Source organism: Squalius cephalus (assembly GCF_949319135.1).
Source record: "Squalius cephalus genome assembly, chromosome: 16".
Lineage (NCBI taxonomy): Eukaryota > Metazoa > Chordata > Actinopteri > Cypriniformes > Leuciscidae > Squalius > Squalius cephalus.
The window spans coordinates 14,191,141-14,263,229 of NC_137137.1; the positions used below are offsets into that span (position 1 = coordinate 14,191,141).

Sequence of the window (72,089 nt, forward strand, 5' to 3'; positions counted from 1 at the left end):
GTGGTCTTTTCTGCTTAAACAAATTTTCAATATCATAATTCACCTTTTTAGCAAATATATGTAATGCTGTATTCTGAACCAGTGGGCAAAAAGTTGATTTAGGCTTAAAAAGTCGCCTATGGAGAAAAGAAACTGTCTGACCTGTGTCTATGGAGCTTGCAGGAGTGGCCTGTGGCTTGTACCAGGTCTTGAGGTGTAGATTCCTGTAGAAGCGGAAGAGGTCGATCTTTGTGTCAAATTCCTTAGCAGAGTAGGTTGGTGCAAAAGATAACCCTTTTGAAAGGACTTGGATGCTCTCTTCCGACAGGGCTTTGCCAGAGATGTTAATCACGACTCGTGTCTGGTTCTGCTCCGTGTCCATCTGGGTTCCCAGTTTCTTTCTGCCTCTCCGCGTTCTCCTCTTCCTTTGCTTTTGCTCCTGTTTCTGCCACGTCCTCGGCCGTATCCACGTCCCCGCCCCGATCCACTCCCTCTGTCGCTGGGGTGGGGTGTGTGCTCTAAAAAATCCTCCCGAGGTGTCTGGACTGTAGTAGGTATGGAACTTTCATCATCTTCACTACTGGAAAAGTTGAACGAGACTGTTCTAGATCTTGGTCTTGCTGATGGGCCTTCAAATGTACCCCTAGGAATTCGCTTTTTCCAGGTGTAGACATTGCCTTCCTTGTAGTCTGTAGCATCCCTCTGAAACTTACGTATTTTATGAATACGTAACATTCGATGAATGTTTTACATTTGATGAATCTTACATGCACTTGGGACGTGCTTTAAGTAGCTGCTCCACAGTTTTCTGTTTTTGGACCATTTTTTGACTTGGCACATTAATATGGATAAAACATTTTCTTATTCCCTCGAAGAGGGACAACGGATTATCACAATAACTTCACTATTGGATGATTTTCCAGACGGAGAGCTACCCAAAGCTGATCTCCAAAGAACCTACAAAGAACTGAGGCACCTATTGGAGAAAGACACACGGCTCCATCTTAATTCAGTTACTTTGTCAGACTACTGGGCAAAAGGATATATCCCCAGAGGTCTAAGGATTAATAAATTCCCAGCCTACGGAGGAGATGACAAAAAGGATTTTAGAGACAGGTGGGAAGCCATTCTCAACAAGTGCTCATCTGATTTGATGCTACTTCTTATAGAAGAGTCGAATAAAGACAGAGAAGAAATGAAGGAAGAAATCGCTGAGGTGAAAAAGTCAATAGCACAACATTCAGACAACACCTCGATACAAGAATATGAAGATAAACTCAAGACAGATCTCATGAAATTCACCCAAAGCCTCAAAGAAAATAAAATACGTAAGTTTCAGAGGGATGCTACAGACTACAAGGAAGGCAATGTCTACACCTAGAAAAAGCGAATTCCTAGGGGTACATTTGAAGGCCCATCAGCAAGACCAAGATCTAGAACAGTCTCGTTCAACTTTTCCAGTAGTGAAGATGATAAAAGTTCCATACCTACTACAGTCCAGACACCTCGGGAGGATTTTTTAGAGCACACACCCCACCCCAGCGACAGAGGGAGTGGATCGGGGCGGGGACGTGGATACGGCCGAGGACGTGGCAGAAACAGGAGCAAAAGGAAAGGAAGAGGAGAACGCGGAGAGGCAGAAAGAAACTGGGAACCCAGATGGACACGGAGCAGAACCAGACACGAGTCGTGATTAACATCTCTGGCAAAGCCCTGTCGGAAGAGAGCATCCAAGTCCTTTCAAAAGGGTTATCTTTTGCACCAACCTACTCTGCTAAGGAATTTGACACAAAGATCGACCTCTTCCGCTTCTACAGGAATCTACACCTGAAGACCTGGTACAAGCCACAGGCCACTCCTGCAAGCTCCATAGACACAGGTCAGACAGTTTCTTTTCTCCATAGGCGACTTTTTAAGCCTAAATCAACTTTTTGCCCACTGGTTCAGAATACAGCATTACATATATTTGCTAAAAAGGTGAATTATGATATTGAAAATTTGTTTAAGCAGAAAAGACCACCCAAGCAGAGTAATCTGTCTTACAACGAAAAGAAGGCTTTGGAAGCATTATCCAAAGATAGGGATCTAGTAATTAAAAATGCAGATAAAGGTGGTGCTATAGTAATTTGGGGAAAGGATATGTACATAAAAGAGGCTTTTCGTCAGTTGAACAACACAGAGTTTTACCAACCACTGACATTTAACACCATTGAGTCTCTCAAAGAGGAATTGAAACAACTACTGTATGTGGCCAAAGACAACGACTGGATCTCTGAATCTGAACTTGGCTTTCTGTGGAATGAATACCCAAGAGTGGCATCATTCTACATGCTACCCAAAATCCATAAGTGTGTTGATAACCCTCCAGGGAGACCTGTCATCTCTGGGAATGATAGTCTGACTGAACCAGTCTCTAAGTACATTGACTATTTTATTAAACCCTGTCTGTCTTTACTTCCAGCATTTGTTCAAGACACCACAGATGTTCTGAATAAGATCACACAACTACAAAACATAGACTCTGATACATTTCTAGTCACTATGGATGTAGAAGCGTTGTACACCAACATTGAACATATGCAGGGTCTTGCAGCATTATCTGGTGGGGACGTTACATTGATGATGTTTGTTTGTTTTGGTCTGGTTCAGAGGCAGATTTGAAAGAATTCCACATTTTTTTGAATAACATTAACCCCAACATTAAACTATCTTTGGAATATAGTAAAGATTGTATTAATTTCCTTGACTTAAGCATCTTCAAAGACGATCATGGTGCCCTACACACTTCAGTGTTTAGAAAACCTACTGACAGGAACACTATTCTGCATGCTAAAAGCTTCCACCCGAAATGGTTTAAGGAAAATGTTCCTTATGGGCAATTCCAGAGAGTTAGGAGAATTTGTGACCTAGACAATTCATTTGAGTGTAAAGCAAAAGAGATGACGTCACGTTTTAAGGAACGGGGTTATAAAAGCACAACTCTCCATAAAGCATATAGCAGGGCCAAATCTGCAAATAGGGTATCACTTCTTCAAAGAAACCCACCTAAGCCAACAAAAGATAGACCCATTTTTGTTACCACGTATAGCACAGAGGCAGACCAAATTAAGAGAATAATAAGAGATGAGGTGCTTGGCCAGCTGTTTCCTGAGCCACCTCTGGTAACTTTCAGGAGATGTCCTACTATTCGAGATAAACTGGTGCGGAGCCATTTGAAACCAGAAGGCCAACATACGTGGTTGGGATCTAAACCCAAAGGGTCTTATAAATGTCAACACTGGAATCATTGTACAAATGTTTTGCAGTCTAAAACCTTTGTTGATACTATTTCCCAAAAACAGTTTACCATTAACCACTTTTATAAGCTGTAAAACGATATTTGTTATATATAGACTGGAATGCCCTGAATGTAAAGTGTTTTATATAGGAAGGACAAAGAGGCGCTTACAGGACAGATTGGCTGAACATAAATATGCAATTCGCACGGGCAACATGAACTATCCTATGGCGAGACATTACGGGGAACACCACAATAGTGATCCATCGACCGTACAGATCTGTGGAATTGATCATATCCCATTGTCACTAAGGAAAGGAGACAGGCAAAAACTACTAAACCAGAGAGAAAGTTTCTGGATTGATAAACTGCAGGCGACTAGATATCCAGGCCTGAATGAAGAACTTGATCTCAAAGGTTTTCTCTAAAACTACAATTCTTTCTCTAAAAATTTTATTTTATTTTTTATTTATATTTTCTGTACTTTGGTGATGCATGTATTGTATGTAACCTTGGTGTGTAGTCACAAATATCCTGTTCTATTAAGTACCAAGGAGGACATCTAGTGGTCTTTCTATAATCCTACAACTTTGAACCTACCTCTGCCAAATGGAGGTTTTTGATTGGTTGTGTGAAGACTTATAAGAAGGTCTCTTGTTTTGGAAACTGTTGACTCCCTGACGAAGGCTTGTATGCCGAAACGCGTCAGAGTTTTTAAAGCTTTATGATGACCAGACCAGAACTATGCTCGCATTCGCATGTGTCACATCCATTCAACTGGTATGCCCGGTTTCACAGACAAGGCTTAAGCCTTTGAGCTGTCTGAACTGAGAGAAACTTGCACTAACATATCTTAAAATATGTCAGTACCATTGTTTTGTCTCACGATGCACAAGATGATTTTTTTTCTAAGGCACGTTAATAAAAGCTACTTAAAAGTCTGAATTGAATTAAGGCCTTATCCTGGCTTAATCTGAGCCTTGCCTGTGAAACCGGGCCACAAAGTTCTTCCTGACATATTTTTTAAACAGATTTTTCAAGAATCTGGACTTTATCAGATTATGTATCACTTCACTATTTGACTGTTTAATTAAATTAATTTCATTAAAACATATCGTTCCTCATTATTTTGAAGTAAAGAAATCGACACCTGCTCCAAGACGCAATTACAAATCATTCTTTTGAGTCAATTTCTTTTCAGTGATTCAGTGATATATATTGTTTTACACACAACCGTTCTTTGTTGCAAAATACGTGACGATTCTGAATAATGGGTTAATTTTGCAATAACGATCGTACATTACTCCACTACATGGTTACATAGAAAAATAATAAATACACATAAAATATTCATTTGATATTATTAATGATATTAATTGAATGTGATATTAAATATTATTTTTAAATTGAGTTTATTATGTGAGCAGACAGATTGTGGAGTACAAGAGACACAAAAATATATACAATTCAGTGATCATTATAGGCTTAAATATATTTCATCGCAGAATGCCATAATAACACTCCTATAAACGTAACCAGATATGCTTTTGTCTCATTTTTATTTTCTGTTTCATTGCTTCATAAATGAATGATAAATAAAGACAATCAAGTGTGAGCCATGCACCCCAATCATTTTTCCAAACTAATTATAGACCCTATCTTTGGCCATCTCAGGAAATCATTTTAGAATATATATTTGATCGTCCTCAGGACAATTTGGCCTAGGTGGACACAGGCAAGGTCTTATAAGCGACAGAAGGAGGTTAATGACAGCTGAACCATTTCAATTATTCATAAGGAATAAAGATATGCAAAGTCATTGAGGCATTATTTGCTGTCCTACTCTGATTAAACCACATATGAAGATGAAGAGGATGCCAGAACGCTATGATGGTTGTGGACTCACAGAACACTGTATAAAATGTTGCCATGAGGACGTCGTGCTGTCTGGAGATTGTGGATACGAACAGGGCTGTTTCTGACACATTGCCCATCTGTGGGGAAGAAAGAAAGAGAGCTGAAGTATGTGTCAGATAGGTTCCAAACAGAACTTCAAATGCATCTCTGTTCTCCGACACATTGGCTTTAGATTGTGAATTTGTATGACTTTTTTTCTTGCATGGAACACAAAAGAAGAATGTCCATGCATCATGTCATTTTTTGTAAGTCTGACTTACAAACTTCAACAATTTGCTAAAAGTTACTCAGAGATGTTTCATATTCTGATTCATATCAACTTTGATTCATGATTCAACTTTGTTTTTCCTGGAAAAGTTGTGTGTGTGTGTGTGTGTGTGTGTGGGGGGGGGGGGGGGGGGGGTAATTTAAATTAAATAATTTTTGTCTTTCCTCCTCTTTCTCTTACTCGCTTCTTAAAACACTTGTCACTCTTCTAATTATCTGACAGATCTGCTCAACACTTAATACTGAGTCAATCAATTAACATTTGGCTGAATTTAGAACTGAATTTAGAGCTTTCATAGCAGCAGGCAAGTTGCCAGAATTAGTGAGTCATTTGGTTCTGTTTGACAGTGAGACGGACTAATTAAACAGACTGGTAAACTTTAATTCTATGAACAATTGTATTTAATATGATTTAGTCTTTTTGTATTTTAGCTGGTGTCTTGTATACCATCACTCTATGTGTGACACGCATGATAATTGCACAAGTTTTATTTGGTTGTAATTCATTAATCCTTTGTGGCTAGTATAGTTATAATATAATTGATTATATCAATAATCATCCATCTGATCCATCTGGATTTTTTACTTTAGGACTGGCATGGTAGCAAATGTTTCAAATAATCCTCAAAATGTGTATTGTCTTCCTTATTTTCTCCCTAACCTGTTTCTGATCAGTTCTCCATTTATTTTAGTTTGGATTCATTTGACCGAAAGCCTCTAAACTAAAAGCCTAGCTGGATTTTGCTTTCAACCATTTTTGTCTCATCATTTACAGTATACATTTCTTTCTCGCTGGCTAGAGTCCTTGATTAAAGCAGACAGCTCTTTTTTAATTAACCTGCCAACTGCTTTTAAACCCTATAAACACACTGCTAGATTCCATTTCTGTGAAAAATTCACAACATCTTCTGCTGCCATGTCATTTGTTAACTCGAAGCCAGACTTGATAATTGATAATTGTGTCAATGTTCCTCTCCTCTCCTCTCCTCTCCTCACATTTCATGTTTTTTTTTTTTGCATTTTTCATAACTTCTTGGTGTCCTTATGAGTCAAGTCAAGTCAAGTCACCTTCATTTATATAACGTTTATAACAATATGAATTGTTTCAAAGCAGCTTTACAGTGATAATAGGAAATTATAACAGGGATTGTTTTGGCTTTATAGCAGCTCTAGGATAAAGTTATTGTCCAGCTAAAGTTAGTTTTGATTGATTGATTCACTTCCGTTGCAAAGATCATTAGTTATTAACTTATAGGGGCCACTAACACGACACCATTCTAACAGAAAAACGTACTCGGTTACTAACATAACCTCGGTTCCCTGAGAGTAAGGGAACGAGTATTGCGTAGCTATACGCTATGGGAAAACTCCTTTTCTCGAGAATATTGAAGCCTTTATTTTAAAATGCAGTGCAGCTGCACAGCGAGCACAGAGCAGAGCTGACTTGACTAGCGCGCTAGCAGGAACCTCTAAGTTATAAAATCTTACAAATATGGATGGCGAGGACCATCCGGCCACCGCACAGATGTCTTCAATTGGTATACCACTGGACCAGGCCCAAGATGAGGCCATGCCTCTCGTGGAATGAGCGCTAATGCCAATGGGGCAAGGAAGGCCCGTAGAAGCGTAGGCTAACTATCTACTATCTACTACTACTATCCATTGTGATAGTCTCTGCTTGGTGATCGGAAGCCCTTTGGTGTGGCCACCGAAGCATATGAAGAGCTGTTCTGAATCCCTGAACAGGGCAGAACGCTCTAAATAGACTCTAAGGGCCCTAACAGGGCAGAGTAGAGACATATCTCTATCTTCTTCTGAAGGGAGAAGAGCAGATAGAGGAATGACCTCAGGTCTGAACGGAGTCGAGAGCACTTTGGGAACATAGCCATGCCTGGGCCTGAGGACAACTTTGGAGTCGTTGGGCCCGAACTCAAGGCAGGAAGCACTCACAGAGAGCGCCTGTAAATCCCACACTCGCTTGACTGATGCTAGGGCTAGTAAAAGTGCGGTCTTCAGTGAAAGAGGCTTTAGATCAGCTGACTGAAGTGGCTCGAAAGGGGGTCCCTTCAGGGTCCTGAGGATCGTGGAAAGGTCCCAGGGCGGTATAAAAGGGGTCGAGGTGGGTTCAGCTTCCTGGCCCCTTTGAGGAAACGCACGACGAGGTCATTCCTTCCCAGTGACTGTCCGACCACAGGAGCATGGCCGCCACATATACTTTGAGCGTGGAGGGGGTTCGACCCGCGTCCAGCAGCTCTTGGAGAAAAGAAAGTACCAGTGGTACTTCACTTGAATAAGGGTCAAGGTCCCGGGCTGCGCACCAGTCGGTGAGCATTGACCATTTCAGGGCATAGAGGCGTCTAGTTGACGGTGCTCTAGCTTTAGTGATGGTGTTTAAGACCTTTTCCGGGAGGCTCCCGGGTACCCGTTGAGGGGCCATACGTGGAGGGCCTACAAGTCGGGACGGGGATGCCAGATCGTCCCGTTCTCCTGCATGAGGAGGTTCCTCCTCAGCGATATAGGCCAGCAGCTGCGCCAACTCAGGGAACCAGACCTGGGTCTTCCAGAGAGGGGCTATTAGGAGGACAGTACTCTTGCTTTTCCTGATCCGTTCGATGACCTGAAGGAGTATCGAGACCGGAGGGAATGCATAAAGAGGGCTGCTGGGCCAGTTGTGGGAGGTGGATTTGCGCATGGATTTGTTTGGTTGTCAACATCCTGAATGGCCGTCTCATGAGGGGCTTGTACAGGTGTCTGAGGTCTAGGATTGGCCTGAGGCCGCCATCCTTCTTTGGAACAAGGAAGTAGCGGCTGTAAAAGCCTGACTTGCTCAGTAACAGGGGAACAGTTTCTACAGCTCCTTTTGCCAAAAGGTTTGATACTTCGGTGCGAAGGACGTGAGCCACACTGCTTCTCACCGTCGTCTTGACCACGGCGCGAAAGCGCGGGGGTCTGCGAGCGAATTGGAGTAAGTAACATTGTTTTATTGTGTACATTACCCATTCGGGCACATGGGGGATGGCTGCCCAGGCCTTGGCTAGTGGTTGAATGAAGTCTGGGGGCGGGCAGCCACGCAAAGGGGACCCTGCCACCCAGATGTTGTGAGTTGGAAAAATGCTCTTTTTGTGCTCTATTTGGGTTGCTGATAAAACAGCGTTTGTTTGCAAGGGTGCGTGTTTTAGAACGGTCCCATTGACTGCAGTATGAAGATCTCCAGTTGCCTGAACTGAAGAGGGGACTGGGAGAAGTGTGCAAGCTCTTTTTGAGGGTGGTCCAGCCGCAGCGGGACTAAAACCCTCCCTTTTCCTTCCTGTTGTGCGACTAGGAAGGCTTTCGAGGCTCAGGGTCCAACACAATCTTGGGTAGGGGCTCCTGACGCTCCTGGAACGGGTAGCGCTTTGCTGACTGTGGGCGCCGGTGAGTTTCAGCCGCTGGGCGGGTCTGAGAAACCGGTGGCTTTGCTGGCTGAGAGGGCAGTGCTTTCTTGTGGCGACCTGAGGCCAAACTGGAGCGTTTCGGCAAGAAGTGATGCATGGCCTGCGACGCCTTCTATGCTTTGGTGAAGCGCTCGGAGAAGCCCTTCACAGCAGGACCAAAGAGGCCAGTGTTAGAGACTGGAGAGTCCAGAAAAGCAGTCTTGTCTGCGTCCTTAATCTCTGCCAGGTTTAGCCAGAGGTGGCGCTCTAGCACAGTCAAACTGGTCAGGCTCCTTCCAATAGCCTGGGCGGTGATTTTAGTGGTACGCAGGGCTAGATCAGTGGCGCTGCGCAGGTCCCTAAAAGCCTCGGGGTTAGGTCCAGACTCGTCCATGGAACGGTTCAGCTTAGCTTGGAACACCTGGAGGACTGCCATGGGGTGCAGGGCCGATGCAGCTTGGCCAGCGGTGGTGTAAGCTCGGCCGGCGAGAGCTGAAGTGACTCTGCAGGGTTTCGATGGATGAACTGCCTTGGATCTCCATCCAATAGCAGTGGACAGGCAGAGGTGTGCGACCACTGCTTCCTCTAGGGGGGGGGCAGCTTCTTGTATCCCTTCTCCTCAGCGCCTTCAACGGTGGAGAGTGTTGCGGAGGTGGATGTTCTCAGGCGGGCCGAGTAGGGGGCGCACCATGATTTAGTCAGCTCGTTGTGTACCTCAGGAAAGAACAACACTGGTCTTTGATGAGCTGCCTGGTGGCGCCCCGGCAGGAACCATTCGCCGAGCCGGCTCTTAGCGGGCTCCTGAGGCGAAGATCAATCGAGCCTGAGGTCTTCAACGGCTTTAGTGAGGACACGGAGGAGCTCGGAGTTCAAACTCGCCCTCGCGCCTACTTCACTGGACTGAGATGAGGGGGCGGGGTCAGCCAAGCCCACCCAATCCTCGCACTTGGATGCAGCCAAAGACAGGCTGTCATCTTCCTCCTCTTCTGATCCACCGAAAGAGACGAGGCCTGCCGCTTGCGGAGAGGGGTGCTGATCCGTCTGAGTGAACAGAACAGGTGAAGAGGTCTCCGCTGGAGAGAGCGAGGCACGCAGGGACGTGGCCGGTGTGGGCTCGCTCGACTCAATTCGCTCAGGCATCCTCTGGCCCTGCTGTTTCTTCCTCCGCGGTTCGAGGAGGGCGGGAAACGGGAGAGCGCGAGGGGCGGGGTCGCCCTCTGAGAAGAGAGCTAGCCACGAGCGCAGCATGGAGATCGGCATACTCTCACAGTGAGAGCAGCCGCCTTTGCCGAGTGCAGCTTCCGCGTTGTGACTGCATGGTGCACAATCCGGACGTGGCATTTGAAACAACGCCAGTGTTTTGAAATTTGCTCTTTTAACAGTGTGTCGCGGCGGCGCAAACCTACGTAACCTCTGCGCAAACCTCTGCGCAAACATGCAGCACATGCGCATCACGTGTTCAGACCATAGGTATGCGTGTTTGAGTATATATGTGTATATATGTGTAAATCAACCCTCAACAAACTACTTATCTGGCCTTAAAAATTTATAATACAGAATTATTTATCGTGTCCGCGTAGCCACGCGTTGACTCTGTACAGATAAAACAACAACGTTTTATCTGTACAGAGGTAAAGGGAAGGGAAGGAGGCCTATGCCAAAGATATGTGTTTTTAGTCTAAATTTCAACTGACAGAGTGTCTGCTTCCCGGACAATGTTAGGATGACTGTTCCAAAGTTTTGGTGCTAAATAGGAAAAGAATCTACCGCCAGCAGTCGATTTTATGAGTAGGGTCTCCTCTCTTAATAAGAACTACCTCGTACCTTTAAAAGGTGTCATGGTTTTGCCAGTCTCCATCGTCACCCAGAGCTCACAATCTCCTGAATATTAACCAGTCACATCTGTTCACAATCTCCTCACCAATTACCAGCACTATAAGAGCACTCACTTCTTACTCTCTCATTGTCTGGTCTCCAATGTGGATGATGACTCAAAACCTGAAAGACTTTTTAAACATTTTAAAGATATTATTAAAATATATTGGTGTTAATTATTATTATCAATATTTATTTATTTGAGATATATGAGATGTATGCATCCGTATGTAATCAAACATGTTAAGTTTTTTTTTGCAACATGATGTTTCAGCTATGTCAACATTCCAGTTTATCTGATTCGCAGCCTCCTTTTGACCCATTTATGTTCTTAAATAGTGACTGAGTGTGTGAACAATTAAAATGAAATAGAAAAAAATATGGGTTTCCAATATCAAAACATCTGTATTAACAGAAATCAGTTTCATTCACAGAGTATCTCAAACTTAGCCTTAATAACAGCAAAGGTGAAATAAAATGACAGTTTTCCTATTTGGACAATACAACCAAGTAACATAAAAAACAACAACTAAAATATAGATATTTACATAAAAAAAAAAAAACATTTATCACAAAACCGTCAAATATTCTTTAGCAGCAAACTTTCAGGAACATTAAAAAAAATCTCTGCTTTCTGTTCCAGCTTGACACCCATAATAATCACCCTTGATACTTGCCACATAACAGTGAACCCAGTTTAGTGAGACCTATTTTAGGCGGCCCTACACCATATCCACTCAATCACAAACTCTAGACAGAACCAGTTTTAGGTAAGTTACTCTAAAAAAGTAATTAATTACTAGTTATTACTAATTAATCTTCAACAGTGTAATTAGATTACTCTCTCTGAAAAGTATTGCATTATTTATTACTAATTACTTTCTAAATCCCATTTCAAACTCGACCAGTTGAAAAATACAAGGACAGACATGAAACTGCTCTTTTAATTCTTTCAAATAAATTTTATGAAATTGCATAAATTATACTTGAACTGACCAAAGTATTTAAAGGGAGAAGGTTACATTAAAAACATAGCCTACATAGATCCTTACTCAAGGGGAAAGTAAATAAATTGTAGTAATTAATTACTTAATAGGCCTAATGCAGTACACCCAACACTGGACAGAACTTACCTTTCAGGACAGAGTTTGAGCTTGACTACCCACATGGAGTCCAGGTAGAATCCAAAGTACAGCAAAACTCACAAACAGAATGATGGACAGTTCATGACTGAGAGATACTGGAAGACATAAAAGAGGTGCATCCCCAAATTTGGAGAGCTTGAGCTCCGGTGCTCTGCGCTGGAGGATCAGCAGGCGAATGGCAGTCAGTGTGCTTTGACAGTGAGCAAGACACAGTGCTGAGGTCTGATGTCGCTTAGAAAGCACACACTCTCTGCTACTGGTCCTTTTGTCCCCCCCCCCCCCTCCTCTCCTCCCTCCCTCCCTCCCTCCCTCCCCTCCTCTCCTCCCTCCCTCCCCTCTCTCCCTCTCTCTCTCTCGCTCTGCCCTTGTTTTCTATTATCCCTGTCCCCTTGTTTTCGACCCTCTTCTCCACTCCAATTTTATGGCCACTCTCTCTCTCTCTCTCTCTCTAAATCACTCTCTCTATTTCTTTACTTCATTGAAACAAACATTTATAGGTTCCATACTGTAAGAGTGGTGTGTAATGTCATTTTGATCCAGTCATCCATTAATTTACCTATTTTGTCATATCTTTCTGTTGCTTTTCATATAAAAAATGTGATGACCGTGATGACATTTTTTTCTGGCCAAAGGCTTCTCACAATTATTCTGCATCAACCTGCTGCCGAACAACAAGAAGACAAACTGTCACGTTAGATTCTGTCACTTTTCTTGTCAGTTCTTTGAATCACACATTTGAGAAATCTTGTACATTTTCGGACTGCTGTTTTTTTTTTTTTTTTTAGTTAAAAAGTTATTTTTAGAGTGAACAAAAAATTTGAATATAACAGATCATTTAATCTCCTCAATGCATTTGACTAAGTATTTCAGTCACCAGACAGACACACACCGCTGCTTGCAAAATCGTCAGTGATGCGATTAGCTCCCGGAAAAAAACATTGTTCATCAAGACAATCCAAATGTGTTCTGGGCGTTCTTTTGATCTGACATCCAAGACATGCTTCAAAGCAATCCGTCTCAATGCAACCCATGTATTTTTAACTGAATCTGAAATGCGGTGGAGACTACAGCAAGAAAACAGCCACCGATGAAGTGCTTTAGAAATTCTGGGAAATTATGCAAATTATTATAATGCATTATAGCATAACTTCATAATCCTTCAGAAACATGCATGTTGTCAGGGCTATGTTTAGTTTGTCTGTGTTTTAGTTTTTGTTTTTTTCTTGCCTGCCTGCCTGTCTGTTTTCCTTGTATTGTTGCCTTGACTATACTTATTCACACCTGTTCTTTAATCAGTTTTAATCTGTTTCCTTAATCAGCCCCTTGTGTATTTATAGCCTTGGTTTTGCTTGAGTATTTGTCCGTTCTTGTTGATGTATATTTGGTTGTTCTGTTCGAGTGTTTATATTACATATTACTGAGTATGTTGTTTCCTTCAAGTTGTATCTTAAATAAAGAAGGACTGCTCCAATTAAATCCTGCACTTTTATTCCACCTTGCTGCAACCAAAGCATGACACATGTATAGTTGAGCAAAACTTTTAGGATTAGGCCTGGCCAAGAATATGAGATGGTCCTCACTGCAGAGCATAAAATCCGGGGGGAGGAGTCGGATAAAATCCAACTCCTCCCACCTTACATACCTAAACCTACCAATCTCCACCCCCTGATCCCTAAACCCACCCCTAAACCTACCCATCTCCACCCCTAAACCTACCAATCTCCACCCCTTATATAAGATCCGACTCCTCCCCTCGGATCTTGTGTACTGCATTGAGGTGCTACTGAAGAATATCTCAAGAAACACTCTCAAAACATATAAGTTTTCATTTCAGACCATACAATCAAATTCCTGTCATTAGTTTCAGCTTATTTCACTAATAAATCTTATTAAAAAACTATTAAAGAGCTACAGTGAAGTATTGTTCTTTTTTGGTCAAAGATCTGAAGGTCTAAAAAACGAGAATTATCTCCTCTGAATTCTAAGACGACTGAAACTCTCAACATTCTCCCGCAGTTAACTCCGGTCTTCAAATTGAATTGACTGTTCTAAAAGTGCTGCTATTTATACAGCACAGGGCTGTTATCTTCACTTCATGTTTGTGTTGGTGTGTTTCAGATAGACTAGTGGTTGGAATTTTGCAGCGACTCTTTCTTCTTACATAGATACACCAGTAGGTGGCGACAAACGAGTCATGTCAACTGATTCATTCAAACACACTGGCTGCATGCGTCCGAAAACTTAAAAATGCTGCCTTCGGAGGATCGATTCCAAGGTGGGAAGGCATCAAGGCATGTCCGAATCCAATTTCAGCTTCACTTCTTGTCTCCTGAGATACCTTCATCTGATCGATTTTTTTAAGGCAGCATAGATGTATCCATCATTGATATCCCACAATCCTGTGCTTTACATTCTGTGACAGTTGAGCTAAAAAATAAAGAGGCGTCTAATGGCGTTTTTCCACTGCACGGCTCGGTATGGCTCACTTTTGGGGGTTTTTCCACTGTGTACAGTAGAACCTGGTGCTTTTTTTAGTACCACCTCGGTTGAGCCGATGCTAAAATGTGACGTATAAACACTGCAGATCACTGATTGGTCAGAGAGAATCATCACCACCAGCGTCATTGAATGTGTGACACGAGACACCAAACCCGCTAGATTTCAATAGTCAGCAACAGCCACCACAGTATCATTTGTTTGCACAACTTTTTAAAACAACTTGCTTTAAACAGGGGGGCAGAGTTTCATATTATTTTGAAGTTTCCCCGGGCGCTGCCATTGGCTAGCGGACCCCCACCTGCTGTTAGCATCCAATTGACTCCCATTCATTTTGGCGTCACTTTGACAGCGAATAACTTCACATCTGAGGCGTTTAAAGACTCCATTTGTCCATTATTTATTTCTAAAGAAACATGAAAATGTATAAAAGGCTCCATTACCTTGTATCTTACGTTATGGCCCCGTAGAAGCCATTTTTGTAAAAATAGGCTAACGATTGCGTCATAACCACGCGACTCTCTGTCGCACAGTAGAGAGATTACCGTATGGACAGGAGGAGAAGCTTGCGGGCAATCGGGGGGACGTGGAGGCAAAATGACAAAATTATTAATCAGAATACTTAGCAAAAGTTGCTCCTGCTCCTAGCTCACGGACACCTCCTACTCACACTCTCCGTCTCTACAAGTCTCGGAAGGGAATGATTTAGATTTCTCTTGGCACAGCTACTAGAAGACAGACGGGTTGTTCACGTCACATCTACGTCGTCAAGCTCAGTTTGAGTCTGCGCAGTTCGCTCAGCCATCAGGAAGAGCTTCTAATTGACTTCACTTGTCTCCGTTGAATCCAATGGGGTCGCTGTGTCCATTTCTTTTACTGTCTATGGCTTTAAACGACCGTTGACAACTTGAAAAAAGACACAGCTGTATCGTAGTCAGTAGATGAGGTGGCGGCACAACTATAACGATCAGTCTATAATCCCACCCACTTTGAAGGCGTACTAAACTGCAGTGGAAAAGAAAACCGAGCAAAAAGTAAAGTGAGCTGAGCTGAGTCGTACCACACAGTGGAAAAGCACCATAAAACTTGCGGTTGGTGGTCAGGTTGTGTGTTATATGTACATTTTTGACCATTGTTTTCCACGTCTGATGTCATTTCTAGCCAGAAATTAATTTGTAATTAAACATTTGCTTAGTTTTCATCAAAGCTCGCTCTATTTTGCTGTAGATCATTAAACCGTTACGCTGCCTCAGAAGTCTGAAATTAGTTTTGTGAGGTACCTTCATGTACAAATGCTGCCTGCAAAGTCATTGCCTGATAAGGCAGCGAGGCATAAAGTCAGCTGCCTAAGTTTTCGGATGCAGCCATTGATTCATTCAGGAAAGAAGCAATTGATGACCATTATGAGTCATTGAATCATTCATTCAACCGATTCTTTCAGAAACACTGATTTATTCACAAACACAACTATGTTGTGCGGAGACTTTCTTTGGAACTATTGTCGTTTGCAGAGAAAAAATAGACAATCTGGCAATATATCACACAAGCAGGATAAACTAAAACTATTTTTTTTTTAAAACGTTTTTTGGCACTTAAACTATAAAGCTGAAATAAAGTAAAATACATTTTCAAAATTTTTTAAAACAAATTCATTAAAGAAATAAGAAATGTTACCTTAGCAACTAACTGATATAAATAAGTTTATGTTGAAGGACTAAAATTACTAAATTTTAAAAATGCTTAAAAAAACAACAAAATTAACTAAAGCATAGAAATATAAAAAAAAATAGCCTACAATTACAATGAAACCGAAAATATAAAAATAAAAGCTATATGTATTACACACGAGACGCATACGAAAGCTTTATTACTACACGAGACTATAAAAAAGAACTAATTTATTGTTAGGATTCAATTTCACCTAACATGTCTGAGCCCAACAGCAATGACTGGTACTGAAAGTTTGTGCGACTGTGAGAGCTGTGCCTGTGGCCTCAGCGTATGTCTGTGCACAATTTTTCCTTTTACCTTTTAAATTTCTCCTCAAAGTCAGTAGGTGAAAATAAGGTATCCCACTGTAACTGCAGGTTAAACAGACCGACTGCATGAAGACAAGAATAGCGGGGGGAAGCAAAGATGGGCAGATGGATTGAGGGGGGGAGGGCTGAAGGATTAGATGATATGGCAAGCAATGTTGCTTCAGGGTGATAGAGCAAAGTTTGTTCATCTGACTCAGCAGCAGCACACAATTTTGAGAGACACACATGATCCCATACACAGACATATTAAAAATTTATATTACCCAATTTTTCCCTGTAATTTTTTGTATATATATATATACAGACCCTTTCCAAAAAATTAGAATATCATGGAAAAATTTATTTATTTCCATAATTCCATTCAAAACGTTAAACTTCCATAGATTATAGATTCAGGGCCCACAACTTAAACGAAGTTTAAGGGCTCGAAGCGCTCCCCAAACCAACACAGACTGTGGAAACTTCACACTGGACTTCAAGCATCTTGGATTGTGTGCCTCTCCATTCTTCCTCCAGACTCTGGGACTTTGGTTTCCAAATGAGATGCAAAATTTGCTCTCATCAGAAAAGAGGACTTTGGTCCACTGTGCTTTATTAAATCCAGAGTCAACGCAGCCGTCTACCAGGACATTTTCAGAGCACTTCATGCTTCCTTCATTTTCCAGCAGGATTTGCACCTGCCCAAACTGCCAAAAGAACCAAAACCTGGTTCAATGACCATCACTGTGTAATTACTGTGTGATTTCATGTAATATTCTAATTTTTTGAAATCCTGTTTTCGTGGGTTTTTTGAGCTGGAAGCCCAAATTATGTACAAATAAACAACTAAATACTTGAAATCGTTTAAGTTGTAGGCCCAATCTATGGAAGTTTAACGTTTTGAATGGAATTATGGAAATAAATAAACTTTTCCATGATATTCGAATTTTTTGGAAAGGGTCTGTACAGTATGTATGTGTGTGTGTTTGAGTGTGATTAATATTATAAATTTAAATATTACATATATATTGTATATATAGTGTTGTTAATAAATATACAATATAAATACTTTTTTATAATATAAATATATCAAATATCTTTCTCTATAACAACTACATTTAAGATGTCTAAAACAGTATTATATTCTATAACATTAAATTATAAATATTTATAATAAATATAAATATTTATGTTTAACTGAAATTCTAATGGAATTAATTACCCTTTATTAGATCTAATTCTGAGGCTAGTCATCCCGAAAATTGTCTTTTGTTATACGGGAGAAAGGAAACAGCACAATTTGTTTTTACTAATTATTAACCATCTCATAGGAGCAACCAATACAACACAGGGGGAGATGATTCATTGCTAGGTTTTGATGTACATGCATGTCTGCATGGCTGTCTGGTACAATTTTGTTGAAAATTAAGATACTTTCTGTTACTGTTACAGTCCCGTCATGATGAGCAAGAACAGGACAGCTATCCCCTCAACTGAAAACCAGTTGAAATAAGTGTGCTTTTTGGCAACATGTTAGGCCAGCTGGTGAGCACCGTCATTATGCCACAGGGACAAAGATGAATGTTGTTCACACACACACACACACACACACACACACACACACACACACACACATCCACCATCCACCTCATCTATTTATTTCATTCCGGCACCTGTTCTGGGAATATCCAAGAGATGATCAGCTCCACAGACTTTAAAATAGCAGATATTCAGTACTCTCGAGTACTCAATCCAGGTTAAAAGTTGAATTCTGGAACCAGAACTGTATTAGCAGTTTGGAATGAGAATTAGCCTCAAGTGTTGTTCTGGAATTGCATCCTAAAATGAACCACGGAGAGCCAGGAGATGGATCTTGCTCACGGCTAGAGCTGAATGTTAGGCGATGTTTTCCCTGTTTATCAGCACTAACCGTATTACATCTGATGCAAAATTTATATATATATTATAACATGTACATTCTGCTATGTTCCTGTTTGACTGTTCAGTTTGACCTTGTTCCCTATGTCCCCGCTTCTTATTGTTGGTACTGATTTGATTTCCTTGTTATTGATTCCCTTCAGGGGCGTCGGACTGGGGGGATAAAGGGTACCGAGTTCCCAGGGCCCGAGGCAGGGGGGGGGCCCTTAGAAGTCAGTTTTCTATACATACATATACATGCACTAACATTTGTATAGCATTTATGTACAAATAAAAAAAGTTCCTGTGCAAAACTAAACTTGTAGTTAGGCACTGGTTTGGTATAAAAAAGTCATTTTCATGCTGTGCAGGGCCCCACCACCCCTCTCGAATCAATGTAAATGGTACGACCCGCAGGTCAGGTGCTTCAGCTACGGACCCGCGGTGAATCAGTTGATGAGAGACAGGAGGAGCTGGAGTGAGCTGTGATAGGAATTAGGAAGACAGGGGAAGAGTCATGTCTTTCCTTAAGGAAGGAAAATAAGGGGCTCAAAAACGAAAAGAAAAGAAGATTAAAGAGAGAAAGGCAAATGAGGGCAAGCAGTTGCTCACTCAGTTTTTTGAAAAGAAAGGTGAGCTCCAAATGCATCATCGAGCATTGACATTGTTTTAACATAAATATCTACTCCAGGTAGAATAGCATACATTTATCTTCGTACTCTGTTTGAATAATATACCAATACTTTATAGTATCACACCCTACATACAGGGATGCAAACAGCGCGCTTTTCGGCGCCTCGCGCTTTTTTCACGTCAGTTTGGGTGACAAAGTCATCTGAGGCCATTCCATAGCCTAATGTGAGGGACAGATGTCGTATTACATCATTAAAGTTTACGGAAACTCGTTTCGTTTTCCCTCCTCTGCGGCTGTCAATCTCCATTCAGTAGGCTAACAGCTAACTAACGTTATTCAAACAGCGCGCGCGCCTCTGCCGGTTACAGCAGGATGCACGGTAAAACTCTCTCCAATATGATATATTAACATTATAAGTTAATGCTTGATCTGTAGAGAAAAGGCTGTGGATTTGCATAAAATGACTTTATTTTGTTGGAGTTTGTTGCTGTTTTTAAACGACTCGCTACCATGTGCCTGTTAGATCACAAACAGCACAAGGACTATGAATCGGCATCAAACGCACAATAACTGGAATTTAAAACTGAAGAAACAAATGATCAATAAACTGTTGGACAGATATACACTAAGATTTGTGCGCTCGACATGTCTTCGCTTTGTGCCGTGAACTTTTAAATGCACACTTGCTGTGACTCCATGTCGCTTTGAGCACATCATTCTGCACCCGCGATGCGCATACGCGCTCTGTTTTGAAGCGTTTCATATTATCATGGTTTTGCGCACTGAAAGATTATTAAAAGCCTATATTTTTTATACCTAGCCTGCTCAATGCATTTAAAATAAGCATAATTTAATTGTGTATTATTTCTGTGTAGTGTAGCGTAGGCTATATAAACACACTTCTAAATTCTTGACATTAATATATAAATATAAAATTGAGAAATGTATGATTGCCTGATTTAATTTTATAAGAGTACTAATAGCAATTTGTTTTTATTAACGTGTAGATTTGATAAAATTACTGTGCAGATTTTTTCAAGAATTACTTTTTGCTGCTGATTTATAGGCCTACACTCAATAAGTTTAATAAAAATACATAATAATACATTTATGTAATATTTAAAGGCGTTAACTGTAATCTTACACTGCAAAAATCAGATGTTTACATGAAAACACTGTATATTTCCCTCCATTGTCAAAATCTAACACCCGCAAAAACATTAGCGCCTATTTTACCGCATTGCTATGCAAATTAGCTCGCGCACGCTCTTACATTAAGTACAGAATTGTTCTCAGTTTAATGCACATCTTAATGATTGAAAATGACTTATTTTAAAAACGTAATTCAAAGACTGAATGTCTAGTTTGGCGGTTAGTGTACCCTGTGATTCAATAGTCTGCATTTATTTCTAAACAGACAAATAATCATCAATTAACTTGTACTTTTGACAATAAAACAAAAATATATTAATCAGAGTGTGGCTTATTTTGTTTACATTTTAAGTGTTTTTATGATAAAAATGCAATACGTATCTAAATGCATTGGTATCACTATGGTATTTGGTACGGGGGCCCAGCAAGATGGTTTGTACCCAGGGCCCAAAATTTGGTGCTACGCCCCTGATTCCCTTCACCTTTGTGCCATCTAGTTCCCTTTGTTTGCTCTGTATATTGAAGCCCTCAGTTTGAGTTAGTTCCCTGTATTGTTTGGTGAAGGTGTTTTTTTTTTCCTTGTTCTTCATCTTTAGACGTGGTCAGAATTAATGGCACCCTTGGTAAATATGATCAAAGAAGGCTGTGAAAATAAATCTGCATTGTTTATCCTTTTGATTTTTCATAAAAAACTAATCACTTTCATTAAAGTGAAACTAATGAATGTGTGTGTAGGCAATAATTAAGAATAATCTGCATGGAAGAGGATAAGTATCTATGTTGTCTTAAAGTGCCCCTATTAAGCTTTTTCAGATATTCCCTGTTGTGTGCAATATAGATGTTTGTGAATGTAAAATAAAGTTATTGTCTCCCAAAAGAAAGAATCAATTCTGAACTGCTGAAATGAGTCGTCAGTAACAATGTACGTAACAATGTAACAAATTTGCATAATGCCTGCCTATGGTCTTCATTGGTTGCCGGCAAACAACGTCAACTTTAATCCACCCTCAAACACTGTAGTTGGTTTGTGTTATGTACATGTGGAGACACTGACACTGTTTTTTGCTCTGCAAAAGTTCCAAAGATTGAGGATGTAAAGAGTCACTGGTTAAAATGACCACACCGATACCAAAGCAGTATTCCCATAATAATTTTACTGATGATTGCTTCTCAAATCTCTGCGATGTCTACGCAGAATTTGCAAAACACTTATCCATGGGACCGTATCCAGTTTATTTGGACCAGCTTGCTCCTCTGAATCACAGATTAATTATTGATGTATATATTTTATGATGGAACTTTCCAAAAGAGATTTTTTATCTTGTCATCTTGGTACAGAACAAAGCAGAAAATAACAATGTGAGTGTGTGGCAGAATGTCTGTGTGGATGTGACTATAGAGAGGGTATTCAGCTGCAAACCCTCACAGTATTCATGTTTTCTTTTTTGTGTTAAATTACTATTGCATACATTTAATTGTTTGCCATAATTCATATATAGCAAAAGCTACACTTCATGAAAGCATTTTTCCAAGAACACTTTTTTTTTTTCAATAATCCTTTGACCAAACTCTGACTGAACTTTAGTTGCATTCTGTGTCTTGAAATGTTATTCTTTGTGTAGAGTAATATGTTCTCTAAAGTGTCAAGATGACTTTTATTGACAAGAGTTTCTCTGTTGAATGGAAGTTGCTGTCTGATGTAGTTTTTACAAGCTGGTCTTGATACCCTGTTATCACCACAACTGTCTCAAAAGAACAATCACAGAATGTTGGAAGTGCTTTTGATTGCTGGATTTTTCCGATGACGTGGTTTTGTTGAGTAAAGCTTTGAAAGTTTTGAAGGAAATCAGTGAATTATAAAATTAAATCACATGGTTTGTTATCCTTGATCTCTCTCTCTCTCTCTCTCTCTCTGCATTTCTGTACTTCTGTCATTGGCAACGCAAGAAAAGTTTTTCAGCATATTATTTTTTACAATAAGAATTCCTGCTTACACATCCATAAAATTATTTGGGCTATTATTATTGAAAATACTATTATATGTGAATCACAAGATCCCAGTCAGGTAAAATACGATATATCATCCACACAGAGGACAGAGGAGTCAGTGTCATCTGCATCTAGTTGCATCATCTATAAAAGATGACGTTCAAAAGACCTGCTAATGAACTTGAGATCAGAAAGATGTTGTGTTTTTTAGGTTCAAAGACTTGTTGATGTGATAAACAGACAGTGAATTAGCAGAGAAAAAAAGTTAACCATGAAAACACAATAACAAGACGTGCATGTTAGCGCCTCATTAAAGCTCACTCTCATCTCTGAATCTTTTGTTTGAATTCTAATTTAAAAAAAATCTGTCTCTTCTGGTTTCTTTTTGTTCTTTGTTTGCCCTTTCTTTCCCCCCTTTGTTTCCCTACATCTTTTCCTCTATGTTGATGTAATGGAAATATACGCTATTATAAATATACAGATGAAATGTAAAAAAATAAGTGCAAATACACAATATTAACAAATCAAATGCAATATTAGAGCAAAATAAGTAAAAATGAATTAAAATAAAATAACAGTGCAGAATAACCTAGAAAGTGCCAATTAATAAATAAGAAAAAAGTAGGCTTATATTAAATGAATCAATTAACAATAGACTAAATGTCACATTTAAAGTCCAAAGATGATGAATATGAAGGCAGGTTAAGAATTTCAATATAGTAGCAATGTTTATTATCAAAAGTGGACAACGCCGGTGTTTGCAATGGTGTATGGTATTGCATAGCAAACACCAACAATACCGGCACAAGACAAAGTCATACTCAGTGATAACAAACTCAATAATGATCAGCTGCGATAATTAAATTAATATCCATGGTAACAGATGACTGACGGGAAAACTAGAACAAAAAAACGATGAAAAGTCACGATAAAAGTCCATGAAAGAAAACTAACTGAACATAGTCGTTACAGAACACCCCCCTCCGGGAAGGTGCATGAGGTGAAAGAGGGAAGCTGGGCAGGATCAGCGACAATCTCAAAACAAGACAATGAAACAGGCATTATGCTGGGCAGGATGATGAGGATTCAGAAGGTAAAGGGCAGGGTGAGAAGCATTACCTCCATTTCCCTGTCTATCAAGCACTCGTCAGTGTCCAGCTCCACCAATGTCCCTCTGTCACGGATGTTGCCGGCTCACACACCTGGTCAGACTTGCTTTGCAAAGCAAACAATACCGGCAGAAAGACAGAAAGGAAATGAGGAACTTAAATACTCAATAATAATGAACTTAGTAATGATCAACTGTGATAATAAAATGAAAATCCATAGTAACAGATGGCTGGCAGGAAAACTAGAACAAAGGAAACAGGAAAAAGGCAATAAACAAACTAAAAGACCATGAGAGTGAAACTAACTGAAAATAATCGTGACACTAAAGATGAAGAATAAGAAAATATAGTAGTAAATGTATAGTATAGTATGGTAGTGAAAATAGTAATATGGTGCACAACAAAGAGTTCAGACCATGCGTATGCTGAATGTTCAAATTTGAGCTTTGGATGCGTTGAAACAGACACCGGAACGGACACAGACACGCCGGCACCAGTGCGGACACCGGCACGGGCACACCGGCACCGGGCGCACGGGAACAGGCACACCGGCACCGGACACGGAAACCGGTACAGACAGCGGCACGGGCACATGAACACGGACACTCCGGCATGGGCACACCGGCACGGTCACGGACACACCAGCACAGACACCGACACACCAGCAAGTACACCGGCACGGACACCGGTATGGACACACCGACACGGACACCGGTACGGACAGTCGGACACTGGTACGGACACCGGCACGGACACTGGTACGGACACACCGGCACGGACACAGACACACCGGCACGGACACACCGGTACGGGCAGGGACACACTGGCACGGGCACGGACACCAACACGGGCACACCGGCACGGACATGGACACCGTCACACCGGCATGGACACACGGTCACTGGCACCGGACACACCGGCACGGAGACCGGTACGGACACATCGGCACTGGACACACCGGCATGGACACACGGTCACTGGCACCAGACACAGTGGCACCAGCACACTGGCACTGGACACACCAGCATGGACACACAATCACTGGCACTGGACACACCGGCATGTCATTCTGGAGAGTCATAAACAGAATAGCGTACTGCGCATGCTTCCTATTTTACAGGCAACAGTTAATCTGTCAGCCGGGTCTCCTGAGCCGGGGCCTGCAACAGTAACATAATTACTAACGATTAATAGCCCTAGAAATGTGTAGATATGTGTAGAAATGTAAAACCCTACTATGTATTTATTTCAGACATATTGGTGGTCATTTGTTTTGTGTATATTTAAACATTATTTCATTTAATTTTATCATGGTTAATAAGGGGAGGTACTGCTTCATGACCGATTTAAAAGTTCTGTGTGACTGCATCTCTAGGCTACAATCATACATGAATGTCGGAGACAGTGGGAACTAAAATTGTGTGATGGAAACACAAACCCAAATCGGACACATACTGTGTTGCTATCAAACAGCATTCCTTGTAATCATTATTTGTTAATTTATCAAACATGTTGTGTATAATTTTTATCTAGTTATAAAACCTTTCCCGGGTATCTGCAGATCATGGATTTGCTTTGATCACACTTTCTAACCGTTTAAATAGTGAGGTTGTGTCTGCTCTCTCTTTCTCGCAGTCTCTGTAATTGACGATCACATTCCATGAGCTGTGATTGTGAATAAGAATGGCAGCAGACCAGAGGCTTTAATTGGGAATGCCTGGTCTTGTCTGGTCTAGTGCCATCAAAAGGCCTGAAAAAGAAAAAACCCGCTTATGACACAAGCCCACATTAATGTTCATATCTACTGCACATCACATGATATCAGTGACGCAGATTCAATTTCACACTGGAGATAAGAAGACATAAAAGCGATAGTTCACTCAAAAAAAAAAAACATTCTATCATCATTTATATTTAAATGTCATATGACTTTCATTTTTCTGTGGAGTACAAGATGATTTTTGAAAAACATTTCAACTGTTGTTGACAGAAATGGTTAAAAAATTATGGAGCAAATAACAGCAGACTGACAGCAGCTAATAAGAGGACAACAGATGAGTAGTGTGATGAATGCTGAATGAAAGATGAAAAGATGCCATGTGATCTGGAACGCAGGATGACAAACTGACAGTATTGGAGAGGACAGATAGTGTGAGTGTGTTTCCGTGTGTTTTGTATGATGTGAGTGTATATTCAAAGCCTGGACAGGCAGCAATTTTCAGTGACATTGATCTTATTGCCCTCCCCCATTATATTTTTCTTTTCTCCTTGCTTCTTTCTCTCACATTAAAAGGCACCACACGCATTTGTGTCTCCTAACCAAATGTTTTCATCAGGTGTTGATTCGTCACACTATTAGATAAATGTGTCACTGGAGGCTAACGAGACAGGAGAAAGAGCTCCTTAAATTAAAGCTCCTAAACATTAAATACCGCTGTCATTGGTTCATTCATGACCTTCCTTTTCCTAGAAATGTGGCATATTGAATTGGTGGAAAGGTCCTGTTTAGTATTCGGTGTGCGTGGGTTTAACAGGGATGGGCAGAAGCCAGTGGTCTCCATAGGAAAATATATAAATAATGGCGTAATGAAAATCTAAATAAAGGTTTCTGTTAGGGTTAGTTTTGAAAATAGAAAGTGTGCGTTCAGATTTTACATACATTGTGAGTGAGGTACAAATGAACAGTAAAATATTTGGGGTACTAGATGTTCCCCACAAACCCAGTAAATTGTCTTAATATGAAAATGGAAAAATGCTGAATGATTTAGGGTTGGGGGATAAAAGAAAACTTCAGCTCAGTATGGAACTCAATGAAAAGTCTTTGCCATGATAAATAAATGTGCGTGTGTACTGCCAGGATAGACAAGTGGACATAAACCATTGAAATTAAAACCATATTGAATTTGTGGAGGAGCTAAGTCTTTGTAGACGTCAGGAATTGTTTTGTGTGCGAGAGGGTGAGAACATTTTATTCTTTCTGGCTTAAGTATCACTGTCTGCTCTACAAGGCAAAATATGTACAATAACACCTGTCAGAATCTCAGCGGGACACAAGACCCCAGATGTACAGGTGAGAACAGGTGAATGAACAGCCGAGGCCGGTTTTGTACATGATGTTCTACACACATGAAGTCGCGTCCTCTGTATAACTGCATAACCTTTTCAGACTCTGATGGAATACAATATATTTGTCCACTTAATTATATCACAACTTGAATAGGCTTAAAGAAGCTTCATACAAATCATTGTGAAATTAATTTTGTCTGCCATCTAGTGGACTATAGGACAATAAATTAATGGATTAAATGTCATCATTTAAAAGGTATTTGCCCTTTAATCCTTGAAACAAACTATGTATTCTTTATTTTTAGTTAATAGTACGTAATCTCATACTTATTAGGCTAGCAGACTATATATTTTTATTTCAGTAGTAAATATTCATTAGGGACTAATACTTACTCCAATAGTGGCTATATTGCATGTAGTTACTGACCGATGTTATTATTTCTTTACAACTATTCCTTTGTTAAAACAATTTAATCGCTATTTTAATTGCTGCTCACATCTCACATGAGTCACTTTAAAATCAAACAGCTTTCTGTTGGTCAACGAATCCGCGTGACCAACTTGAGGGGGTGCTACTTCCAGCACTAGTTACTAAGCAAAGCAATATATATCTACTAGTCACTGTTGAATTTCTTATTAGTAGTTAAAAATACTAGTAACATAAACTAACTACTAGTTAGTTTGAAGGAATAGATGAAAACAGCTATTAAAAAGGAAAAAAAACGACTTGTCTAGCGTTCATGGGGAAAGGGGGGAAATGACTACATTTCCCAGAAGTCTTAGCTAAGCAGCGCTGTGTAAACGACACGCCCAGTCGCAACGCTGGACGGTGACGTTTGCAAATCTGATGTTTGCGCTTTGTGGCTGTTAGCTGGAAACGCCACACTCTCAAACAACAAAACAAGCTTAATTCAAGGAAAATGACGATGTTAGGATATTAAAAACATCAGCCTGAATATTTGTTTCGGATTCACGGTTTCTGGCTTCAAACCTGTTACCTGAAGGCCTGTTGTGAGAGGAAATCCCCGGACTGAACTGCGACTCCAGGCCGGTCTGGGAGGACATGCCACCGGAGAAAAAGCTGCTCAAAACTCGCATATCTTCGCGTGTTTTTATCGTAAAACATACGTCAAGTGCCTGAACTAAAGCCAAAAGACTTTTGTAAGACATGAGACTGTCAAACTGACCTACAAAATGTGTTAAAACAGACCGAGGAGGTGAGGTTTATGGAGTGTTAGCAGACGGTGCTGATAAGCAGGTAGAGTACCGACTCTCATAGAAACACATATGGAAATGAATGGTGTATGGTGATGAATTATATGTTAACAAGTCAGAAGCAGGAAACCCTGAGCAGGTAACGTTAGATAGTCATAATAATGTTTTGTCAGTAAGGTCAACTACTTATACAGCAACAGTTACCTTGAATAGCTAAAGCTTTAATATTATTTAAAGCAACAGTTCTTTGCTTTTTGAGGGAGGCTAAGGTCAACTTATCTCACCACAAGTGTTGCAATCACTTGTAAGATCAGTGTGAGGTAATCGTCATTTTCTCCCCCATCCCAAAGTTTCTTATGTTGCAGAACCTCTGTTGATGAGGTCACACTGCATGCATGTTGAGTTTTGGGTTTCACCTCCTGCTTGTGTTCCTCATGTTTGACACAAGCTGCTGATTTCTTAGGGTCACCGTTTCTGGAGTGTTTGCAACTGAGGACTCGAATCTGCCAGGATGAACCGTTACCTGCCAGTGGCACGGCAGCACTTTCTGAGTGCTCTCGCAAGCACGAGTGTGGTGGTCAAATCCATATGTGCCACAGTAATCCTGCTGTACCTGCTCTCCTGGGCTGCTAACACCACTTACCTGCTTGCTGTCACGCCTGGCTTCCTTTTTCCTCCCAACTTCTGGATTTGGACACTTCTTACCCATGCGGTGGTGGAGCAGCACATTTTTGGTGTGGCTGCAAACATTGCTACCGTGATGGTTGCCGGGCGGCTTTTGGAGCCATTATGGGGAGCGCTGGAGCTGCTGATTTTCTTCGCTGTGGTAAATGTAGCAGCCGGTCTCCTATCTGGACTCTCCTACCTTCTCACCTACGCTGCGACCTTTGACCTGGACTATCTGTTTGCCGTGCGGGTGTACGGCGCACCCGCTTTTCTTGGGGGCATTCTTGTAGCGCTGAAGCAGACTGCGGGAGACACCACAGTGCTTCGAGTTCCTCAAATACGCTTGAAAGCTGCCCCGGCGCTAGCCCTGCTTGCAATAGCTGTGCTGCGGCTAGCGGGGCTCCTGGACACTTCAGCTCCACTAGCAGCGTGTGGGTACGGCGCACTGTCTGGGTGGGTTTACCTGCGCTTTTACCAGAGGCACTCTAGGGGGCGTGGAGACATGTCGGACCACTTTGCCTTCGCCTCTTTCTTCCCAGAGGCTCTCCAGCCGGCTGTTGGGTTTGCAGCCGGGCTTGTGCACTCCGTCCTTGTGAAGATGAAAGTTTGTCGTAAAATGGTGAAGCGCTATGATGTTGGGGCTCCATCCTCCATCACCATCAGCCTGCCAGGCACAGACCCTCAAGATGCAGAAAGGCGGAGGTACGTTTACCTTATTTTAGTATTATATACTATTATATAATCGTATCGTATTTATTAATATTTTGAGTTGGCTTTTATCATATATTTTTGGAGTTAGGTTTTCTTTTTATATTTTCATTTTTATTTTATTTTTAGTAATTTTTTTACATGCTTTATTTCTTTTTGTATTTAGGCTAATATTTTTGTTTTGCTTTATTTTTAGTCATTTTTTTTTTTACTTCAGTTAGTTGTCGAGGCAACATTTCTAATGTTTGTTTACATTTTACACAAATTAACTCCACGACCAAGGAAAACAGCGATAGATGGACTGACACCAAAGTCAAGGCACTTTAATCTCAACCTTTATGCCAAGGAGGAAATCCAACTCTACTTTGAAGGGACCAAGTGAAACATGGTCATTGATTTCTGCTCAGCTAGCGACATTGGGCATCGTTTGGATTTTTTAAGTTACCGTTGCCAAATCGATAGTTTTAAAACGGTACCGTTGCCTGAATCGATACTTCAAAAAAAAGAGCCACAAAACGACTATGGCTTTATTAAAAAAAATATTTTTAAATTGAACAATATATTAAAAGTTTAAAGTATACTTGCATATATAAATATAAGTAAATACAAAACACAACAAATTTACATTACAACCTAAGCCATGTACCCAACTACAATAATTTAACACTAAATAAGTTACAGTACTAACAGGCATTAGTAGAGGAATGCAAGCAAACGTGATATTCATGTTTTTTTATTGTTTCCATAAGGCTATACCCTTCTTGTGTTTTGAATGTTAAATAAGTTAATAATGGTAAGACTGTGTTTATTATGGTTATTTATACTGAGGCTCCATGGATTTGTACTTAACAGGCCTAAACGGACTTCGGTACCAAGTCGGTACTGAAATTTAAAAAATATGACGATACCAGCATTTCCTTCTAGCATTTTGAGTGCTGTTGAACGGATTCTTGAACGCCTCTGATTGGCCATTGTGTTCACCCGCTCAACATATGTCTGTGATTGGCTACAATGATCAACTCATCAAACATGTTGTAAATAGACATATTTGACGCTCTTCACCGAGCACTTACACAGATACACATGGGAGGCGTCTATCAACGGATCCATTTATCAGCAGATCCCTAATATTACCACTGATAGACGGATCTGCTGATAGATGCTTGCGTTCAAACTTTCCCGTGTGTATTTGTGTAAGTGCTCGGTAAAGAGCGTCAAAGATGTACGGTACAGTACGGTACTTTTGACAACACTAACAGACAGTGAACGAGAGAGAGGTCGACTTAGCGCGAGCGATTACACACCTCTGTCCTTCAGGTCAAGTCATATATTCATAAAAAAAAGATAAGTTTGACATGTCCAAGAAAAGCTAAATCTTTGTTGTATCATTGTTTTAACGTTTAAAGGGCACCTATTATGCCCCTTTTCACAGGATGTAAAACAAGTCTCTGATGTCCCTAGAGTGTGTATGTGAAGTTTTAGCTCAAAATACCCAACAGATCATTTTTTACAGCATGTTTAAATTGTCACTTTTTTAAATTGTCATTCAGAAAAACACACCGTTTTAGTGTGTATCCCTTTAAATGCAAATGAGCAGCTGACGCCTCTCAGTGGCGGTGTTCATTTCAACCCGGAGTCGGACAATAATGCCCACAGAGCCAGAGAATATATGCTGTATGAAGATATAACAGGTATAGTTTAGTTTAATTACGGTTATAATGTATTTGTCATCTGCTTTTATCCACTACTAATACAAGCCTGCTGTATATACTGAAATATACTGATGAGTTCAATGAAGTTTATTGTACACCACACAAAAGATGAAGCGTTAGTTTTACTTCAGAAAATCACTGTAAGAGCTGAATAAACACAGTATAAGAAGTGCGCAAAAATCTTATCCATAAACTCTCTCTCTATCCCTTTCATTATCATCAACAGCGAAGTGCACAAAACAACTAACAGTAAACAAATATATACACACCTTTTCAGTGGGTAGTTAATTAACTGGTAAACTTTATATTCGTAAAACGACTCCATGAGCTGTCATAAAGTCCGCGCTCTCACTTTCATTACTGCAGTGATCAGTAACGTCAGGCCTATCGCCCCGGAGACCGTAAGCTGGATCACGAACAGTTGCTACAGATCCATCCTCGAGTAGATTGAGAGTAAATGACGACTGCTATGTTCATTCTTACATCAAACAACAAAACACCTCAATCGCATAGGAGACATTCTTGTCTACAGTTGCTCCTGCATCGAAACACTGGCGGACTGTTTATCTCACTCAGGGCGGGTCTACGCTAGTACTGCAGTGTCAATCAACAGTTGTGGGAGGGGCTTGTGTAAAAGTACGTCACATTGCCCCGAATCTGAGAACGGCTTATTCTGAGACAGTGCTTATGATTTATGGGGAATTTAAAAAGTTTGTGTACACACACTACCAACACACATTTATGTTCAAACGCCATGTAAAAGTGAATTTTGCATAATAGGTGCCCTTTAAGGGTATTCCCCATGAATGGCTGGTCAGTGCATTAAATCAATGCCATTGATCTCTATAAAGTGAAGCACCAGTTTCAGTGTTGCCCATGCAGCGCATTGCTGCTCAGCTGAGCTTAGTAAAGTGGCGCTCAGTTAAAGCTGCAGTCGGCAAGTCTGGCAGATTGGGTCGACTTATGCTGGGTACACACCAAAAGATTTTTTACATCTTATAAGATTTTCAAAATGTGATAGACCACAAACATGAGGACAAAAAATCCTAGATTTAAGCATTTTGCTCCTATAGTGTGTGGTGTGCCATGATGTGACAAAGACAGCACACCACACACAAACAGATTTTCAACCAGATTCTCGACTGTGAACACAGGAAATCTCACAAAAGCTCGCGAGACTTCAGAATAAGCATGTCGGATGATATGCAGGAAGAAATTATGATGATAGTGTTTGATGAATGATTTTCACAGAAATTTCACATAAAAAAAAAAAAAAAAAAAAAAAACATTGTACCCACCATTATATATAACCTTTTATACAGAAATATATTCATTCTTTATTGTCTTAATTTATTCTTTATTGTATTTATTTTCTCTTTAGAAAAAGTTAGCCTATTTAATCCCTCACTGAACCCTTAGCCTATAACACTCAGCTTCCTGCGTGTGTGTGCGTGTGTGTGTGTGTGTGAGAATGGCCGTCTTCCATCATCTCACTTTCTGATTGGATATTGTTTCGCTTCACGTGATAATCTCCAGAACGTTCGCACGTTTGTCCTCGGGGTTCCCCCCACACATCAGGATTTCTGATCGTAAATATTAAACATGTTTAATATTTACGATTCGCGATCGGGGCGGCTCCGACGTTCTTCCGAGCAGGTTCGGACACTCTTAACACACCTCACACCAAGGGAAAATCTGATAAGATAATCTGTTGAACCATCAAGATAATCGGGACATAGTTAGGATTGTCGGAAGGGGGGAAATCGGCCCAAAATCAGCCCGATTATCTTTTGGTGTGTACCCAGCATTAGCCAAAATTTTGAATGTTTACAACTCCCATGCCCCTCCCCCACTACCAGCGAGCACCTCCCATCATGGTCGTGCTCGTCAGTGCATGTACCTGATTTTCTGTGAACGCGTCCGTCTCTTCAGCATCGATCAACACCATGGACTCGGAGGTTGGCTGCCCTGGTTAATCTACCCATAGATAGCAATAACCGAGGAATTGGAAGCTTGTTAGTAGATTTTCTCTCCGCCATCACGCTTCGTACAATCTTCAGGCGAACTTCAGACGTGTCGTGTGCATGTGATATTGTAACGTGCGCAAGCCGCGAGGGAGGGGGGATCTGTGGCGTGTGCACAAACTGTGATTGACAGTCAGATCGCACACCCCCCTGCGCTGATTGGACCCGATGATCCGGGAGCGGTGGATTTTTGCAAAACAAATAACACGCTCCAGGTGGAGTTAGAAGCTCGGGTTTTTTTCTAAAACCACCTTACCGGTATTTATGTTGTTCTGTCGGATTATAGTGTCGATTTCACTGAATATGATCAAAAAAATGTTGCCGACGGCAGCTTTAAAGTAATTTCAACACCTTGTTTCATTATCTGTCTTTGAATGAATCTGCGCTTTTGATCCGTGTTAGTTGAATGAACGGTTTAATAACTTAAAGACAGTCCCTTGCCGCCACCTCGACAGCTCAGGCATTTAACTGGCACCCGAAATCTGTGTCTGATTCGCATATTGGCACCAGGTTTCGGTACCCAACCCTAGGCATCACCCACACAGCAACCGCTATAATACTTTTTCGTGTACCATTTACTTTCTTTGTTTAACACTTCTGTTTAATAATTCTAAGACTGGGACAGCACATCTCTGCCTCCTTCCACTGTAGAAAAATTAAGACAAAATATCCCAGTAACGGTCATTGCCTATTATGTCGTTCGGAACCTGAGTCTGTCAATCATGACGCTAAACATTTTTAAAGCATCAAAAAGCCCAAGAATATATAGCATTTCAAGCATTCACGAAGACGCCCAATTACATGTAAAAAATTCACCCATTTACATGTAAAAAATTATTTTTGCAGCCTGTTACAAAAATTGGTTTTGGTATATTTAACTAATTTTGCCCTTCATAACAACTGTGAGGGGGGTGAATTTTTTTATAAATCATCCGTTTAAATTATATTAAGCCTTAAAGGTCCCATGACATGCTACTTTTTGTAGGCTTTAATATAGGCCTTAGTGGTCCCTAGTACTGTATCTGAAATTTCTTTCCAAAAATTCAGCCTCGGTGCAGAATTATAGCCCCTACAAGCCAGACCCAGAATGAGCTTCCTTCAGACAGGCCGTTTCGGTGTCTGTAGCTTTAAATGATAATGAGGAGGAGAAAGGCGGCGCAAGGTGGAGGGTGGGTGTGGCCTTGACCATCTTGCGCAACGGTACCGTGGCGTGCATGTTTACGTTGGATATAGCAATGACACGAAGACGCGCAGTCTTTCAAGCATTTTAGTTTGACCCAGAATCTGATCCGGATGGAGAAGCAACGGATGAAGAAGTTGCAACTCAGCGGCTCCAGCAGGACGTTTCCGAATGGTTAGTTTAAAATATTATGTCTGGATACGGTACTTTATTCGGATGGTTTACAGTTATTATCATGTAGCTAACGCTAACCTACTGTTGCCTTTTCATGAGAGATCTGTAACGTCTGTAATTTATCTTATTACAATTACATCAAGCTCTGTGATCTTGAAATGCAGATATCGCGCGCGCCATATAACCAACAGGAAAACGGTTATCCAAATAACAAAGAAGTGTACAACACTCGCGTTACAGTGTGTGTGTATTCACACGCATAAACTGCATAGCTAATGTTACAGCCACATTCTACGTGCAACAATCTAGGTAACCATAAACAGTAAAACAACACACTTATATATCATTAGTTGACTTACTTGTCCGAGGTGTGTAGCTGAGCCAAAGAGAGTGATCCAGACTTTAGTTTCAGACGTTCAGCAAGCCCAGCTCTGTATTGACCCTTCGGTGTTCATTTGTACATCCAATTATTGAGCAATTGTTATGCTTCGCTCGCTCAAAAGCCATGATATCTCTCGTGGACAAACTAAAATCTCGCGCGCGCGTTCCTAACGTTACTTCCTAGCTCATTTTCTCATGGGCGGAAAATATTCTCTGGGCGGGCAAAGCAGAGACAGGGAGGTAACATTTCCTCCTTATGACGTCATAAAGAGGAGATTCAAGATCAGCGCGTATGAGCCTCCATTTTCTCAAAGGCAGAGAAAGATAGCAAAAGCTCGATTTACACCGATTGAAATTTCTAGAAACTTGGGGACCATATACAGGCTAGGGGAACTCATATTAATGTTAAAAAACCTCAGAAAGTGAAAATTTCATGTCATGGGACCTTTAAAGTTCTTCATAATTAAGGGCGTGGCCACTTGAGTTACAGGTGGATTGCCGCTGCTGTCACTACTAGCCGTTTGCTTGCTGGCAACCAGGCACCTCAGCTCCGCCTCTTTGACCATTTTCTGTTATCTGGGAGTGATGCGCGGTGACGTGCTGCCAAGATGGCGATGGCCGGCTCCGCCCACTTTTAGACTTCAAAAATGCTCTTCAGAAACCTACGGGTGACGACACTACTACATCCATATTTTTTACAGTCTATGGTTTAAGACCTATGCTGCATTTAGGTACCAATTTTTTAGGTAATATGTAATGTAATCTTGTTAAAATGGTTTTCATAAAATTGGTATAGAAAAAAGTAGCGTTCAGGAACCGGTATCGAAGTCAAGGTATCAAAAAATTCTGAACGATACCTAGCCCTACTTCAGAGATCCTACTGGCGGTGCGAATGCAACCAGAAAAAATGGCCCTATGGGCAACTGCAACTTCATTGTCTGAAAGCAGCATCAATTTATTTTCTTATATTTTCCCATAGGCAATTGGCATTGAAAGCTCTGAACGAGCGCCTGAAGCACGCGGAAGACCAGTCGGCTTGGCCCAGCATGGAAGATGAGGAGGATGACGAAGATGAGGAGGTGCGGACAGACACTCCTCTCCTTTCCAGCCGAGAGACTTTGCCACCAGCACCCAGCACCACACAAAATCCTACAGGACAACAGGAGTCCAGCATCATAAGTTTCGAAGATGCTCCAACCCATTCCTAACACACAGACACACACAATCCTTCTTTTTGTCCTGCAGAGTTCAGTTTAAACTTACACAAATGCTACTGGAGACATGACACACACACTATCTTGGTAAATTTTTACATAGACAAACAAGGAGTTGCCACTAAATGAACACATCACCCAAATAAGTAAACTGAATGACAAAGACATCCACACTCAGTTTTTCAGATGTACAAAAAACCCTGGACTAGCCTGAATCATAGCATCTGCAGTGCTCCAGTACTTCTGCTTTGTAAAAAGAATAACTTCTCTCCCTCTGGCCTCTTGTGTAAGGTTTCTGAGATGAATCGTTTCTGAATAAATGCTCTAATGGTTGATGGGATTAAAACTCAGTTTTTAAATCTATGGCAGACTCTAAAAAATGTTTATGGGTTGCCTTTTTTTGTTTGGTATTTTTTGGCCTTGTATCAGGAAAAGACAATATTCCTGATATTTATTGAGCAGACCATGGGACTTATTGCTGTTTACTGATGTAACAGCATCATAAGAATGTCTGGAGCATCAAGGGCTGAATTGCTAAAGATGAAGATTGTTTGCAAATTTTGGGACTTTTCAAAGAACGTGATCTCTAATTTAAGGCTCTGCTCTCATTGGTCAGGATGTGGCCCTTTGATTTCCTGTTTTCAGTCACGGTGATTTAATAGGTGGAGGCATAGAGAGGAGAGAGCTGGATACAGTCATTTCAAAGATATTTTTGTTCAGAACAGTTTGAAATGATAATAGCAATATAGAATCTGAATCTGTCCCCTGTTGTACCCTTTTCCTCCTCTGTACTTTAATGATCTGTCTATATGTGTTGGCTTTGATAAGAGTGTTGCACTCTAAATTATGAGCTTACATAATGGACCTGTTTTTATAAAACACAGATTGTCTACACAATGTGGCTTGAGTTTCATTTAATACAGATTTTGACAAATAGCTCAGCTATTTCTTTGGAGAAATGTGGTTATGTATGATATTTGGGTAGGGTTCCTAAATATTTTCATTAATATTTTTAATCCTTTTTTTTCTTTGTGTTTTTTTACTAGTAATTGTTGATCTGTTTTCTCATGGTTCCAAGGCGTCAATCTTGATGCTTCTCTGGCAGTCTCATTCTCTGATTCAGGTTTCAGCCTAATTTTCTGACCTCTCTCCATCTCTAATAAAGACTAAATGAAGAACACACCTGTACCAGGGGACCTTATTGATTCAAAACAAATGATCAGTTCTTTATTTACATTATCTGTTAGTGTTTATTTTGTAGTGCATATATATATATATATATATATATATACATACATACATGCATACATAAAAGTATACATATATGTACATACATTAACATTCATTTGAGTCAGTAAGATTTTTTTTTTATGTTTTTGAAAGAAGTCTCATATGCTCAACAGTGCTGCATTTATTTGATCAAAAATACAGTACAAAACAGTAATATTATGAAATGTTATTACAATTTAAAAGAATATTTTCTATTTTAATAGAAAACATTCTTTTAGTTTTGATATGGCTACAGCCATATCACCCTGGAGCCCAAGATTGGTTGCCCACTAAAGCCAAGCAGGGTTGAACCTGGTCAGGACCTGGATGGAGACCTCCTGGGGAAAACCAGGTTTCTGCTGTTAGGAAGGCCAGCAGGGGGTGCTCACCCTGTGGTCTGTGTGGGTCCTAATGCCTCATTGTAGTGATGGGGACACTACTGTAACAAGCACCGTCCTTCAGATGAGACGTTAAACCGAGGTCCTGACTCGGGTCATTAAAAATGCCATGGCACTTCTCATAAAAGAGTAGGGGTGTAACCCCGGTGTCCTGGCCACTTTCCATCCATTGGCCCTTATCAGTCATGGCCTCCTAATAATCCCCATCCACTGAATTAGCTCTATCACTCTCTCTCCTCTCCACCTATAGCAGGTGAGCGGTGAGCGCACTGGTGCCGTTGCACTGTGGCTGCCATCGCATCATCCAAGTGGATGCTGCACGCTAATTTTTGTCACTTTTGATCAATTTAATGTATCTTTGCTGAATAAAAGTTCATTAAGAAATCTTACTGACCCCAAACATTCAGATGGTAGTGTATATACACCTTAAAAATGTCAGAATACTATTAAAATAATGAAAAATCTCATGATTGCAACACATTTAGGCCTTAATCAGAGATCATTTCTTTGGATGTCCAACAAGACCTAAAATAATTGCAGTTAACAATGGCTCTGCATGAGGCTTACTGTGTTTTACAACAATTGAAGCTGGGCCACAGTATAGCACCCCCACTCCACCATTCACATGCAATAAAAAGTAGATGGTGACTTATGTCTCTATTTGTGTTAAACAGAAGAATATAGTTTTGGAACAACGTGATATTAAGTAAATATAATAGAATTTTCTTTGTGGCATAAATACTAAAACATGGGTTTGTTTGTGGACTAAAGGCAGTGTAATGTGGTACAGTCGCCAATAGATGGCGCAACAAATACGCACCTCCAAATACGCATTTCCTAATCCACTCAAAACAACAAACTCATTCAGCCCGGGGAATGTCCTGTTAGTGTTAAATGCGATTGCCTCCTATAAAAAAACAAGACTGTTAAACATAATATTTGGTGCTGATTATTACCTTTCACGCCGCGATACATTTCTTCTTCCAAAAAAACTTTATTCAACGTTATGCTTATGTAGTAGAGGTTGTTTTAGGCTGGAATAAAAGTTGTACGTTGGTTAGATTATAGTCATTTTTGTTTCCATGAACGGCACACATTTTTTAGTTTTTGAATTCATATAAAACACAAAACTGCCTTGTTAGGGTGGTCCGTTTCTCATAATGACTCATTCATCCACCGCCAAATAAACTCTTCAACGTGCTCGCGCAGGCGTGGCTCGAGCTCGTGCACGCCATCCCTTCCCCCTTCTGAATGCCCGCGCTCTGCGCGTGCTCGTCAACGGTTTATTGTATCGGACAGAAGAGGCGACGGAGCTCCACCGTTGGAATAAAACAAAACGGCTAGCCATCTAAACTGCAGGTAAGATTACTTTATCTTCTCGTCTCCGTGTTTATACACCTGTTTTAAACTTTATAAGCCCAATTCGACGCTGAATGGTTGTTTTAAAACTACTTTTTGATATCATGGAAAGGTAAGAGCTCAGCGACTGACCATTCGCCGCTTCCGCAAGCAACCGCCGGCCGGGAGTAACGTTAACGTTAGCAGCTCACCCTCAGCGTCCAGATTTTTAAAACCGTTTCAAGCTTTATCCATGTATCTAGACATGGAAATGAGATTTAAAATGTTTGGGGAAGCTGGTGAAGTTTACACAGAAGTGTTTGGTCGTAAATTTCATCTGTATTACCGGTAACAGTTATATATGTGGTAGAAGCTGTTTGTTTTTTTTAAAGCAGAGAGCTAACGTAAAGCTCGACCTAGACATGCGCATAATCTCAGATTTAACGTAACTGGAGGATTAATGATTTTATGTATCTATAACCGTCCATTGAACCATTGTTCTTCAGTGGTTTTTCTTCGGTGGTATATAAAAATATAGATATCTAATAAGATTAGTAATGTAAAATGAGCCTGTTTCATAAACCGTGATTTAGGCAAATCTTTGAAATTATAATCTGATTGATATGTTTGTATTATTAACCTGTGATTTATACTTATCTGGTTATTGATCATTTGAAATGTATGAGTTTCTCTGGGATCATCTTTGGTATTTGGTAGGACAAAGAACTTCGCTTTACCTATGATCTGCTTAATGTAGTGTAGCATTAAATAGTATTTAGGTGTTTTCAAGTGAGATATCTAAAATATGTCATACAAACATATTTTTTAAAAGTTGGAAACAAAAGCATAGGTAGTGAGTCAGATGCATTGACCCAAGCTTCACCTTTTTCCAGTTAACTATGATACAGTAATGCAATCCTTTATTTTAATGCATGAAATTTTCCCAGTGACCATTAGAAATCATTGTGAGTAATATTCATATTAATGTGTCATTAATCCTATACAGTGGTTTAAAACTCCCATTGGGCCTTATTTACACTGTCCATTGTAAATCTTTCATTAATTTATGCAAATATACATTGTTGATTGATATCACAGCCTTTTTACACAGAAGCATGTTCTCCAACCTTTCATGAATGAAGGTTTATTGAGCCAACAGGTGCCATCCAGACTAATCTGTATCACTTTAAATAATTTACTAACCTTAGCGTTGCCATGCAGTTACCAGGAGGTCCCAGAAGCCATGTGGCCACATGCAACCCAATGAAGTTTGATTTCCATGAGGATATAAGAGTATAAGTTTAAGGAGGTGTTGATAAACATCATGTTCATCTTCAGGTCTTGAGCTTCCTTGCCTTATCCAGGCCCTTGGCGTGCACAGCATCTCATATTAATATATCATTAGTATCTTGTCTCCATTTAAGTAGACCTGTTGAAGTTAAGAGTGAGAATCTCCCACATCATTATACATTTATGATTTAATATAGTGGGCCTTTTGGAAGATAGAACCAATAGTTGATCTTTAGTGCACAAGGCTTTGTCTCTTCTGCTGTTTTTCAGACTTTGATCTTCAGATTTGCTGCACTGTGTGTGTGTGTCAGTGTTTAATCTACTGTCCATCTGAGCTGCTCTCATCGCCACGGGCCTGTTCATCAATAATGTGGGCTCTGTTCTGTTGATGCCAGCTTTATCTTGGCCACTGGGGTGCAGCTTGCACTTCAAAGACATCTGGCCCAGTTAACAGACACTTCCAGATCTGCCTCTATTTAAACGGCTGTTCTGGATCAGAAAATGAAGTGACGCATCACGTTGATGCGATAGGATGGGTTGGTTCTGCTGTGGTCATGTTGAAATGACTCTGATGAAGGCTTGTCGGATGTCACCGTTGGCTGTGATGAGTCAACTGAGGACTCTGGATTCTCTGAACGCTGTGTGGCTTTGATTACTGGGCCTAAGGGATGGGTTGGGGTGTATTTACAGGACTTTATAATAGCGGAGGACTGCCATGAAGGGTACTGCTCATATTAGAGATTGAATTTTGCAGGATGTGACATGGTATACTCCAAAAATGAAGTATACCAACATTATAACCATGGCGATTATCCCGGCTGCTGCGGAAAAGATGACTGTGTGTAATGCAGCAGTGTTTAACTGTGTACGTGTGTGTCTTTTGTAGGAATGGCAGCTATTCGCAAGAAGCTGGTGATTGTAGGAGATGGAGCGTGCGGTAAAACCTGTTTGCTTATCGTGTTCAGTAAAGACCAGTTTCCTGAAGTCTACGTACCCACGGTGTTTGAGAACTATGTTGCCGACATCGAGGTTGACAGCAAACAGGTGAGCAAAACACACACGAGAAATACAATGTGCATAAACATCCTTGTTTTTCTGCTGCTTTATGTAGTTATGTATCAAATAACATCACTTACTGAGGTTAGGCTAATTTATGCTGGTTAATGAAACGATGGATTGTTAAATGAAGATGGAATTAAAGTTTGGCTCATTTATGTGTTCACATGTAAACCCCAAAACCCAGTTTAATAAGTTAATTAAGTCTTTGCTTGTCAGTTGGAGGTTTTAGATGTGGCTTTAATGTGAAAATATTGACCTGATTCACTTTCCTTATTTAGCTTAACATGCTTATGGCCCCTCCATCTGTCCTTTTTTGCAGTGCAAGTCCATTTTAGTGGTTTGGGGTGTTCAGAATGTGCATTCAAGCTCAGTGTGTCTTTTTACCCAATAGGTAGAACTTGCTCTGTGGGATACCGCAGGACAGGAGGACTATGATAGGCTCCGCCCTCTTTCATACCCAGACACAGATGTCATTTTAATGTGCTTCTCTATTGACAGTCCTGACAGTTTAGGTAAGGATACACTTTTTGGTATATCTTTCTGTGTTCCTTTCCCATATGTGATTGCTTAAATTACACTTACTTTCTCATTTTCTATGTTTAGAGAATATTCCAGAGAAGTGGACACCTGAGGTGAAACACTTTTGTCCAAACGTTCCCATCATCCTTGTAGGCAACAAAAAAGACCTACGGAATGATGAACACACACGCAGGGAGCTGACCAAGATGAAGCAGGTAAACAAATACAGAGTGTTTGCCTGTTCGAAAATAGAAAAGCTTACAGTATTTGGTCATTTTTACTATTGGCATAGACAAAATCAATGTACAGATATTTTGTACTGACAGCGTATTTTGTGTTGACTGTCCAATAGGAGCCTGTTAAGGCAGAGGAAGGGAGAGACATGGCCAATCGGATTGGAGCATTTGGTTATATGGAGTGCTCAGCCAAAACAAAAGATGGAGTTCGGGAGGTGTTTGAAATGGCCACTAGAGCAGCGCTACAGGCACGCAAAGGAAAGAAGAACAACAAATGCAGTCTGCTGTGAAAACTCGCCATCGGACTTTATGCCTCTACTGGGGCTCAAAAAGAGTGTGTGTGAGGGGCACACTCCTATTTACACAATCATACATCCCCCTCACATTCGCCAAATGCTTTTGGGAAAGATCCCAGAAAAAAGCTTTTTGTCTGTTTTTTTCCTCCCTTTTGGTCTTATATTTTTAGTCATGGAGATGTTTATCAGTATTTAAGAGAACTTTGAGAAATGGGACTTTTTTGTTGATGCTTTACCTGGATTTGTGGTATCATTTAAGCTTGCCCATCTGCCAAATGCTGTCATGTGACCCTATGGGCTGATTGGAAAGGAGTGATCCTGTGAGCTGCCAATCAATACTTCAGCCCATCCCTCATATGCTGGGCTTTTTTCTGCAACATGAAACAGGGCTGAACTTGATTGTTTCTGTATGTATGAATCATTTTAAGGGTTTCTTTTAGATCAGGGCAAGATTGGGATTTTAGAACAATAGCTGTTTTAAAGCAAAAAAGGGCATGGGGCCGGGTGGGGGGGTGGGGGGTGATATGTATACATACCTGTACATATGAGCATGTGTGTATTTATATGTACACACATTCAGGACTGGAAACCGTATTTGTAAACTAGACTTGGTAATCTTGTGTAATAAAAGATGTTCTATAAGGAGCAACCCTGTTTTTGTGTGCATGTAGAAAAATTATTTACAGTTCATGTCTAAACCTTCAGAAACTAGCAGAATGTAAATGATACTAACAGAAAAAAACATTTTGTTTGTCCTACCTTTTTTTTTTTTTTTTTAAGAAGTAGTTTAATGCGAAAAAATAAGGTTCTGTTATTTACTCATTTCAAACCTGCCGTTTGAGAAGTGTAGACATTTTGAAGAATGTTCACACTATTTTTTCCATTCAATAAAAGCATATATTCACCACAGTCATGAATGGACTTTATGCACACCTACTGCATACGTATTTCTGCTTAAATGTGCTATGTGCGCTTATCCCATAGCAAACTGATAACAGCAAAAACATTTTTTTCAGATTTCGATTAGCTGTTAATCACAAATATATATATATATATTTCAATTGTAAGTCCCTTTGGACAAAAGCGTCTGCTATATGTTTTAGTTTTACCTTTATTGTCATTGCATGGTATACAACGAAATTTGACTCTCATAGAAAACAAACTGTATTCATCCAAATAACAACAAAATACAGTTCCGTTTCAGAGAGACCTCAGCCTGTGCGCGCCGCCATCTTGGACAACATTGTAGTAATGAGTTCCAGAAGTTTTAAAGGGGACATATGAAAATCTGACTTTTTCCATGTTTAAGTGCTATAATCGGTCCCCTGTGCATCTACCAACCCAGAAAACGTGAAAAGCGACAACCCAGTAACTTTGATTTGGTAAGCATTTCTCTGCAAGCATGTAAAAAAAAAAGCCAATCAGATTTCGCTCCCATACTGACATAGGAAGGGGATCTTATTATAATATTACCGCCCCTTAATTGGCACGTTTCCACCCACAGCGCCGCCATTTGGTTTTCGCAGACGACACCAGTGTAACCAGTTGCAATGGCAAAAGTTCGAGCAAAGCATGCAAACTGTTCTGGCTCCACAGACAAGCAAAGAACACTTTAACCAAAAAATGTCACAGCTGTCTTATAAAGACCTCATGACAGTACGTTACAAGCAAGTCGATGAGATAAATGTAACTCCACAACAACTACATAAATGTATCCACTAACCATTCAGAAACGTCCAAGTGCAGTCTAAAAGTTGCAACCTCTTCCTGGGTCTCTGTACGGCTGCACTCCGTTACTGGTTATTTCTGTGATTGTGGATGAGTGAAATTCTTGTGTTTTGTTATTGCTGAAGCATCCAAAGCTCATGTAAAGGATCGGCCGTCTTCTGAACGGAGGCGGGGAGCAGCAGCTCATTTGCATTTAAAGGGACACACACAAAAACGTTGCGTTTTTGCTCACACCCAAATTTGACAAGCTATAATAAATGATCTGGGGGGTATTTTGAGCTGAAATTTCACAGACACATTCTGGGGACACCATAGATTTATATTACATCTTGTGAAAAGGGGCATAATATGTCATCTTTAAATACCTTTAGCGCAAAATTGGGTCATACCAGTATCGCTTTTGTCCTGTTAACTTGTGACACTTCCTCAGGATGTAATGTTGTGCTTAAAGGGGTGGTATAATGCCCCTTTTTACAAGATGTAAAATAAGTCTCTGATGTCTCCAGAGTGTGTATGTGAAGTTTTAGCTCATACCCCACAGATATTTTTTTAGCATGTTAAAATTGTCCCTTTCTGAGGGTGAGCAAAAACCCTTCGTTTTGTGTGTCCCTTTAAATGCAAATGAGCTGCTGCTCCCGGAACAGAGAGTAGCACTTCAAGAGCTTGTGTGTTAGCAGGTAGCTTGCAGACACGCACTAAAATGTCAGAAACTGTTCTGCCTTTTATGTTCAAACCAAAGTCAGACATTGATGGAGAGACTCAAGAAGTGACAACATGTAGAATGCAACAGGACATTTCTTAATGGTTAGTTGATGAATTGTGTAGCTGATGTGGAGTTAACTATCTTCTAGTCATTGATTAGCATTTTCTTTCATGATAATCTATAAATCGCTAGTGTGAGAACTGTTGTAAGATGCCTACAGAGTGACACGCTATTGCATTTGTGTTACGTACTGTATTGCAATAAAGACGGATGCGACAGCTTGAGCAGACTCACAAATGTGCTCTACTACAACTCTTCCTCTTCTCAACACTGCTTGCGTGTTCCCGGGGGCGGGGTTTATGTAAATTTTAGGGTTTGTGATGTCGCTAACCCTATCATCCGTTTGCTGTATAGTCCTTAAAACAGCAACATTCCACACTAACTAAAGTTAGAAAAGTTAAATCATAATCAACCACCCCTTTCATTTTCTCATTTCCATACACTACACTGCTCCAGAAGTTGCGGCGGCTGCTGAGGCTAATACAAAAGCGATCATGTATAGAGTCCATAGGTGTATCAAGTTCCAGATGGACAAAAAGTATTATAGAATTTATCACATTAATAGATTATTGGTGAATAATGACGTTTTGGTCTATTTCTCACACAAAGCTCCTGTATGACTTTAACACAAAAGTTATATGGACTACATTTATGGTGCTATTTATGGTCATTGTGTGTGTTTATTTTATGTAACTTAGTAGTGTAAACATTGTTCAAAATTTGTGTTTCACAGAAGGAAGACATATTTCAAATGACATGAAGATGAGTGAAGATGGTACAGTTTTCAAACTATTCCCTTAAACTCAGTATTTTGCTTCCAAATCCAGAATTGTTTGATTTCAGTAAGAGTGGAATAAACATTAATGTTGCTTCCTTAATGGTGAGATCACCAAACATTGTAAATCTCAGTTCCTGGTGTACAATCAGGAACTATTTTTCATTTCAGATGTATGGCTGTTTCTTTTACACCGCAACAAAATGTAGATTGGTAACATATCATCAAAATAGGATCTGTGTAGAAAAACTGAGCCTTATGGGGTCATGAAAATGTAATAGGTGACAAGACAATTACTTCACAGGACTGGAATGAAAAAAAGTTGTAATGGAGGTGGAAATTCTGCTTTCATTTTGTCAGTGAACAGTATGTTCTGTTTTTACTCTGGTGACTAACCCTCTGCACTCCAACTAATGTTGAGAGAGCTTTTGATTCAAAACTTGGTGAAGAGGAGCTGTAATTTATTTTGAGTTGCCACCCACTGGATAATCCGGGATTCAGAACAGCCTGATGAAATTCTCCAAACCATCTTTACCAATATGGTTAATGGTAGTGTAGTGGATAATTATGCAATATAACACAGCTTGCTTTTATTTGACTGAAGTGGGGGGAAAAAACATGACTTGTTGAGGAAGGAAGGAAATAGTCATGCAGCCCCCACCCCCAGCGAGCAACACCCAGACTAGGCTGGCTGAAAAACTGAACGCCTTGCCATTTTTCTGTCATTCTTGTGAAAGACTTAGCCGTGACGTGGGACTGAGAGAAAAGGGGCCGCCGCCCTTTCGCAATCTCTCTCTCTCTCTCTCTCTCTCTCTGTGTGTGTGTATGTGTGTCTCTCGGAGAGCTCCAACCTTCCCCGCGACTGCTGCGTAAGTGCAGCGAGTCTCAGTGAAACGCCAGGGTTTATATATGCGCCTATTTTTAGCCTCAGCGCGTGAAGCTATTTTTAACCAATATGAGCTCACCGCTTTCCTGCACGTCCAATCAGAGCACAGGAGTGAGCACGTGGGCGGGAAGCACAGAAAGAGAGAGAGAGAGAGATGAATAAACGGACAGCTGATGGAAACCGGGCTGGCAGTACGGGAGCGCGCAATGCCCTGCGCGCGCTCATGGTCGTAAAATGTATTAATAAATTAAATATTTATCAAAGATAAAATAACAATAAAAAAACATTATTAAAGATGCATTATATTTATAAATTTGCATAATTGAACCCAGTAAAGCCTGAAATATGAAATAAAAGTCCAAAAACTGTGAATTTTTAAATGAACCTTTAGACCTTTTTTGTTGTGTATCATATACAGCAAAAAATGTTTACCACCACCTGAAGGGAGACGTATTTAGAATTATACTAAAAGGCCTTTTACTTGCTAAAAAAATATAAACTTTTGATCATTTTGACAATTTGGAGGCCTTAGAAATTTGTGTCAAATATGATACAGTAGGCTTTATAGGGTTAAATAATGACAATTATCATTATAAGATAATCACAATAAAAAATTAAGAAGGCATGGACCAATCATTGTATGCACTATACAGTAGGCTTCCATGAAGAATATGTTCTATGGCTCTGTGGTAGCAAGTGCTGTTTTGTACACTGAACAAAATTATAAACACAACACTTTTGTTTCTCCCCCATTTAACATGAGGTGAACTCAAAGATCTAGGACTTTTTCTATGTACACAAAAGGCCTATTTCTCTCAAATATTGTTCACAAATCTGTCTAAATCTGTGTTAGTGAGCACTTCTCCTTTGTCGAGATAATCCATCCACCTCACAGGTGTGGCATATCAAGATTCTGATAGACAGCATGATTATTGCACAGGTGTGCCTTAGGCTGGCCACAATAAAATGCCACTCTAAAATGTGCAGTTTTATCACACAGCACAATGCCACAGATGTCGCAAGTTTTGAGGGAGCGTGCAATTGGCATGCTGACTGCAGGAATGTCCACCAGAGCTGTTGCCCGTGAATTGAGTGTTTATTTCTCTACCATAAGCCGTCTCCAAAGGCGTTTCAGAGAATTTGGCAGTACATCCAGCCCAGGACCTCCACATCCAGCATCTTCACTTCCAAGATCGTCTGAGACAGCCACCCGGACCGCTGCTGCAACAATTGGTTTGCATGCATTACCAAAGAATTTCTGCACAAACTGTCAGAAACCGTCTCAGGGAAGCTCATCTGCATGCTCATCGTCCTCATCAGGGTCTCGACCGGACTGCAGTTCGTCATCATAACCGTGACTGGGCAAATGTTCACATTCGATGGCGTCTGGCACTTTGTTCTCTTCATGGATGAATCCCGGTTTTCACTGTACAGGGCAGATGGCAGACAGCGTGTGTGGCGTCGTGTGGGTGAGCGGTTTGCTGATGTCAATGTTGTGGATCGAGTGGCCCATGGTGGCGGTGGGGTTATGGTATGGGCAGGCGAATGTTATGAACAACAAACAGGTGCATTTTATTGATGGCATTTTGAATGCACAGAGATACCGTGATGAGATCCTGAGGCCCATTGTTGTTCCATTCATCCACGACCATCACCTCATGTTGCAGCATGATAATGCACGGCCCCATGTTGCAAGGATCTGTACACAATTCCTGGAAGCTGAAAAAATCCCAGTTCTTGCATTGCCAGCATACTCACCGGACATGTCACCCATTGAGCATGTTTGGGGTGCTCTGGATCGGCGTATGCGACAGCGTGTTCCAGGTCCTGCCAATATCCAGCAACTTCGCACAGCCATTGAAGAGGAGTGGACCAACATTCCACAGGCCACAATCAACAACCTGATCAACTCTATGCGAAGGAGATGTATATACAGTTGATGTATGCAAATGGTGGTCACACCAGATACTGACTGGTTTTCGGATTCCCACACCTGTGAGGTGGATGGATTATCTCGGCAAAGAAGAAGTGCTTCTACAGATTTAGACAGATTTGTGAACAGTATTTGAGAGAAATAGGCCAAAAGTCTTAGAACTTTGAGTTCAGCTCAGGGGAAAAAACAATAGTGTTGCGTTCATAATTTTGTTCAGTGTATGAAGTGGTGTGCTGAAGAATCAGCATTTAAAGGGACAGATGCCAATAGAATAGAGAAAATTCAGAGGAAGGCAGGGTCTGTCCTGGGGACTAAACTACTGAACTCAACGAGGGTGGTGACCGAGAGGAGGATGCTGTCCAGACTCCAGCAGTGTCCAAACATTTAAACATTATGGATTTCCCCTCGCATCCAATACAATAAGAGCACCTTCTCCTTTACACTTAACATGGCCCGGTGTACCACTGAGACACGGACAATCCTCTCTACCCACTTAGTCTGTACTACTCATCCCTGTAGTGTGAATCATATTTTGCCACTTCCCTATATCACGGTTTATTTGTTTATTTATTTTGTTTGTGTGTGTGTGATTAGGCTACATTATACTGTATGATGTGTACAACACCCATAGGCTACTGTAAATGACACAATGTGGATATTAATAAAGCAATCGAAGTAACAAAGATATAAACTTTTAACTGTTCAACAGTTTCCAGCTCAAAAACTAGGTTTATACAACAGCGACACCTGGTGGCCAATCATAATTCTACTTGTATTTTGCATTCTATAATTGAAATAGAACTGTATTCGGTCTGTTTAACCGCATTAATGCTCGCAACGTTTGATATTGAATTAAGTTTGTTAATTTATGCTACTGCATATCCGAGTATTTAGTGGTTTTCTCAATTTAAATGCTGCTCAATCCAGCTCTATTGTGAATGTGATGCTGACCCTTTTCCTTTATTCTTACACTAAAACACAATACTATTGTAATGCCATGATCTTTTGGACAGATCTGCCATAACAGCCTGCACTCTATTATTTGAAATACCTTGGAGATACTATGGTAAATTGGCTATATGGTAATCATTCAGCAGATGCTCGGGAAAAAAAGAAGAAAAAAAATTCTCAGAAGAAAAAGAAACCGGCAAGAGACAAGAAAATAGGCGTAAATAGACGTCTTATTTGTAGCTAATGTATTTCAGCCAGCTAGTAGACAAAAATAACATGGATGCAGATACCTTACATTATATGATCAAATATATTGTAAGATTTTCCTCCATTGTGTGTTGCTGCTCTGAAGATGTATTCCCTCAATATACAAGTAAGATAAGACAACAATTTCAACTTTTACTATGCATACTTTATTTGGTAATTAGGCTTTATATACAGTTAGTCAGTCAGTCATTGTCACAAAACCAACCCCTTCGGGATGATGCAAGATCTCTCTGTGTAATTTGTCCAGGGTTAACACTGTGGCTTCTTTTCTTAAAGTCACCATGAAATCAAATTCGTTTATAAACGCATCTTTTTCTCTCCGTTTTTGCCGTCTATCCACACTGAGACAGCGTTTTTATGAAAACGAAGCTTTTTGAAAACGCTCTCCAAAGTGGATAAATTTGAAAACGCCGTTTTCACGTCGTAGTGTGGACTGTCAAAACGAGTTGAGGTATTTAAAAACTATGATGTAAGTTTACTCATGTCATGTGACACATAATAGATTCATCTTTATACCGGTATTGTGCCTGTTAGCCTATGTGCTATTCACTTTCACACTGATGCTAAAATATGTTACTTTGCACTCTTCATATCACAGTTCTGCAAAGATGACAGAAAATGTAGCCTACTCATATTTGCTGTCCTGCAGCAAAACATGAGAGCAGTTGCGTTTTAGACCAAACATATGGTGACTGAGTGCGACCTGGACGCATCAGTAAATGGTGAGGTATTTTTCGATATAAAATGATCCTGTCAGAAGAATTGCGCGATAACTTTATTATTTATTTTTCCTTCTGTATCATCTCAGTGATCTTTTGTGAGGTTTTACGCATGCACAGTAAGGTGAATTGAAAGTTTTCAGGCGTTTTCCAAAAGTTTCTCATCCACACTGAAACGTCGGGAAACGCCTGAAAACGCCTGAAAACGCTAGTGTGGACGGAGAGCGTTTTTAAACGAAAACGCTGTGTTCAAATGGACAAAATCAAGTCCCACCCACATTTTTTCTTGTTCAATAAGCCATTTAATTTGGATATGTCATTGGGAAAAAAAGACTATCGCAACTACGGTTTCATGTAGACTTTAATTTTACTTGTAATGAGGGGTGGTGTTCTGGTGTATTAAACCTTAATCCTGGTTTAGTCGCTAGAGGGCGTCAAATCCACACATTTGCATTTCTGATGATCTCAGTGATATTCAGTAAAAGACTATGAGTTCTCTCTCTCTCTCTCTCTCTCTCTCTCTCTCTCTCTCTCTCTCTCTCTCTCTCTCTCTCTCTCTCTCTCTCTCTCTGTTAAAAGTCTGCTAGGGGAGACTTATTCTTTTGATCTTTGTGTTAATTTTTTTATGTGACCTGATTTAGCTGCCATTAATTTTTACCATTAATTAAGTGTGTGTGAGTGTGTGTGTGTGTGTGTGTGTGTGTGTGTGTGTGTGTGTGTGTGTGTGTGTGTGTGTGTGTGTGTGCATAAGACAGTGAGGGTGAGAGATGAAAAGAGAGAGAACCAATATGAGATTTCAACAGTCGTTAAGCAAATGAATCCTAAGAGAGGGTCACATTCAGCAGCTGTCTTATTCTTTGAAAAAAGATATACACATTAAAGGAGGGAGGGAGCGATGGAAAGAGAGAGTGAGAGAGGGGTTGGGCACAATTGGGACAGTTCCCTCCTTCCCAGCAGGGGAGTGTTTGAAAGAAAGGAGTGAATGATAAGAGACAACTGAAGGAGAGAGAGAGAGAGAGAGAGAGAGAGAGAGAGAGAGAGAGAGAGAGAGATCATAAAGAGTTAAAAGATGCAGAGAGAAGCAGAAGGCAAGACAATAACAGAGTGAACAAAACAGAGAGAACGGAAAAGAAAAGAGAAATGCCAGCAATATTATAAACACAGAAGACAGACCAAGAGAGGATTTTGCTGCAACACTGACCTGAGCAGGATTATATTACACTGCACTGCACTGCACTGCACTGCACACACACACATACACACAAGGTGTGTTAAGCTGACATCAGGTAGACACCATTTGTGTGTGTGTTATTTCTGAGCAGAGGACGCAGAGTGTGTGTGTGTGTGTTTACTCCTTGCTAGAGTCACATAGTGTGTGTGTGTGTGTGTGTCAGACAACCATGAGGAGGATGCTGGCTCTCTTCTGCTTAATTTCACTGGCGGCACCTCTAACGGACGCATGGAGACCATCTAAACCACGACTGCACTTCCAACACTCAGGTGAGGCAACTGACTTTCTATTGACTTTTCAATCTCCTAACCTTCACACAAACCTTTCTGTATTTAACATTTCAATCCAGACATTATATGTTCATTTTCAACCACAATGTATGATATAATAGATTTCAAATCATCAACAAAGCTTAGGGCATTTAACATATAGTACCACATTACCATAATATGTTCTGTTGGTCTGGATATTTCATAGTGCAACACTCAGGTGAGACAACTGACTTTCCATTGACTTCTGATGCTTTTCTATTGAGCAGTTGGTATTTTATCTCTTAAAGGGATAGTTTAAATTCAAAATTTAAATTCTGTGATCATTTACTCACCCTCAAGTTGTTCCTATATGAATTTCTCTTTTCTGCTGATCACAAATATATTTTGAAGAATGTCTATAACCAAACAGTTGATGTATCCCATAACTTCCATAGTGGGGAAAAAAATTACTGTTGAAGTCAATGGGGCCCATCATGGGGTTATTCACCATGCACTATGCGGCACCACAGTTCCATATGAATATGTATGAATGGGTCTGGTCTGCTTTTCCCAAAAGCATTGCACGCTTAAGTTGATCGTAGAACAATTACCACCGATGGTCTCTACGATCAACTTAGGCTTACGATGCTTTGCGGAAACGCGGCCCTGCATAGAGCTCACAACTGACCTTCTATTGAGCAGTTAGTATTCCCTAACCCAAACACAAACCTCTCTGCATGTAAAATTCTAATCCAGACATTATTTGTATGTTCATTAAGCTATTTTCTTTATATGATTGTATATGTAAGAGTGTATATGATTTATATGATTTCACTATTCTTGTGGACCCACATACACAAAAATGTTTAGTCTTTTTTTGCTCCACACACAAACTCGTTCTCTCTTTTTAACCCAATTACCCTAACGCCATCTGTAATCAGCCATGGTTTGACAGGAGTATATCATGTGTGACATTGTGTAGACTAAAACTGGTTGTGCGATCCTCCATGACCTAGAATACCCTGCACAGATAGCTATTCATCCGTCACACCTTTCTGCTTATCAGGGACAAACAAAAGTGTATGTGAGAGAAAATATCGTGTGTGTGATTTATGTATAAAGTTCTTGGAGTAATACATATCTTAATTCATCTGTGTATGTCTTTATGAATGTGTGTGTGTGTGTTGTGTTTACTTGGATTTCTTAATTACCCAATTAGCCTTTCATTCACGCAGACTCTCAAAGGGTATGAACATAAGTGTGTGTTTGTGTAAGGGAACGTCTGGTGGTTGATTATTATACAGCTCATTTTGGCTTGATTTCCCTGATGAGATGATAAATGACAGCTCTTGAGTAGCGCACACATACAAACAACAATTTTGTGGGATTGCATATAAGTGAAATCATATATCCAGTAATATATAATCAGCAAATCCTTCAGTTCAGCACTATAAAATCTATTTTCCATCTGGTCTGTGTTGACTGGTCAATTTGCAGTTGATTGGCCTTCAGTATATGTGATTGATTGAACATTAGCATAAATCAGTTAGCTACTCTAAGCTCTGGCAGTATGTGTGTGTGTGTGTGTGTGTGTGTGTGTGTGTGTGTGTGTGTGTGTGTGTGTGTGTGTGTGTGTGTGTGTGTGTGTGCGCGCATTTGAGTGCTATAATTATGATGTATACTCTTTTGCTCAAGTCAAGGGTCAAGGTTAGTAGGTCTGACAGACAGAGATTTGAGAAATACCAGAACACAGCAATGTGTGTTCGCCCAGTTTATTTTAACTGTGTGTTTATGCATGAGTCTTGTGTTCCCCCGTCACAGACTTATAGTCGCACCTGTTAACATTTCCACCCGACACATATAAACACGCCAGCTGGTGGACTGAGCAGTAATAGCTGATAACTCAATTTGCACAAGAAGTGTGTACTGTTTGTTCTTGTCCACCAGTAGCACTAAAAGATGTGCTCAAGGAAACACACCCTAACTTTCATTCACACTTGCAGTGAAGTGTGTGCTTGTGAGCAGGGGTTTTTTTTAAACAAAATTCCCAATTAAATTCCAATTCACAAACTCTTGTTTGGATTTCCATTTAAATTCAGTTTGATTTGATTTTGATTTATTCATTATTTTCTTTTTTAGAGCTGCTGCAGCCGAAATGAACTCTGTTTGCATCATTGAATCATTTTCTTGTTATCACTGTAGGGCTGCTTGAAACAATCCGTATTGTATAAAGCAAGTGCTATATAAATAAAGGTGACTTGATATGTGTTCAAATATGTATTTGTTATCAATCAAAACCCTGAGCTACAGAAATAGTATTATCTATATACTATTTATTAATATTTATCATTTTTATATTTTCAGTTTTTTTATATTAGTTAAAGTTTTAGTCATTTTGTTATGTTGTTTTATCACATTTAGCCTAAGGGCCCTTTTCACGGACCGCTGAGGCTTTTCCACAGTTATCAACATCGCAAATAAAGTTTTTAATATTTTAATTAAACAAAATCAATATACATTTATAATGCTATACTTTGTGTTATATTCAGTATTTCAGTAAATTACCAAAAAAATTAATTAACGCTGCTGCGAGGGTCGTGTTTCTAATACAACGGCTGAGGGACATTTGGCATCTTTCTCTATTCTGACTGCATGCTGTAATCAATCTTTTGATATTTTTTCCCTCTTTTGGAAAGTTGTGAAAACGCTATCCCTTTTTTTTTTTTTTTTTTGTTGCTTTCAGAGAAAATGCAAATACAAAAATTATATTTGCTGTCATCTCTCATTCACTGCATGCAATAGAAGTTTACCCAGCTATGAGGACTTCCGCTTCTGTGAACCTGGAAATGTGAAAAGGGTCCTTTTTCAGCTTTCATTTACATTTATTAAAGTTTTATTTTAATACTTCAGCTTAAACTTATTTATTTCAGTTGCCAAGGCAACATTTCTAATGTTTGTTTTTGTAAATTTAAGTTTTTCATTTAATAACCTATTTACAAATTATTTTATTTTAGCTTTATTTCAATTAACGAAAATTTTAATAGTTATAGTTTTAGTTAACAATAACAAAAATGCAATACGGATTCAAACAGGCGACTCTTTATTAAAAGAACAGACTCAAAAGAAAGAGTCAGTTGTTCATGAATCGGACTACACTAGTTGTGTTGTATGTTAGTTTTTGCGCACAGTCCGCGATTTCATGGCCCACAGTCTTTTTATCACATTGAATACAGACTGCAAACTCACATTCACAATTCATGCTTTTCGCTGACATCTACAGGTGACATCTACAGTAGAATATGGCGCTGTAAAAAAACATTAGGCAGACACTGAAAATAGGCATAAAGTAAAATATTGATCTTAGAATTTTAATTGATATCGGGATTGTTCAAAGGAAGATCACGATGATTTGTAAAAACTATTTTTTGGTTTTGAAATATTGTTGCTGGGGTTGTGCTTGTGCTCGTGTGCATAATGTTTCTTAGCTGTATCACACGGCACACATTTGCACTAATCAAGTAATCCCACATTAGTCTCTCTCATGACTGAGGTAATCTAATGTTCAAATATACACTCACAGCTTGTGTGTGGTAAAATATACAACACTAGGTCTGTATGTGGCTAAATATACCCTCAGCTGGTCATAGAATGATGGACAGAAGGGTTTGTGACTCACTTTGTGTTCGTGTGTGTGTGTGTGTGAAAGAGGAAAATGACAGTTGTAGTTGTACTAATGGTATAAGACCATCAGAATGTCTCACTGTTTGTCTAATTTAGTTTATGACTAAAAAGGTCATGAGTCAAACTGATTACAGTCTAAGACGGATTCTAGACCACCTAGTCATGAAAACTCACTTCCTGTTAAACACACAGGAGACAGGTGGAATACCAGCCCATAATCCATCTGAGTGATTTTAGCACACACATACACACCCTTGTTGCCACATCAACTGCCCCCAAGATAGGGGGCAATGAGTAGGACTGGTGCCACTGAGAAAAAGCCCGGAATGTATGTGAGGTTGCAGGCTGTGACAGATTGTGTGCATGTCCCTCGTGAACAGCTGAATTTTTTTGTGTGTGTGTGTGTGGGTGAGAGAATATTTTAAAGGAGTGATAAACATGCAAACCTAAAGAAAAACCAACATGATATGTGTTTGTTGTATGTTACTTCCGAGAGACTGGACTTTTGGTGTAGCCTATTAAGATATTATCTGACGCACTCTCAGTGTAATTCATTCATTTCCTATTATTCTCCGGGCATGTTTTCAATCTTTTTGTCTATTATCTCATGGGTTATTTTATCTCTCTGTCTGTCTCATCAGCTGTTCAGATTTTTGAACAGGTTATTCTGCCCAAAGTTGAGTCTGTCTGGTCCACTAAGTTTATCATCGCGTTAAGGAAATTTAATGTTACTCTTGAAGAGAGTTTTAAATGTATTAAAAGTGATATTTCACCTAGTGCTGGGCATTATATGACCAAAAATTTGTATCATGGTATTTTTTAAGATTCTGGCGGTTTCACGTATATCATGTATTTTTTTTCTTTATATATATGTTTATAGTGGCTTATTTGACTGTCAGGACTCAGGAGTACATTAAATGTTATTAAAGTATATTATTAAAGTATTAAAGTCCCCGTGAACCGGAAGTTGCAAACGACTTTTCTCCAGTGCTGTGACGTATTTCCCAGTGAAACGGAATATTGAACAGAGGGCAGGGTTTTACTCTAGCGCTCCTCCTCTCTATCTCTCGCTCATAACAGACTAACGGTTTGAGGGGAGTGGTTAAGCGTTGCCCAAACCAATTCCTCAAACCTACGTCATCAGAGAAGGTCCTCCAATGCAGAGGGGAGGGGCATTTTCAGATTTTGATTAAAGATTACCATGGTAAAAAAAAAAAAAAAATTATATTTTCTTGCACGGATTAATTGTTCACCACAAGACTAGTAATATGCGCTAACAAAGTAAATAGGGTCAATTTTGATTTCATGGGGACTTTAATAACTGTTTTTTGTTGTTGTTGTTGCCACGTTTACTTTAATACACGTATGACAACTTGTGTGATATTCCTTAAAAATAATGTTTTAATAAATTGTATTATTATCATTACTTTAAAAAGTATGTTCTACTGTGCAATAGTAATATTTTTTATTTCAAAACTCCTCCTGTTTGACCGAACTTTTATTTTGGCGAGTTATAATGAAGACCTTTGAGTTTCACTGTGTTTTAATAAACTGTATTATTATTATTATTATTATTATTATTATTATTATTTCTTGAAGTAGCTACAATCTACTGTGCAATAATATATTTCTGTTATAATTTCTTCAAGTTAAACTGAACTTTTATTTTGACGGGTTGTCGTGAAGGCCTACTAGAGTGTCTAAGCATATGGCATCATCATAGACATCATATAATATCTATGTATGGCATAGTCATCGTTTTTCTGTGATGAAATGGTAAACTGCTTGTAAAGTGACTCGAGTAGATCTCGAGATTAAGATCATGTGTTCATGTCCTCATACAGACAGTAGTCATCGATTTGATTCATTTTAATCCTTTTGATCTAAGCGTTCAAAAATTCAGTTCAGTTTTCAACCAAGCGCATTCAAACAAGCGTTCAAGACGTTCAGTTTTATACAATTAGTATGAATTAGTAGCCTATACAACTTTTTATAGTTCCATTAGTAACTGGATTCCGTGCGCGTGTTTTCTGCATCGCGGAAATAAGAGGGATCTGTATTTGCCATAGAGTTAGTTGTGTGGATTATTTATTGTTGTGTTATAAAAGGTTATAACCATTAAGAGGGTATGCAGTTAATAGATGTTCTCTCTCTATACACTCTACAAAGCGCTCTTCGTGGCCATTGAATAGATGTAGCAATTGTTTCAGCTAACGTTACACAGTACACACAACGCGATATTTGCGCCAATGCGAAATTGAAACCAGTATACGACCAGTAATAAATTTAGCCAGAAAAATAATAATTCTATCATCATTACTCATTACTCACCCTCATGTTGTTCCAAACCTGTGGCTTGGCTTTTTATCTTCCACGGAGCACAAATATGATTTCAATAATCGGCTAACGTTGTTACATTTTCCATGCAGTCTCGAGCTTTCAGGTTTTAAAAAGGATACAAAAGTGGCATAAAATTCTCATAAAAGTGGTCCATATGAATCATGCCCTATGTTCCAAGTCTTCTGAAGTCATGATAGCTTTTTATGCTAAAAAGATGCAAAGTTGAGGTGTTGTTAACTAGCCTATTGAAAACGGAATATTTGAAAATTAAGTTATTTCCATTATGACGATTTAAAATTCGGTCTATTCCTCGAACAAAGCTGTCTCCAGAAGATTTGGGATTTAGAACATGAGTCGTAGGGTCTACGAGTCGTAGACCACTATTATTATTATTATTATTATTATTATTATTATTATTTTCATTTTAGAGCTTGACAGCCTCATTCACTGTAATTGCAAAAATTGATCATATTCTTCAGAAATTCACCTTCTGTGTTGCATGGAAGAAAAAAAAAAACTCGTTCTCAGTCTCCCCCCCCCCCCCCCCCCCCCCTTTTCCATAAACAATTGCAAATAGCCTATATTTATTGGCCTGTCAGATAGAAAGGATTTGTGTTGGAAAACAGAAATTCTGCATATAAGCTGAACTCAGATCAGATCAGCCAAGAGGGTCTTCAATCATAACAGATTTGTATAATAAAATCACCTGTTCTATTTCTTTCTATCTCCCTCTCTCTGCCACAGAGCTGGTGCAGAGCGGCAGGCTCATGTCTTTCTCTGTGCCTGCTGGGGATCTGAACTCTCTGCTGCCGGATGAAGACAGTCGTCGCCTTTACATTGGTATGAAGGACCATCTGCTGTCCACCAGCCTGGATGATATTACTCAAAAACCCCACAAGGTATGTACACACCCCCACACATGCTGTTTCTCTTATATACTCAAGTAAGGGACAGTTCACTTGAAAATGAAAATACTTTAATTATATACTCTCGTGCTTTACAAAAGTAGAAGTTCAACAGAATGTTCATGCTGCTCTTTTCCATATAATGAAAGCAAATGTTTACCATGGGCTGTCAAGCTTAGAGAAATACAAACAACTTGTTTCTCACAGAAAAATATCATATGGCTTCAGAAGATTTGGAATAGATCACATATTAACTATATGGAGCGATCTTATGGTACTTTTAGTTTTTTTTAGCTAGACAGTCCACTTCCAGTTTACTTTAATTGTACAGAAAAGAGAAGTAAAGGAAAATATTTTTTATTAAAGAGATAGTTCGATACTGCAGATTACTGCAGTATCAAACAAGGAAGCTTTTAGTCACAGATTTTTATCTTATCAAAACTGTCCCAGCCTAAAAAAACAAAACATTTTTTATTCGCATTTGAAATTGAAAGACAAAATAAATGTGTGATTGTTTTTCAAACATTTGTTTTACACTTGTTTTACTTGTATGAGGCATGTGAGTGTATTTGTGCATGTGTGAGTAAGAGTGTGTGGATGAGCCCGTCCCTGCTTGTCTACATAACTAAGTGTGTGTTCATAATGATTTCATCTCAGTAATGCCAGAGTGGCATTCAACTGTAATTCCCATGATGAAATCAGCATATGCATCAACATTTAATATGAGTAAGAGAAGCTTTTATGCATACTTACTTGGGCACCAAATTTATATCTTTGTGTGTGTGTGTGTGCGTGTGTGCGTGTTTTGGTACTGTATTTCAGATATACTGGCCTGCAAATCCAGATCGGATTCAGGACTGTATAATGGCTGGAAAAAATCTGCAGGTAAAACATTATTTTATGTACCACAGTTTATTTAGACAGCTTTTCTTGACGTGTCTAATCACAAACAAATTAAATCATTTAAATCCTCACTGTCTGGACAGTTTATTAGCTCTGTCTGCATTGAAGCTCAGTCGACCTCACGAGAAGGCTTTGTTCATGAGTGCTAGTTTCCTATTTATGTCACAGATGGACTGTGCTAACTTCCTGCGTGTGTTAGAGCATTATAACCAAACACATCTTTACGCCTGTGGAACTGGAGCGTTCAACCCTCGCTGTGCCTTCATCAATACCAACCTCTTCCTCAGGGTAAAAAGGACTACATTTCCCACCATGCACCTCTCTCACATAACTGCTTTCTGTTGTGTACTTATGTTATTTGATGTGCATTTATCATGTACTATGCATATAAGTCTCAAGCGATTAAATAGAAAATGTCAGATTAAATGAATAATTTTATTAAAATAATTACAATTTAATAAATGTGTTTATTAAAATAAAAAGTGTGACATAGAGATCCAAAATAAAATAAAACATGCTAAAAAAAATTATAATTTTTTTTTATAATATACTTTTTTTTTATTAAACAAAAAATCTGTTAGATACATATACAAAAAAGAAATAATAATAATTATAAAATATTTAAAACCTTAAAAGGTTTAATAAAAATAAAGTGTTACATACAAATCCAAACAAAAATAAAATAAATATTACTGTAGTAAAATAATTAAAACAAAAAAAGTTACATATAGTTCCAAACATCCTTTTTTTAATGTGTATAGACAAAAAGAAATAATTTGAACTGTAAATAATGCAACTGGGTTTTTCAGGCCGAGGAACAAACGCTGCAGTATGAAGACACCGAATCAGGGAAGGGAAAATGTCCGTACGACCCTCACCAGAGAACAGCTACCGCTATCATAGGTAAGACAGTGTGTTTATAGTTTGTCGGTAGTTTAAATGTTTGTGTAAGAACATGCCAGTTTAACTCTGATCCAAATCTTTGTGTGTGTTTGTTCAGACGGTGAGCTGTACGCTGGCATCTCATCTGACTTTCTAAATCATGATACTGCTTTTATTCGGAGTCTGGGGGAGCGACATGTGATTCGCACTGAACAATATCACTCTACATGGCTGCAAGGTGATACATGTGCAACCACACATACACCTCAGCTAGCAATAAAAAAAAAGTTAGAATACGACTTACACACGCATATCATGTTGTTGACAACCATTAAGAATGCACTGTGCTCTATAGGTTAAACACAAGAAAATACTACATTATATACACAATGACAGATTTATGTGTTAGTTTAACTGTATTTTTGTCTCTCTCCAATTCCTCTCCAGGCGCGGAATTTGTACATGTTGCAGCGATGTCAGAGAGTGATAATGAGGAGGATGATAAGGTCTACGTGTTCTTCACCGAGCGCGCTCAGGAGGCAGAAGGGGCTGCTGGGAAGGTCCTCTATTCTAGAGTTGCCCGTGTCTGTAAGGTATCTAACAGTGTCTACGTGCCTAACTGCACTTGTGTGGCCACTGTGTGCCCATCTCTGTGAATCTGATTGGACGTGCTGTCTCTGACTGTTCCTCTGGTTGACTTCTGTCATTTTCACATGAAATATTATTTTCATTAAATAATTTAAAAATAAATAAAATATACTCCATTTTTTATAAAAAAATAAAAAGTGTGACAAACCGATTCAAACAGAAAGGTCATATATATATATATATCATCTCCTTACAAGGCCACATATAAAGGTCTGGGTAGATTAGATGGTTAGCAAAAAATCAGTTCTCGAAATCTTTGTGTTCGATGCAGGAGAAATTGGCAGGAATAAAGATCTAGGGCGACTTTGACAAGGGCTAAATTGTTCTGGAAAGGCAACTGGGTCAGAGTAATCTCTTGTGTGTTGCTCCCAGTCGGCAGTGGTGAGAATTTACCAACAGTGGTCCGAGGAGGGACAAACCGGCAAGAGAGTATTAGCGCTCAAGGATCATCGATGCAGGAGGGCAATAAAGGCTATCCCAGCTAGTTTGAGCCAACAGAAGGTGTTTTGTGGCACAAGTCACACAAAATGTTAACAATGTTATGGGAGGAATGTGTCAAAACACACAGTGCATTGCACTGACTCTGATATGCGTATGGGGCTATGTAACCGCAGTAACCAATCAGAGTGCTTATTATGACCTCTGACCACAGTCAAAAGCCCCTACACTGGGCACTCGAGTGTCAGAACTGGACCCTGGAGAAGTGGGAGAAGGTTGCCTGGTATGATGAGTCCTGCTTTCTTTTACATCAAGTGGACGGTCGTATACGCAGTTTACCTGGGAAAGTGAATGTGATGGGAGTGTGATGCTCTGCTATGTTCTGCTGGGTAGCCCTGGGTCCGGCCATTCATGTGGATGTAAATTTGACACGTGCTACCAACCTAAACATTGTTGCAGACCAGGGGCCGTATTCACAAAGAATTTTAAGGCTAAAAGTAGCTCCTAACTGGCGAATTTAGGAGCAACTCCTAAAAATAATGGGCGTGTCACTCCTAACTTTAGGACTCCTAATTTTTTTCACTAAGAGTAATTCACGAAGCATTTTAGCCCTAAAAGTAGCACCTAAGTCTGGGACAGCTTAAAAGAAGTCGAGAGGACTCCTAACTCACTAAGACCTATTCACAAACCGCTTTTTGTGGCATTTCACGTTGCAATGTTTTGAAATGCGTATGCGGCGGCTACAGGAGCTTCCAATCGCGAGGGAACAATTTAGCATTGTAGGCATAACTAGGGATGCAATAACGCCACCAACAACAACCAAAACTAGGCTACTCATTGCATGTAAACTAATTGTAACGTATCATTGTGAATCAAATTAAACTGTTCTTCTCTTTGCAAACGTAGGCAGAGGCATATAGTGACAGATTAATTCAATAATGTTGCAAAGATATTGCATCAATCCATATGCTTCATTAGGCTACTAGGCTATTTGTTTTGCCTTACTCTTTATTCATTTATGCTATTTATTCAGTTATTCATCATCTTCCGTCCTTCGCACTACTTGTGTAGCGCACGCATTCTCAGACCTGTCACCTGTCACTCATCATCGTAGGGGAGGTGTTTGGAATCATTCCCGCGTTACAATCATCAGCCAATCAAGGTGGTCACTTCAGTCAAGCTCGTGCATGAGTAATGACGTCATCCATAGCAACGAAGACTCCCTCTTAGTTTGGGAGTTGTCATTTTTCTTTACTAAGAGTAGGTCTGAAAGGCGTTGTGAATAACTTTTAAGAGAAAACTCCTAGCTAAAATCTTTTAGTGCGATTTAGGAGTACTCCTAGTGGTAAGATAAAATGCTTTGTGAAAACGGCCCCAGATGGTGTTCCCTGGTGGAAGTGGCCTCTTTCAGCAGGATAATGCACACTGCACACATTGTTCAGGAATGGTTTGAGGAACATGATGAAGAGTTCAAGGTGTTGCCCTGGCCAAATGCCCTGGCCTGGTAAAAATTCACCAGATCTCAATCCAATTGAGCATCTGTATGATTTGCTGGTGGGCCAACAAGTTTGATTTACGGCAGCTCCACCTTGCAACCTACAGGACTTGAAGGATATGCCTCTAACGTCTTGGTGCCAGAGCCCACAGGACACATTCAGGGGTCTTTGTAGAGTCCATGCCTCAGCGGGTCAGCGCTGTTTTGGCAACACATGAAGGACCAACGGCATATTAGGCAGGGGTTTATCATGCTTTGGCTCATCGGTGTATATCTCACAATTCTGAAAAAAGTGAGACTTGTGAGATATAAACTCGCAATTCTGAGGAAAAAGTCTGAAATATGGGGTAAAAAGTCCTAATTACCTTTTTTTATTTTTTAAATCTGTGGCGGAAAGAAGTTGCCATAGATTTCTGTCATTTGAACTTTGCAAAATGATTAGTAATAACCATACAAAAAGTACTTTAGTGGTTCCAGTGGTAAAGTGATGGTATCAGATGGTAATGCCATAACACTGTCATATATGTCATAGAGAGGAGTGATTACCATATTCATGCACAAGGGAATTTATGTCTACATAAAAGAACATGCCAAAAAAAAAACGGTATTAGCATGGTACATATACAAAAACATAGTATAACCAGGGTACATATAAAAAACATGGTATTAGCAGGATACATGTCCAAAAAAACGTTGTATTACCATGTTACATGTCCAAAAATTTCCAAATAATCAGTTATAACATGGTACTTGTTTTGTTAAAGAAGACTAGCAGGAAAGGGATATTATGGTACTATATCAGTGTGTTTATCTCTCTTTTTTTCTCTCTTTCTAGAATGATATTGGTGGTCAGCGTAGTTTGGTTCATAAATGGAGCACCTTTCAGAAAGCTCGAATTGTTTGCTCCGTACCAGGACCTGACGGCATACACACACACTTTGACAAACTCCGTGAGTAATACACATGCCACATGAAATGCCACACACAAAAAAAACATTTCACTCCCACATGATTACCTTACCAAAGTTTAAGCAAGTCTCTCAAATTAAATAAGGCTTTGAGATAACCTTGTACATTTTTTAGAATATTATTTATACTGTTGATAATGTGTGTGTGTCATATATGCCCAAACGTCCCTGATTTATGGAAAAAGTTTATCAGGACACTCACACACACACACAAACCACACACAGACTCAGACAGAAACCGGTTTCTTATCAATCAGTCTGTGTAAACAAAGTCCTCGCATAGAATAAACAATTCTTGAATCCTCAATCTGACTAAAGTTTTACTATAATCTCATGCTCATATTATATCTATAAGATATACACATTAAAACACATACATATTCAACTGTTAATCTCAGTTGTTAGATGACTACATTGACGATAGCACACCCCCTAAACAATTTTACATAAATATGATATAAAACACGCCCTGCAATAATCAGAAATCAAGAATGGCTTCCGTATCTGACTGCAGCTTTATCAAATCTGCAAGCGGCTCTGAACAGAACTATTCATTGTCCAGCGCCATGGTAATCTTTAAACAGCTAGCTAGGTTTACATAACTTGTTTAACTCAGTGCATGTCCAGTTATGTTCAAGTGTTGGAGAGTTTGTTCTGATTGGTGAATACTTTCATGTTTACTTTGACTGTGTAAAGTGTTAATGATTTTATATAATAAACCTGCTGTAATGCTAATATGCATCTCATCTCAGCTGTACTTTTGCCCTATGGGGGTAATCTATAGAATTCTCTTCTATGTCAAGTTTACATTGTGCTCTACGGCCCCTAAACAACTACATCTCCCAAAATCTCCCCCTACATCAGGGACCCTCATGATGCCATGGCTATGATGAGCCAGACCACACTGCAGACAGTAAATGTTCATCAAGAATAGTTAGTTTAAACTGCAGATTATGAGAAGACATGCTGGGACAGTAGAGTTAGAATTGTATAGAATTTAATGTTTTTATGAAATATGGATCAGATGAAGCTTCAGTCTGGTGTAAATAAGTTTAAATAAGTTTGTGTGTGTGAAGGTGATGCTGTTAGTTTTGTGGCTCTGATTTTGAAGCTTGTTATGTATGATCTGTTTGGAAGTTTAAATAATGTGTGGTTGATTGATGAATGGGTGTGTTTATTATCTGACATTCAGATGGATTAGTCTTGTGTTTGTGTGTGAGTGTTTTGGAGTCGGTAAGATTTTTTAAATGTTTTTGAAAGATGACCGACCAAAGCTGCTTTTATTTGACCAAACTACAGTAAATACTGTAATATTACCACAATTTAAAATACTGGTTTTCTATTTTAATACCTTTTTTAAATGTAATTTAATCCTGTAATGGCAAAGCTGAATTTTCAGCAGTCACATGATCCTTCAGAAATCATTCTAATATGCTGATTGACATAGTGAGGAGGACAGCTGCTGATATTTACATATATGTTGACTTGACGCTAAAGTGTTTAATGTTAGATATTTTAACACGAATTAAAAGAACACCTAAAAAGGGAAATTATTCCTTATGGTTATGCACATTTTATTGGATCTCTAGAAGTTTTGTCACATAATGGCCCAATTTCTTCAAATCCACCCTAAATGTTTTGCATTTTTGAACCGCAAAATGATGAATATATCTTAAAATAAGTCCGCCAGTAAATATGCCATTTGTCTTGGTGGTCTGCTGAATGTTTTGAAGACCGTCAGTATCTGTGTGTGTGCATTTTCACGTCTACGGTGGCACCCCCATCCTGTTTTCACATAATCTACTGGCTAACTCTAGATGAGGATGAGGGAGGACAGCAGGAGAAACAGAGGTTAGGATGGATAAGAATGGATAGGGGCAGGATAGAGAAGTGTCAACAAGTGCAGGACAGACAAAACTATCTGTCCTCAAGGGGAACATAAGCTTTTGTTGGAGGAAATTGACACAACTATAGCATCCTTGAAAAGTGAAAGAGAAGAAGAGCCAGAGAATAGGGGGTGGTGAAAACAATCTGGAAAGGAGGAGAGGAGAAAGAGATGGAGGAGGGGTGGGACAGAAATGATGGATAGTAATGGGGTTGAGAGGGAAAGAGAGAGTGTTAATGCTTAATTAAAGGGATTCTGTTGGTTTGAGTGAAAAATATGAGGGAAAACTGAGCGGCTGTGTGTATGTGTGTGGTTTACCGCAGAGCGGTGTGTAATAAAGGTTTCAACCATTTTTTAGTGCAGATCTAGTTTATGTTCTCAGTTTTAAACAGTTTACGAGAGTCAGTAAATTTGTAGTAGCACGTCCGCTCTAGCATTAATGTTTAATACTGTGGTTTCCAACTGGTGGGTCGTGCCCCTTATTTTTTGTTGATGTCAAAGGCTGTGTGTTTGATCAAACTATACAGTATTTTTATTGGTGTCGCTAAGATATAATGTTTATGTATAATTTAATGTTTTTGAAAGAAGTCTCTTATGCTCCCCAAGCTGCTTTTGTTTGTTAAAAAATACAGTAAAAACAGTAATATTGTGAAATATTATTACAATTTAAAATAACTGTTTTAATATATTTTAACTACAGTCTTCAGTCACATGATCCTTCAGAAATCATTCTAATATACTGATTTGCTGCTAAATAAACATTTATTATTATTATCAATGTTGAAAACAGTTGTGCTGCTTAATATTTTTGTAGAAACTGCAAAAAGTTGAAAACAGCATTTATTTGAAATAGAAATCTTTTGTATCATTATAACGTTCTTTACTGTCACTTGTGATCAATTTAATGGGATAGTTCACTTTGAAATTAAATTTTGGTATGTTTTAGCTTACCTCAAGGGCATCCAAGATGTAGGTGTCTTTGTTTCCGCAGTAGTTTCAATTTTGATATTTTTAGGTCAAACCGTTCTTGTCTGTCAGTCATATAATGCAGGTCTATGGTCACTATCTGAAAGAGCATGCACAGAGAAGTCCAAATTAAACAATTCCCCATCGTAAGTACACATTGATGGCCTAAGACACGAAACGAGCGGTTTGTGTGAGAAAACGAACAGTATTTATATCGTTTTTACCTCTTGTACACTTTCCGGCGCTTGCGCAGACTAAGCCAGAACGCGCGCACACGTCACACACCAGGAAGCGCGCGTGCGCCCTCAGATCACTTGGACGTGGCTGTGTACAAGAGTTAAAAACGATTTTACGACCTGCATTATATGACTGACAGACAAGAACGGTTTGACCTAAAAATATCAAAATTGAAACTACTGCGGAAACAAAGACATTTCAAAGTGAACTATCCCTTTAATGTGTCCTTGCTGAGTAAAAATATAAATTTCTTATAATATAAAATAAATCTTACTGACCCCAAATGGCAGAGTATTTCATGTTAATCATTTTGCATATTGTTGAGTCTGTTAACTTCACAGTCAATTGCATGTTACTTTTTTTTGTTCACTTTTATAATTTAACAACTACTGTATTTTGGCTTTGTTTTGGGCTGCATAGACATCCACTGTCAAATCTGGGTCCTGAAGAAAAACCAGTTGAGAATCACTATCTTAACGTGTGTGTTTGATTTGATAAGGCGTTTGATCATATCTGACATGACTGGAATGTGAGAATGCAGAAATGAACTAGCGTACACTCGACAGCAAAAGTTCATTGTGAAGATATAGATGTGTATGTTTTTAAACAAACGTAAAACCACAAATATGCTGCGTTACACACGTTTATTTGTGTGAGAAAGAGAGTGTGACCAGGTAAATATTATTTTCATGAGTTTATACAGCCTTGAGAGGAAACCAGAGACCACACACACTCTCTCTCTCTCTCTCTCTCTCTCTCTCTCTCTCTCTCTCTCTCTCTCTCTCTCTCTCTCTCTCTCTCTCTCTCTCTCATATCTCTCATTATCATTGACTGAAGTGCACACACAAAGCACACTTAATATTCTAACCCTGTTTTCTGTTTTTCCATAGAGGATATTTTCATTCAACGTGGAAAGGACAAAACAAACCCCCTCATCTATGGGCTCTTCACCACTACCAGGTGAGTCTAACAAACTTACCTGATATCACATTTTAAACCAAGACCAAGAACTGACTAGGGGCTTTCAAGCTCCAAAAATTTACAAAAATCATCATACAATTTGTCCATATAATATGACTTATGTGCTATATTCTAAATCTTCTGATGCCATTTGAACGATTAAAAAAAATGGATCAAAAGTGACAGTAAAGTCATTTATAATGTTGAAAAAGATTGCTGTTACAAATAAATGCTGTTCTTTTTCTGTTCATCCATCACAGTTTACACAAACATATTAAAGGTGCAGTAAGCAATTTCAGTAAGAGGCATATAAACTCATGATGGGGGAGGAGAGAGAGCTAAGTGCACAAGACAGACATTAGCAAAACTAGAGAAAGAGTGAGATGGCAGAGAAAATACAAAAGAGGAAAAGTCCAGGGGACTTTAATTTAACTTTAAAAAGAAGGGTTATGATCAGGTAGGAGGTAGGACCCGCAAAATATTGGAGAAGCTTTCCAGCACTGGAGAGACCTTAAGGCAGGGTTTCTCAAACTCGGTCCTGGAGGGCCACTGTCCTGCACAGTTTAGCTCCAACCCTGATCAAACACACCTAGCTGTGAGTTTCTAGTGATCCTGAAGACATTGATTAGCTTGCTCAGGTGTGTTTGATCAGGGTTGGTTGGATCTAAACTGTGCAGGACAGTGGCCCTCCTGGACCGAGTTTGAGAAACCCTGCCTTAAGGAGCTTTTCTGCACACAGAGCTATTGTATGGCATCAGAAATCATGTTCACAACTGTAATTTTACTTTTATGGTGCTGTCCTGTCGTTTTTTGGAGCTTGACGGTCCCTGGTCAGCCTTCCCTTTAATTGTACAGAAAAGAGTAGTGTAAAAATCATGAAAACCCTGTGTGTGTATGTGGTTAAGGGTGTGGATAAAATTGCTGTATTATTGAGTCATACTTTCCAGCAGGTCTGTGATGACATTAATGATGCACCCAAGAAGTTTAAAACACTTTAGAAGTTGAACCAATTTTACATCAGCCATCTCAAATAGCATATGCATTCATCTTTCTTTGTGAAAATGTGTGTGTGTGTCTGCCCAAGGTTTTGGAGAGGGTTGCTTAGGGTGGAGTGCACATGAAGTATGGATTAGGAAAAGGCAGTTTGGAAAGAGTGACAGTGTTATTGCTCTCTGTTGAGCTGTTCCACTGAGTGTGTTAAATCTCTCAGAGACTCGTAAAGACTCCAGCTTTCACGGCAGACCCAAATTCAATTCACTTCAGACCAGATGCCACTGCCACTTTCATTTGTGCCACAAGAGCTGGGTTTTAATTGGATTTAAGCTAGGTCAAAAATACGTAGGAGAATTGATTAAGATGAATGCTGTTGCTTTGATACATTGTGATTGATTCCCAAATGTTTCTAGTGGATGCTGTCTACTTATGACTCTCAATCAATTAATAATTCATGTATCTATTTGTATGTTTTTCTTGGTTTCCTCTCCCTACAGCAATGTCTTGAATGGGTCCGCTGTGTGTGTGTACCGCATGCAGGACATTATTAGAGCTTTTAAAGGAAACTTCCTTCACAGGGAGGGACAACAGTACAAGTGGACAGAGTATACAGGCCGAGTACCCTATCCCAGGCCTGGCACAGTAAGTCTTCTCATACGATAAGCTGATAATTATTTTCATGTTATGGCCGATATTCAAAATCTGTACTATTTTGTCTTAAGAAAATAAGAAATAACATCAATAATTTTAAATGCTAGATATGAATTTAGGCATCACAACAGTGTAATATTGTGCAGTATGAAAAACGGTTATTAATTTTGAGATTTGCAAAAGATTTAAGTGTCATTAAAGTAGTAGTATCTTTAAATTAGTAGTAACTTTAAAGTCAGCATGAAATGAAAATTCACATGATTTTTTAATTGTACGTTAAAAATATTTTTGTGAATGATTCATCCATGCATATGTTTAATTTTTTTGATCTTGTAATGTTTAATTAAAATATAAAAAAAATAATAATGACAGGTGACGTATTCCGGATGTATATATGACCCTGGACCACAAAACCAGTCACATGGGTCAGTTTTTTAAAATTGCGATTTATACATCATCTGAAAGCTGAATAAATAAGCTTTTCATTGATTTATGGTTTGTTAGGATAGGACAGTATTTGGCCGAGATAAAACTATTTGAAAATCTGGAATCTGAGGGTGCAAAAAAATCGAAACATTGAGAAAATCGCCTTTAAAGTTGTTGATTAATGTTCACGATTGTGCTGCATTCACTCACAAAAATAAATGTTTTATATATTTACGGTAGGAAATTTACAAAATATCTTCATGGAAAAATATCTTTACTTAATATCCACATGATTTTTGGCATGAAAGAAAAATCGATAATTTTGACCCATAAAATGTATTGTTGGCTATTGCCACAAATATACCCGTGCGACATGTGACTGGTTTTGTGATCCAGGGTCACATATTTTGATTGACTTGTAATATTGAGGGCTCTAAAATCATGCAAATAACAGTATTGGTGAACTTCCTGTCAATATTCAGTGTCCCAGCAGCACATATGGAGGCTTTAAATCAACGAGGGAATATCCTGATGACGTTATCTTCTTTAGCCGCACACATCCTTTAATGCAGGAGCCGGTGCATCCTCTTGGGGGTCATCCTTTGCTGATCAGAGTGGGCGTGTCTTATAAACTGACCCGCCTCCTTGTGGACAGAGTGGAGGCGGTAGATGGACAATATGATGTGTTGTTCATCGGTACAGGTATGTGTGTGTGGTCAATATTAAAATAAGCTGCAGGTTTACTGAATTTAGGATGTATATTATGTGAGATGTCCATATAGTTTGTAAATATTGTGTGTATTGTATGTGTGCAACAACAAAATATTCCAAGGCACTCATGTGGTTAAGCATAAAAGGCCTTTAATAAATTGGGTCATTAAAACAGTAAAAAATGGTTGATCAACGCTTAACACAGCCTTCCTCAGGACACACACACATTTTTTGTTCGGCCACTCTCAATCTTAACTTCCTTTTTGTTTGACCTATGTAAAATGTCCACATTCACATTCCAACCTATAAATAGCACAAGAATAATTACAATTCTATTGGATACACTTCACCAGAGAACACATCTGTGAAAGTTGCATGTGTATGTGTGTATTCAGATTCAGGCCTGGTTCTGAAAGCGATTCACCTTCCTAAAGCTAATGGACAGAATCAGGAGGTCACTCTGGAACAGCTGCAGGTTTTTAAGGTAAAACATCTGCAGCTTTAGCATTCCAGATTCATTAGGATTCATTTTAAACTTGAAACATTAACTGCTCATCTCCTCTCATTCAACAGAACAAGTCACCAATCACTGCCATGACGATGTCCAAGAAAAAGGTACAGTGTTTATCAATGGAAGCACACATACACACACATGCAAACCTACATGAATATACACACTATTATAAATATTCCTATCCTGTCGTCATGGCAACTTGAGAGGGTGGAAGATACTTAAAATGAAACAGAGTTTTCACACATTTTTTTTCCCATGAAATATCTAGGATGGAAAGAGCACTGTAATTCTAGAGCTGAATATGGGAATGTGGTTTAAATATTTGGGTTTCAGGCCCAGAATACTGCTTACTGAAAAAAGCAGTAAACAGGATCACAGACCATATCATTGTGCGTGTTGTGTGTGTGTGTGTGTGTGTGTGTGTGTGTGTGTGTGTGTGTGTGTGTCTTCAGCAGTGGCTGTTTGCTGGATCAGCAGAGGGTGTGGTTCAGTTGGGTCTGTTCCACTGTGATCTGTACGGCCAGGCTTGTGCTGAATGCTGTCTCGCTAGAGACCCATACTGCACCTGGGACGGGCACTCTTGTAGCCCATACATGCCAACTGCACACAGGTGACACATCTCACACTCAGGCATATTTTACCTGGATTACAACTGACTAAGAAAATTTAAGAAGCATCTTGTATGGGCAGCTTGTTTGATAAAATCCATTACATCAGCAGTTTCTTGTACATTGAAACCACTTTTGGGATATCTGAAATAAATCTGATCTGAAACATTCCTCACTGTCTGCAGAAGAAATATTCGTCAGGTTAACGATGACGGCAACCCGCTGAACCAGTGTGTCAGACAGGGAGGTAAGAGACACGAACAACCAGACATTTACAGTTGTTAAACGTCCTGCTTAGGATAGACACTGTCATAGTAATGTTTATTTTTATGTGTTTTTATGATTTAATTCATTTACAATTAAACAGTTAAATTAAAAGGTTAAATAAACTCTCATCATTTAAGTCTTTACAAAAACACAATTAACGTAAAGCAATTTAGT

General features: G+C 39.5%; 3 protein-coding genes across 5 annotated transcripts in view; all 3 read left to right on the forward strand.

Moving 5' to 3' along the window:
- The first annotated feature begins 27,057 nt into the window (after positions 1 to 27,057).
- On the forward strand, positions 27,058 to 35,654 carry tmem115 (transmembrane protein 115). Its single transcript, XM_079897103.1, has 3 exons — positions 27,058 to 27,512; positions 27,933 to 28,837; positions 35,294 to 35,654. Exons 2-3 carry the CDS (start codon positions 27,981 to 27,983, stop codon positions 35,520 to 35,522), a joined length of 1,086 nt encoding a protein of 361 aa, XP_079753229.1. The 5' UTR covers positions 27,058 to 27,512; positions 27,933 to 27,980; the 3' UTR covers positions 35,523 to 35,654.
- Positions 35,655 to 38,465: 2,811 nt separating this feature from the next.
- Positions 38,466 to 42,841, forward strand: rhoab (ras homolog gene family, member Ab). The gene is made up of 5 exons (XM_079896670.1): positions 38,466 to 38,554; positions 40,710 to 40,867; positions 41,274 to 41,394; positions 41,486 to 41,616; positions 41,754 to 42,841. Exons 2-5 carry the CDS (start codon positions 40,712 to 40,714, stop codon positions 41,925 to 41,927), a joined length of 582 nt encoding a protein of 193 aa, XP_079752796.1. The 5' UTR covers positions 38,466 to 38,554; positions 40,710 to 40,711; the 3' UTR covers positions 41,928 to 42,841.
- An 8,103-nt stretch (positions 42,842 to 50,944) lies between these two features.
- sema3h (sema domain, immunoglobulin domain (Ig), short basic domain, secreted, (semaphorin) 3H) overlaps positions 50,945 to 72,089 on the forward strand; it is a 23,915-nt gene continuing 2,770 nt past the window's right edge. The window contains exons 1-16 of one of the 3 annotated variants that reach the window (XM_079897102.1): positions 51,202 to 51,241; positions 51,350 to 51,455; positions 58,203 to 58,357; positions 59,186 to 59,248; positions 59,435 to 59,554; positions 60,076 to 60,169; positions 60,267 to 60,386; positions 60,596 to 60,741; positions 63,565 to 63,679; positions 67,676 to 67,745; positions 69,236 to 69,380; positions 70,298 to 70,517; positions 70,922 to 71,010; positions 71,100 to 71,141; positions 71,493 to 71,650; positions 71,834 to 71,895. In XM_079897102.1, coding sequence (XP_079753228.1) covers positions 51,356 to 51,455; positions 58,203 to 58,357; positions 59,186 to 59,248; positions 59,435 to 59,554; positions 60,076 to 60,169; positions 60,267 to 60,386; positions 60,596 to 60,741; positions 63,565 to 63,679; positions 67,676 to 67,745; positions 69,236 to 69,380; positions 70,298 to 70,517; positions 70,922 to 71,010; positions 71,100 to 71,141; positions 71,493 to 71,650; positions 71,834 to 71,895 — 1,699 coding nt within the window. In that variant the 5' untranslated portion in view covers positions 51,202 to 51,241; positions 51,350 to 51,355. Of the gene's footprint in view, positions 51,456 to 58,202; positions 58,358 to 59,185; positions 59,249 to 59,434; positions 59,555 to 60,075; positions 60,170 to 60,266; positions 60,387 to 60,595; positions 60,742 to 63,564; positions 63,680 to 67,675; positions 67,746 to 69,235; positions 69,381 to 70,297; positions 70,518 to 70,921; positions 71,011 to 71,099; positions 71,142 to 71,492; positions 71,651 to 71,833; positions 71,896 to 72,089 lie in introns of all 3 variants that reach the window. The other 2 variants (XR_013823903.1, XR_013823904.1) reach the window with 2 other exon arrangements.

What these genes read in the sequence shown, in the direction of transcription:
- tmem115 (XM_079897103.1), top strand. Translation starts at nt 27,981, where the DNA reads ATGAACCGTTACCTGCCAGTGGCACGGCAGCACTTTCTGAGTGCTCTC. An exon ending in CAAGATGCAGAAAGGCGGAG is followed by an intron (nt 28,838 to 35,293) that starts GTACGTTTACCT and finishes ATTTTCCCATAG; the next exon opens with GCAATTGGCATTGAAAGCTC.
- rhoab (XM_079896670.1), top strand. Translation starts at nt 40,712, where the DNA reads ATGGCAGCTATTCGCAAGAAGCTGGTGATTGTAGGAGATGGAGCGTGC. An exon ending in TCGAGGTTGACAGCAAACAG is followed by an intron (nt 40,868 to 41,273) that starts GTGAGCAAAACA and finishes TTTACCCAATAG; the next exon opens with GTAGAACTTGCTCTGTGGGA. An exon ending in TGACAGTCCTGACAGTTTAG is followed by an intron (nt 41,395 to 41,485) that starts GTAAGGATACAC and finishes TTCTATGTTTAG; the next exon opens with AGAATATTCCAGAGAAGTGG.